The sequence below is a fragment of the Oncorhynchus clarkii genome, unplaced genomic scaffold (genome assembly GCF_045791955.1).
Source record: "Oncorhynchus clarkii lewisi isolate Uvic-CL-2024 unplaced genomic scaffold, UVic_Ocla_1.0 unplaced_contig_11503_pilon_pilon, whole genome shotgun sequence".
NCBI lineage: Eukaryota > Metazoa > Chordata > Actinopteri > Salmoniformes > Salmonidae > Oncorhynchus > Oncorhynchus clarkii.
In genome coordinates, this window is record NW_027260923.1 from 33878 (window position 1) to 105415 (window position 71538).

Below are 71538 nucleotides of genomic sequence, written 5' to 3' on the forward strand. Positions count from 1 at the left end.
GGAAACTGGTCAGAATTGAAGGAATGATGGACGGAGCTAAATACAGGGAAATTCTTGAGGGAAACCTGTTTCAGTCTTAGATTTGAGACTGGGACGGAGGTTCACCTTCCAGCAGGACAGTGGGGCGGCAGGGGTGGCAGGGTAGCCTAGTGGTTAGAGTGTTGGACTAGTAACCGGAAGGTTGCAAGTTCAAACCCACGAGCTGACAAGGTACAAATCTGCCGTTCTGCTCATGAACAGGCAGTTAACACACTATTCCTAGGCCGTCATTGTAAATAAGAATTTGTTCTTAACTGACTTGCCTAGTTAAATAAAGGTTCAATAAAATGATAATAAAATAAAAAAATGACCCTAAGCATAAGCAACGCTGGAGTGGTTTAAGGGGAAACATTTAACTGTCTTGGAATGGCCTAGTCAATGCCCAGACCTCAATCCCATTGAGAATCTGTGGTGTGACTTAGAGATTGCTGTACACCAGTAGAACCCATCCAACTTAAAGGAGCTGGAGCAGTTTTGCCTTGAAGAATGGGCAAAAATCCCAGTGGCTAGATGTGCCAAGTTTATAGAGACTTACAGCTGTAATTGCTGCAAATGGTGGCTCTACAAAGTTTGACTTTGTGAAAACTGGTGAAAACTTAGGTATGTTGTGTAAATCAAATGATACAAGAACACAGGGTCCTATGTTAATTTACAGACATACAGAACACAGGGTTTTATGTTAAATTCAACATTACAACTATTTTCGGGGACAGTAGAGTCTTTTTATCAACCCTATTTTTAAATGTTGCCAGCAATGAGAAATAGTCAATCAGATGTGCTTTCAAACTAACACCCATACTCTCTTCCTTCCTCGTCCGCTGCAACCACAGACAATCCCCAGGGACGCCAACCACCTGTCTCTCCCAATCCCAGGCACAGAGAATGGCAACATGAACAGGGTAGGTCCACCTACAGCCCCCCCCCCAGGACTTAATGAAGAGTTGTAATGTGATTGTGTCGCTAATGTTGTCAACCTCGTGACCATAAACTAATAAAACAGGTGAGATGTAGTTTACACACAAAATAATCTATTCAGGTATTTGCTTCCTTACTTCGTGAATAGTCTGTGGACTCTTAATCTCTCCTGTTCCTCCTCTTAATCTCTCCTGTTCCTCCTCTTAATCTCTCCTCTTCCTCCTCTTAATCTCTCCTGTTCCTCCTCTTAATCTCTCCTGTTCCTCCTCTTAATCTCTCCTGTTCCTCCTCTTAATCTCTCCTCTTCCTCCTCTTAATCTCTCCTGTTCCTCCTCTTAATCTCTCCTGTTCCTCCTCTTAATCTCTCCTCTTCCTCCTCTTAATCTCTCCTGTTCCTCCTCTTAATCTCTCCTGTTCCTCCTCTTAATCTCTCCTGTTTCTAGGCCGTCATTGAAAATAAGATTTTGTTCTTAACTGACTTGTCTAGTAAAAACGTTTTTAATTTTTTTTAAAGAAGATAATAATAATAAAAAGTTGGTGTGTTTATTTAACGTAGACAGGAACAGTTACCCAAACACTGAACCAGAGCTTTACGGACACCAAGACTTCACAAGTTGGCACGGTAACACTTTGGCACGGCCCAGAAACGAGCCCTGACACGCTCGGGCTTGTGGAGATCTGATAGTGTTGGATAGTTCAAATTCTACCTACTTTATCAGAGGGCAAGCTGGAGCTAAATTCATACCCCGTAACGCCTGTCCATTCTACATTGTGCCAGGCGAATAGGAACTGTGGGTCGTACAGTGTAACAACGAGCAATTACAACACTTACAGGAATAACCACACAGTGTTGTAAAAGTAGAGATTGTGTCTGGGCTTCATGCAACTTCCACCCCGACTGACCTATAGTGCTAGTGTCACCATCGTAACTACGAAAATAAGATGATAAGAGTCTGTAGATAATGATTACTGTTGTCCTTGTTGTTACTGTTAGTGCTGTTATATTGTTGATATGATAATATCTCTGGGTACGTCCCAAACAGCTCCCCGTTCCCTATATAGTGCACTACTTTAGACCCTATTCCCTACATAGTGCACTACTTTAGACCCTATTCCCTACATAGTGCACTACTTTAGACCCTATTCCCTACATAGTGCACTACTTTAGACCATATTCCCTATATAGTGCACTACTTTAGACCAGAGCCCTATGCCCCCCTATTCCCTATATAGTGCTCTAACATTGCTTCCTTCACATGGCTTCCTTCAAATGACTTCCTTCACATGGCTTCCTTCACATGGCTTCCTTCACAGGGCTTCCTTCACATGCCTTCCTTCACATGGCTTCCTTCACAGGGCTTCCTTCACATGCCTTCCTTCACAGGGCTTCCTTCACATGGCTTCCTGTTTGTGCCAAGTGAGAGTGATGGTACATGCTGATAGTGTTAGCGTAAGGTTGCATATAGAAAGAGGAAGTTTATGCTGCGAGAGAGAAGGAGAGACACAAGTGGATTTGGGGTTGTGGTTCCTCAGATGAAAAGGTGTGTGTGTGTGTCAGGAAGGTGCACTACAGCGGACAGTGGCGTGGACTGACTCTCCTATCGACTACCAAGGAAACATCCGTTTTAATAGTTTAGCTTTGTTTTGATCTGGACTCTGATACGGGTGATATAAAGGCTACTGATGAACAGAGTGGCTGTAAGTTCAGTTTTTCTTCTTGTGTGGGTGTGTGAGAGAGGGAGTGTAAGACAGATCTAGCTACTGTATATTTCTCAGTTAGCTTAAACACTCTTGTAGAAAAAGGTCCTATCTAGAACCTAAAATGTTTGTTTTTTGGGCTGTTCCCAAAGGGTAACCCTGTGAGAATATGTAGCAGATAAAAACACAACGCAGAGACAGAGGACGAGAGGTTAAAAGGACGAGAAGTCAATAGAGTAACGATTAAGGGTAATAGTGTTTTTTTCTGTAAAAGGGAATGATTGATTAATGGTTCAGACATTCTGAAATAGGATACTTGGTATTTGTCCATTGGCTAGTTTTATTGCAAGGAATTCTAATTGGTCAACCACAGGCTAGGGCTGGGTTATAAAACGACACGCTGTCCCTTTGTACTGTGGAGAGAATGACTGGAGAGAACCACAGGAGTGAATCACTGAGAGAGCATCACTGAGAGAGCATCACTGAGAGAGCATCACTGAGAGAGCATCACTGAGAGAGCATCGCTGAAGGGAAGAATGACCATCTAACTCCCTGCATGATTTGTCCTCTTCAAAGAAACCTATTTTCCTCCCCCTGATTTGCTTTGGGGTCTGTTATTAGAGAATAACATAAATCTCGAACAACCCTTTGAAGAAAACTTTTTTGGTTCCAGGTAGAACCCTTTTTGGTTCCAGGTAGAACCCTTTTTGGTTCCGTGTAGAACCCTTTTTGGTTCCAGGTAGAACCCTTTTTGGTTCCAGGTAGAACCCTTTTTGGTTCCAGGTAGAACCCTTTTTGGTTCCGTGTAGAACCCTTTTTGGTTCCAGGTAGAACCCTTTTTGGTTCCAGGTAGAACCCTTTTTGGTTCCGTGTAGAACCCTTTTTGGTTCCAGGTAGAACCCTTTTTGGTTCCAGGTAGAACCCTTTTTGGTTCCAGGTAGAACCCTTTTTGGTTCCGTGTAGAACCCTTTTTGGTTCCAGGTAGAACCCTTTTTGGTTCCAGGTAGAACCCTTTTTGGTTCCGTGTAGAACCCTTTTTGGTTCCAGGTAGAACCCTTTTTGGTTCCAGGTAGAACCCTTTTTGGTTCCGTGTAGAACCCTTTTTGGTTCCGTGTAGAACCCTTTCCACAGAGGATTCAACATGGAACTCAAAGGGGTTCTAGCTGGAACCAAAAAAAGGGTTCTATGGTGACAACCGAAGAACCCTTTTGGAACCCTTTTTTCCCTCTGAGTGTAGTCTCACGTTGGAGCTTGCATCTTCACAGTTTATAGATAACAGACTAGTATGACTGACTGTACGGTACGTCTATGTGTACCAGTTTGTTACAACAATATACACTTCAACAAGTTATAGACTTCAGCTGTGATAAAGCTATCTGTGCTTTTCACTAGGGGGGGGGGGGGGGGATCAGCTAATGTGGATCCTAATAAATACTAATATTAGCTGACATGTTTGTGAAGAAAATCTATGAATGCCTCGTAGTGTTACGTAATGTGTTGGTTCATTCTAGGCCAGTGTTTGCTGTAATTAGCCTTTGTAGTGAAGCAAAAGACAAAATGGACTGTAAGGAAATAAAGAATTCTTCCTCCTCTTTTTATCTCTGTTCCAGCTCTCTTCAGACTTCCTGTACGGTGGGCAGATTGCTGACAGTGGCCGGGAGTTGGGTCAGGTGACATTAGAATGGAATGTAGAGATGAATGGGAACGTGTACAGGGGAAATAACTTCCTTGTGACAAAACAAGGAACTAAAAGTTTTTAACAATGCAACAACAGAACAATAATATCTACGTAAACACATTTCTCCAATGGTGCTATCAGAATCAATCCTTTAATAACGGCTGAAATGGAGCTAATGGAATGTATATATATTTTTAAAATGGTTTTCATGTGTTTGATACCATTTCATCCACTTCATTCCACCCATTATTATGAGCCGTCCTCCCCTCAGAAGCCTCCATTGACACACACATAGTAGCTGACTTGCCCCCCCCCCCTCCCCTCCCCCCCGCCCCTCTCTGTGCTTCCTGCCTTGTAGAGCATGCAGAGAGCAGTTTCCTCCAACACCATCAGCACCACAGCTTTCAGAACAGGAGAGTCTCAGGGTGTTGTCCAGCGACGTCACTCTGCCCTACTGCATCATGGGACGGAGCAGCTCAGCCACTCACGAACCATAATACTGCCCAAGAACGGCAAGGTACACACACACACACACGCACACACACACGCACACACGCACGCACACACACGCACGCACGCACGCACACACACACACACACACACACACACGCACACACGCACTACACCACACCGCATGCACGCACGCACGCACACACACACACACCACGCACCACGCACCACGCACACACCACACACCACACACACACACACACACACACACACGCACACACACACACACACACACACACCACACACGCACACACGCACTACACCACACCGCACGCACGCACGCACGCACACACACACACACCACACACCACGCACCACGCACACACCACACACGCGCACACACCACACCACACCACACCACACACGCACACACACACTCACACACACACACACACACACACACACACACACACACACACACACACACACACACACACCACACGCACAGTTGATGAAACTGTTGAAACCTGCAGATTTGGTTGCAGCCTTAAACCGGCCTCTCTCAAAGAGGGACCTTGGTTTACAACATGGTCAATAATTGTGGCCCTCATCTCATCAGAGACCACCGCTCTTGTTCTTCCTCTCCTTTGTCCTCCACGCATTCTCCCTCTCCCTGCCACTCTTCTCTCCCCACCAACCTGTCTCCCTCTCCCTGCCACTCTTCTCTCCCCACCAACCTGTCTCCCTCTCCCTGCCACTCTTCTTTCCCCACCAACCTGTCTCCCTCTCCGTGACACTCTTCTCTCCCCACCAACCTGTCTCCCTCTCCCTGCCACTCTTCTCTCCCCACCAACCTGTCTCCCTCTCCCTGACACTCTTCTCTCCCCACCAACCTGTCTCCCTCTCCCTCTCCCTGCCACTCTTCTCTCCCCACCAACCTGTCTCCCTCTCCGTGACACTCTTCTCTCCCCACCAACCTGTCTCCCTCTCCCTGCCACTCTTCTCTCCCCACCAACCTGTCTCCCTCTCCGTGACACTCTTCTCTCCCCACCAACCTGTCTCCCTCTCCCTGCCACTCTTCTCTCCCCACCAACCTGTCTCCCTCTCCCTGACACTCTTCTCTCCCCACCAACCTGTCTCCCTCTCCCTGCCACTCTTCTCTCCCCACCAACCTGTCTCCCTGACACTCTTCTCTCCCCACCAACCTGTCTCCCTCTCCGTGCCACTCTTCTCTCCCCACCAACCTGTCTCCCTCTCCCTGACACTCTTCTCTCCCCACCAACCTGTCTCCCTCTCCGTGACACTCTTCTCTCCCCACCAACCTGTCTCCCTCTCCCTCTCCCTGACACTCTTCTCTCCCCACCAACCTGGCTCCCTCTCCCTGCCACTCTTCTCTCCCCACCAACCTGTCTCCCTCTCCCTGACACTCTTCTCTCCCCACCAACCTGTCTCCCTCTCCGTGACACTCTTCTCTCCCCACCAACCTGTCTCCCTCTCCCTCTCCCTGCCACTCTTCTCTCCCCACCAACCTGTCTCCCTCTCCGTGCCACTCTTCTCTCCCCACCAACCTGTCTCCCTCTCCGTGACACTCTTCTCTCCCCACCAACCTGTCTTCTCTCCGTGACACTCTTCTCTCCCCACCAACCTGTCTCCCTCTCCGTGACACTCTTCTCTCCCCACCAACCTGTCTCCCTCTCCCTCTCCCTGCCACTCTTCTCTCCCCACCAACCTGTCTCCCTCTCCGTGACACTCTTCTCTCCCCACCAACCTGTCTCCCTCTCCCTCTCCCTGCCACTCTTCTCTCCCCACCAACCTGTCTCCCTCTCCGTGACACTCTTCTCTCCCCACCAACCTGTCTCCCTCTCCGTGACACTCTTCTCTCCCCACCAACCTGTCTCCCTCTCCCTCTCCCTGCCACTCTTCTCTCCCCACCAACCTGTCTCCCTGACACTCTTCTCTCCCCACCAACCTGTCTCCCTCTCCCTGCCACTCTTCTCTCCCCACCAACCTGTCTCCCTCTCCGTGACACTCTTCTCTCCCCACCAACCTGTCTCCCTCTCCCTCTCCCTGCCACTCTTCTCTCCCCACCAACCTGTCTCCCTCTCCGTGACACTCTTCTCTCCCCACCAACCTGTCTCCCTCTCCCTCTCCCTGCCACTCTTCTCTCCCCACCAACCTGTCTCCCTCTCCGTGACACTCTTCTCTCCCCACCAACCTGTCTCCCTCTCCGTGACACTCTTCTCTCCCCACCAACCTGTCTCCCTCTCCCTCTCCCTGCCACTCTTCTCTCCCCACCAACCTGTCTCCCTCTCTGTGACACTCTTCTCTCCCCACCAACCTGTCTCCCTCTCCGTGACACTCTTCTCTCCCCACCAACCTGTCTCCCTCTCCCTCTCCCTGCCACTCTTCTCTCCCCACCAACCTGTCTCCCTCTCTGTGACACTCTTCTCTCCCCACCAACCTGTCTCCCTCTCCCTCTCCCTGACACTCTTCTCTCCCCACCAACCTGTCTCCCTTGGTCCATGTTTCCAGTGTTTCAGTCTGGTAACCGCAGAAAGGTACGACATTGGCCATCATTCTGTTTTGAATGTGTTTTCAACAGTTTTGGAAACAGTGCTGCAAATATATAGTTTTACAGGTGATGGAGTATGAATGACAAACTAGTTCATGGATTTTGGAGAATGTGGTCATTGAATGCATTTTGTGTGAAAACAATGAAAAATGATTCACAGTTTGGTCCACATACACTTCTGGCAGATTCTCACCGTGTCATCTGTTCACGAGAATCTGTCCACGGGAATCTGTCCATGAGAATCTATCCTCGAGAATCTATCCACAAGAATCTGTCCATGAGAATATATCCTCGAGAATCTATCCACAAGAATCTGTCCATGAGAATCTATCCTCGAGAATCTATCCACAAGAAACTGTCCATGAGAATCTGTCCATGAGAATCTGTCCAGGAGAATCTGTCCAGGAGAATCTGTCCATGAGAATCTGTCCATGAGAATCTGTCCATGAGAATCTATCCAGGAGAATCTATCCAGGAGAATCTATCCTCGAGAATCTATCCAGGAGAATCTATCCAGGAGAATCTATCCAGGAGAATCTATCCAGGAGAATGTATCCAGGAGAATCTATCCATGAGAATCTATCCATGAGAATCTATCCATGAGAATCTATCCATGAGAATCTATCCATGAGAATCTATCCATGAGAGTCTATCATCGAGAATCTATCCTCGAGAATCTGTCCATGAGAATCTGTCCACGAGATATTTGTCCAGACCTAACATACATGTGTTGTTCGTAGCTGGGCCAGCAGGGCAGAGACTGTTCCTACCCTGGGACCAGTGTTGTGGTGGTGGAGCCTCCTTCTCCAGCCACCTCTCCTGACAGCAATGACAGCTCCACACCCGTGAGTCTCACATCTCAAATGTCCCCATCTGTCCCTCTGTCTCCGCTGTCTCCCATCTGTCCCTCTGTCTCCGCTGTCTCCCATCTGTCACTCTGTCTCCGCTGTCTCCCATCTGTCCCTCTGTCTCCCATCTGTCCCTCTGTCTCCCATCTGTCCCTCTGTCTCCCATCTGTCCCTCTGTCTCCCATCTCTCCCTCTGTCTCCCATCTGTCCCTCTGTCTCCCATCTGTCACTCTGTCTCCCATCTCTCCCTCTGTCTCCCATCTGTCCCTCTGTCTCCCATCTGTCACTCTGTCTCCGCTGTCTCCCATCTGTCCCTCTGTCTCCGCTGTCTCCCATCTGTCCCTCTGTCTCCGCTGTCTCCCATCTGTCCCTCTGTCTCCGCTGTCTCCCATCTGTCCCTCTGTCTCTGCTGTTTCTCCATCTGTCCCGCTGTTTCCCATCTGTCCCTCTGTCTCCGCTGTCTCCCATGTGTCTCCACTGTCTCCTATCTGTCCCTCTGTCTCCTATCTGTCCCACTGTCTCCCATCTGTCCCTCTGTCTCCCATCTGTCCCATCTGTCCCTCTGTCTCCCATCTGTCCCTCTGTCTCCCATCTGTGTCTCTGTCTCCCATCTGACCCATCTGTCCATCTGTCTCCGCTGTCTCCCATCTGTCCCTCTGTCTCCCATCTGTCTCCGCTGTCTCCCATCTGTCTCCGCTGTCTCCCATCTGTCTCCGCTGTCTCCCATCTGTCCCTCTGTCTCCCATCTGTCCCTCTGTCTCCCATCTGTCCCTCTGTCTCCCATCTGTCTCCCATCTGTCCCTCTGTCTCCCATCTGTCTCCCATCTGTCCCTCTGTCTCCCATCTGTCCCTCTGTCCCCCATCTGTCCCCCATCTGTCTCCCATCTGTCTCCCATCTGTCCCTCTGTCTCCCATCTGTCCCTCTGTCTCCTATCTGTCTCCGCTGTCTCCCATCTGTCTCCGCTGTCTCCCATCTGTCTCCGCTGTCTCCCATCTGTCTCCGCTGTCTCCGCTGTCTCCCATCTGTCCCTCTGTCTCCGCTGTCTCCTGTCTGTATACACCTGTCCCACTGTCCATCCATGGTTCTAGTGACATTTGCAACTCATTCCCTAGGTTGTTGCTGTAAATGTTTAACTTCCTGTGTGGCACCAACGTGGGTCATCAGAGCAGCCAGTGAATTAGCCCTCTGTACCAACAGTTCATCTCCCCTGCTTCCTTCCTCAGGAGCTGGAAAAGGCAGGTCTGCTGAACAAGACTAAGATAGCAGAGGGAGGCCGGAAACTGAGGTAGACTGTCCGCGATATGAAGAAGATATCTCATCTTCTACACCCTGTATCTACTGTAAAGGTGTGGTGGGAACCGTGAACGTCACCCTGTTTGTGTTTGTGTGTGTGTGTGTGTGTGTGTGTGTGTGTGTGTGTGTGTGTGTGTGTGTGTGTGTGTGTGTGTGTGTGTGTGTGTGTGTGTGTGTGTGTGTGTGTGTGTTTAGGAAGAACTGGAATCCGTCGTGGGTGGTTCTGGTCGGGAACAGTCTGGTGTTCTTCAAGGATCCCAAATCCCAGACCCCCTCCAGCTGGGTAAGATAGTCATTGAGTTGAACTATCATAGATGGAGTTTAAATACATTTTTTTTTTAAACGTCTCAAAGACTGCTTTCTTATTGGTCTCCAGAAACCAGGCAACAGTCGTCCGGAGAGCAGTGTAGACCTGAGAGGAGCTGTGGTGCAGTGGACCAATGACCTGTCCAGTAAGAAGAACGTCTTCAAGGTCAGACACACACCAGGAGGGAGGGAGGGACCTCAAACCACCGTTGTCTTGTTTCTATATTATTTCATAGACATTTTAAGATACTTTATTTCACCCTGTATTTTGGGGAAGTCAAATGTGTCTATTTTAGTCTCACTGAGAGAGAGAGAGAGCTGCTCTAGTGGTTTTTCTGTGAAAAAAAACATTCTCACGTCCTCTTGAGAGGAAGTTCAGTATCTGACTGTAGGCTATGTGTTGTAACAGGACTCTATGAGCACCGGGGTTCCAGACAATTCAATGTCAACTCAGTCAATTCAATACATGCCTTAAAATTCAATGCATATTTTATATTTCCAGAATTGTTATTTGAATTAATTTCCCGAATTGTATTGTTATTTATCCTTTATTTAACTAGACAAGTCAGTTAATTAAGAACAAATACTTATTTTCTATGACGGCCTACCCCGGCCAAACGCTGGTCCAATTGTACGCCGCCCTATGGGATTCCCAATCACGGCCAGATGTGATACAGCCTGGATTTGAACCAGAGAATGTAGTGATGCCTCTAGCACTGAGATGCAGTGCCTTAGACCGCTGTGCCACTCGGGAGCCTGAATTGACTGAAGAATTAGTAGTAAGAAGTAGTACAGTACCTGGTGAAGTAGTCTGTGATTTGGGACTAACTACTTTGTCTGTTTGTGTGGTAGCTGAGGACGGTGACAGGGAATGAGTTCCTACTGCAGTCAGAGACAGACTCACTGATCAGAGAGTGGTTCAATACCATCCACAGTGTCATCGATAGACTGGTGAGTTTCACACACTGTGTGTGCGTTCGCGTGTGTGCGTTCGTGTGTGTGTGTTCGTGCGTGTGTGTGTGTGTGCGTGTGTGTGCGTGTGCGTGTGTGTGTGTGTGTGTATGTGTTTGTGTGCGTGTGTTTGTGTGCGTGTGTATGTATGTGTGTGTGTTTGTGCGTGTGTGTGTGTATGTGTGTGTATGTGTGTGTATGTTTGTGTGTGTATGTGTTTGTGTGCGTGTGTGTGTGTATGTGTGTGTTTGTGTGTGTATGTGCGTGTGTATGTGTGTGTATGTGTGTGTATGTGTGCGTGCGTGTTTGTGTGCGTGTGTGTGAGCTCTTAGAACCGTTTGCAAGAGATATGCAGCCACAGGAGGCTGGTGGCACCTTAAAGGGGAGGACGGGCTTGTGGTAATGACTGGAGAGGAATCAGTGGAATGGTTTCCGTTGGTGATGCCATGTCATTCGCTCCGTTCCAGCCATTATTATGGCCCATCCTCCTCTCAGCAGCCCCCACTGTACTCAGCTACTCTAGGAGGACAATGGAAGGGAATTAAAAGCCTTTCTTTATGATCAAACACCAACTTATTTTAGCATCTAGCTCTCATCAGGGCGCTAACAAATGGTTAACAAAGTTGTCTGGTACAAGTTGAAATGGTCTTCTCTTCTATAGGATCGGGAGAATCCCCTGGACAATGTTCTGCTGTACTCTCTGAGGAGGGCGGGCAGTGTGGAGATGTTGGACCACAGTGGAGACGAGGAGGACAGTCGAGGAGGATATAAGGCATCACGTGAGTCTCTCCTTCCATCCATTGCTCCAAGGATGCTGTTGCTGTTGCTGTGGCTGCCCATGTGCTTCCTCCCAGTGGTCTATTTATCTTCACATTTCTCTAAAATTGACAATAAAGTTGGTCTATCTTTTTTTCTTCTTGTACTTCTTGTTTCTGGTGCCTTCCCTCCTTCGCTCCCTCCTTCGCTCCCTCCTTCGCTCCCTCCTTCGCTCCCTCTCTCCTTCCCTCCCTCCTTTATATCTCTCCCTCTTTGCCTCCCGGTGCAGTCCCTCGTTCTGCTTCCAACGTGGAGAACTCGGAGAGGAAGCGTGTTCGGAGCAGACTGAAGAAGTTCATCCTCAAGAGACCTCCACTACAGATCCTACAGGAGAAAGGACTCATCAAGGGTGAGATCACTGACTGTCTCTGTCTCTCTGTCTCTCTCCCCCCCCTCTCTCTCTCTCTCTCATGAGAAACATATGTTTACATTGACAAAACAATTGAAATAGATAATAAACAAAAGTGAAAGAACAGTAAAAATTACACTAACACTAGTTCAAAATGAATAAAGACATTTCAAATGTCATATGTCTATATGCAGTGTTGTAACGATGTGCAAATAGTTAAAGTACAAAAGGGAAAATAAATCAACATAAATATGGGTTGTATTTAGAATGGTGTTAGTTCTTCACTGGTTGACATTTTCTTGTGGCAACAGGTCACACATTTGTTTTCAGTGCATCTCAGTTTCCACCTCATTTTGTGGGCAGTGAGCACATAGCCTGTCTTCTCTTGAGAGCCATGTCTGCCTACGGCGGCCTTTCTCAATAGCAAGGCTATGCTCACTGAGTCTGTACATAGTCAACGCTTTCCTTAAGTTTGGGTCAGTCACAGTGGTCAGGTATTCTGCCGCTGTGTACTCTCTGTTTAGGACCAAAGAGCATTCTAGTTTGCTCTGTTTTATTGTAAATTCTCTCCAATGTGTCAAGTAATTATCTTTTTGTTTTGTCTAATTGTGCTGCTGTCCTGGGGCTCTGTGGGGTCTTTTTGTGTTTGTGAACAGAGCCCCAGGACCAGCTTGCTTAGGGGACTCTTCTCCAGGTTCATCTCTCTGTAGGTGATGGCTTTGTTAAGGAATGTTTGGGATTTGGATAATTAGCAGGTATCGGCCTAATTCTGCTCTGCATGTATTATTTGGTGTTTTACGTTGTACAGTGAGGATAGTTTTGAAGAATTCTGGATGCAGTCTCTCAATTTGGTGTTTGTCCCATTTTGTGAATTCTTGGTTGATGAGCGAACCCCAGACCTCACAATCATTAAGGGCAATGGGTTCTATAACTGATTCAAGTATTTTTAGCCAGATCCTAATTGATATGACGAATTTTATGTGATTTTTGATGCCATAGAAGGCCCTTCTTGCCTTGTCTCTCAGATCGTTCACAGCTTTGTGGAAGTTACCTGTGGCACTGATGTTTAGGCTGAGGTATGTATGTATCGTGTGGTCCTGGCAACTGGACCTTTTTTGGAAGACAATTTTTTTTTGTCTTACGGAGATTTACTGTCCGGGCCCAAGTCTGACATAATCGTTGCAGAAGATCTAGGTGCTGCTGTAGGCCCTCCTTGGTTGGTGACAGAAGCACCAGATCATCAACAAACAGTAGACATTAGACTTCAGATTCTAGTAGGGTGAGGCCGGGTGCTGCAGACTGTTCTAGTGCCCTCGCCAGTTTGTTGAAATATATTTTGAAGAGGGTGGGGCTTAAGCTGCATCCCTGTCTCATCCCACGGCCTTGTGGAAAGACGTGTGTGTTTTATGCCAGTTTTAACCCCACGCTTGTTGTTTGTGTACATGGATTTTATCATGTCTTATGCTTTTCCCTCAACACCACTTTCCATCAGTTGAGCTGCCACAACCCTCTGAGAGTAGCGGCAGCTCAACTCCATGGAACTGGGCATCAATTCAGTTCATTGACATTCCTCTGGTGTTTGTTTTCATCGAATAATAAGGAAGTCGTGTGGTATCTATGAATGTGTCCGTGTCTCTCATGACCTCAGATCACAGTTCTGTGAGTGTTGACTGTAAATCTCTTTAGACCAAATCATATTTAGTCTTCTAAAACATGCTGCTGTTGTTGTCATTTACAGACCAGGTGTTTGGCTGTCATCTAGAGATGCTGTGTGAGAGAGAGAAGAACAACGTGCCTCGTTTCGTCAGGCTCTGCACTGAGGCTGTGGAGAGGAGAGGTACTGCCATAAACACAAAACAATGGGTACAGTACAGCCTCTGGCACTACTCCCCTGTGCGTACAGTACAGCCTCTGGCACTACTCCCCTGTGGGTACAGTACAGCCTCTGGTACTACTCCCCTGTGGGTAGAGTTTGGCTGTAGGTAAACAAATATTTTGTGGAAGAGAGGATCATCTTTACTGCACATTTATAACACATTGAACTGGTTTATAATTGGTATGGATTCTATGGATTTTAAGACAGTGTTTTAAATATCTGTGGTTGTTGCCAGGGTTACATGGAGTTCCGGTGTGTTATTGCCAGGGTTACATGTAGTACCGGTGTGTTGTTGCCGGGGTTACATGTCCTACCTGTGTGTTGTTATTCAGGTCTGGAGACAGACGGTATCTACAGAGTGAGTGGGAACCTGGCGGTCATCCAGAAACTACGCTTCCTAGTCAACCATGGTGAGGGAGGGAGTACGGGAGGAAGAGAGGGAGGAGGGAGGGAGGAATGAAGAGAGTGAGGGAGTACGGGAGAAAGAGAAGGGGGAGGGAGTGAGGTATGAAGAGAGGGAGGAGGGAGGGAGGAATGAAGAGAGGGAGGAGGGTGGGAGGTATGAAGAGAGTGAGGGAGTACGGGAGAAAGAGAAGGGGGAGGGAGTGAGGTATGAAGAGAGGGAGGAGGGAGGGAGGAATGAAGAGAGGGAGGAGGGAGGGAGGAATGAAGAGAGTGAGGGAGTACGGGAGAAAGAGAAGGGGGAGGGAGGGAGTGAGGTATGAAGAGAGGGAGGAGGGAGGGAGGAATGAAGAGAGGGAGGAGGGTGGGAGGTATGAAGAGAGGGAGGTGGGAGGAAGAGAGGGAGGGAGGGAGGTATAAAGAGAGGGAGGAGGGATGAAGAGAGGGAGGAGGGCTGAATGGATAAAGAGAGAGAGGGAGAAGGGAGGTAGGAAGTTATGAAGAGAGGGAGGAGGACGGAAGGGATGAAGAGAGGGAGGAGGGAAGGAGGTATAAAGAGAGGGAGGAGGGAGGGAGGTATGAAGAGAGGGAGGAGGGAGGGAGGGTGGGAGGAGGGAGGAAGGTATAAAGAGAGGAAGGAGGGAGGTATGAAGAGAGGGAGGAGGGAGGGAGGTATAAAGAGAGGGAGGAGGGAGGGAGGTATAAAGAGAGGAAGGAGGGAGGTATAAAGAGAGGGAGGTATGAAGAGAGGGGGGAGGGAGGTATAAAGAGGGGAGGAAGGGAGGGAGGTATAAAGAGAGGGAGGAGGGAGGGAGGTATGAAGAGAGGGAGGAAGGGATGAAGAGAGGGAGGAGAGAGGTGTGACGAGAGGGAGGAGGGAGAGAGGTATGAAGAGGGGGAGGAAGGGAGGGAGGTATAAAGAGAGGGAGGAAGGGAGGGAGGTATAAAGAGAGGGAGGAGGGAGGGAGGTATGAAGAGAGGGAGGAAGGGATGAAGAGAGGGAGGAGAGAGGTGTGACGAGAGGGAGGAGGGAGAGAGGTATTAAAGAGAGGGAGGAGGGAGGGAGGTATAAAGAGAGGGAGGGGGGAGGGAGGTATGAAGAGAGGGAGGAAGGAGGGAGATATAAAGAGAGGGAGGAGGGAGGGAGGCATAGGGAGGGAGGGTGGTATAAAGAGAGGGAGGCGGGAGGGAGGGAGGGAGGAGGGAGGGAGGTATAAAGAGAGGGCGAAGGGAGGGAGGTATGAAGAGAGGGAGGAGGGAGATAGGTATTAAAGAGAGGGAGGAGGAAGGGAGGTATGAAGAGAGGGAGGAGGGTAGGAGGGATGAAGAGAGGGAGGAAGGGATGAAGAGAGGGATGGAGAGAGGTATGAAGAGAGGGAGGAGGGAGAGAGGGAGGAGGGAGGGAGGTATAAAGAGAGGGAGGAGGGAGGGAGGTATGAAAAGATGGAGGAAGGTATGAAGAGAGGGAGGAGGAAGGAGGGAGGGGGGAGGAGTGAGGGAGGTATGAAGAGAGGGAGGAGGGAAGAGGGAGGGAGGTATGAAGAGAGGGGGGAAGGAGGAGGGCAGGAGGTGTGAAGAGATGGAGGAAGGGATGAAGAGATGGAGGACGGAGGAAGGTATAAAGAGAGGGAGGAGGGAGGGAAGTATGAAAAGAGGGAGGAGGGAGGAAGGGATGAAGAGAGGGAGGAGGGAGTGAGGTATGAAGAGAGGGAGGAGGGAGGAAGGGATGAAGTGGGATGCTGGAGGAAGGGATGAAGAGAGGGAGGGGGGGCTATGTTCTGAAAAGCATCCTACACTACACATTTAATTTTTTTTAATCCCAGAGTGCTTTATAATGGACATAATTTAGGATTCCACTCTGAAGGAGAGTAAACCTGATTCCGACCTGCTTGACCTGGTAGGCTAAATGTCTGTTGGTTGTTTTTTTTGCAGAGCGAGCGGTGACCACAGACGGACGTTATATGTTCCCTGCGGAGTTGGTACAAGGTAGACAGACAGATGGAGACTGTCGAGCCAAAATGGCTCCCAGTTTTCATCCAAATGCCTATCTGCATACCTGTGTGCACTGTACTCACTCCATACATGCAAAAGCACACGTGTGTTTGTCTCGATACTTTCCATGTGTCTATTGTGTTGTCTATGCATCCAATATTTCTGTTTGAGAAAACTATATGTTCAAGTCCTACGTGTCCTTTTACACGGTCCATTGGTGTCACCCAGTGGTTTAAACAGAGTACTGTAGCTTGTGTTTTGTGGAACACCTTAGCCCAGCTCACCTGACCAATGTTTTGTGATACTAATTTGGACAGTAGATAGAATCTTAAATCAAGCTCTCGAAGAACCACCGTTATTGAGTGTACAGATGTAACTGTGACACTTTGACAAACATTGTTCAGGAGGGTCGTAATTGTGTTTGCCTTTCTCTCTGCCCTCTGACTATCGCTTCACTTTCACAGACACTTTCTTTCTGCTACAGCTACCAGCCTGCCAGCCTGCCGGCCGACCTGTCAATCAAAGTATTGAGGGAGTTTTAACAGTAAAATTCACACATGTCCCTCCCTCCTTCCCTTCTTTCCTTCCTTACTTCCTTCCTTCCTTCCTTCCTCCCTCCCTTCCTCCCTCCACCCCTCTCTCCCTCCACCAATAGAGAAGTTGAACCTGGAACAGAGTGAGTGGGAGGACATCCATGTCATCACAGGAGCCCTAAAGCTGTTCTTCAGAGAGCTTCCTGAACCACTGGTTCCTTACGGCTTCTTCACAGACATCTTAGAGACCGTCAGTGAGTATAGACCCTTTCTATTACCTGCCTACCTACCTAACAAACTAACAAGTTAACTACCGAACTAGCTAACTAACTAACTGCCTACCTACCTACCTACCTACCTACCTACCTACCTACCTACCTACCTACCAAACAAACTAACAAGTTAACTACCAAACTAGCTAACTGCCTGCCTACCTACCTACCTACCTACCTACCAAACAAACTAACAAATTAACTACCAAACTAGCTAACTAACTGCATACCTACCTACCTACCTACCGACCAAACAAACTAACAAGTTAACTACCGAACTAGCTAACTAACTGCCTATCTACCTACCTACCTACCGACCAAACAAACTAACAAGTTAACTACTGAACTAACTAACTAACTGCCTATCTACCAAACAAACTAACAAATGAACTACCGAACTAGCTAACTAACTGCCTACCTACCTACCTACCTACCTACCTACCTACCTACCAAACAAACTAACAAATTAACTACCAAATTAGCTAACTAACTGCCTACCTACCTACCTACCTACCTACCTACCTACCTACCTACCTAACAAACTAACAAATTAACTACCGAACTAGCTGCCTACCTACCTACCTACCTACCAAACAAACTAACAAATTAACTACCAAACTAGCTAACTAACTACCTACCTAACAAACTAACAAATTAACTACCAAACTACCTACCTACCTACCTACCTACCTACCTACCTACCTACCTACCTACCTACCTACCTACCTAACAAACTAACAAATTAACTACCGAACTAGCTGCCTATCTACCTACCTACCTACCTACCAAACAAACTAACAAATTAACTACCAAACTAGCTAACTAACTACCTACCTAACAAACTAACAAATTAACTACCGAACTAGCTAACTAACTGCCTACCTACCTACCTAACAAACTAACAAATTAACTACTGAACTAGCTAACTAACTGCCCACCCTACCTACCTACCTACCTACCAAACAAACAATCTACCTGTCTAGAGATTCTGATCTGGAGTGTAACGAGAGTATCCTACTGTGTGTGTGTGTGTGTGTGTGTGTGTGTGTTCCAGAGATGTCAGACTACCTGGATAAAGTGGACCGTCTAAAGTCTCTGGTACTGAGCATGCCTCCTCCCAACCAAGACACCATGAGGTTCATGTTCAGCCATCTCAAACGGTACGAGACACCACACCTCCAAGGGTTAAACCCTCTGTCTCAATACCCAGTGTACCCTCAAAAACCCTCTGTCTCAATACCCAGTGTACCCTCAAAAACCCTCTGTCTCAATACCCAGTGTACCCTCAAAAACCCTCTGTCTCAATACCCAGTGTACCCTCAAAAACCTGACCCATCTAACCCCAATCTAATTCCATTTCACCATCTTTCAATTGTTCTGAATGTCCTTCAGTTGTACATCAGTTGTTTAAGAATCAGCTTTTACTGTCTGAGAAAAATAATATGCAGTATGTAATTCGAATGACCACTAGAGGGAGGAGTACCCTCATTCCAAGCAGTTGTCATCCAGCATGTGAACGAAAATTGTGAAGAAGTTTTGGTGAGCGAGTGCTGTGGGTACCTGGGGGTTAAATTTGAGAGAGGACAATGAGGTTGAAAGAGTGAATGATTTAGGATTTTGAAGAAGTTAACGAAAATAATATCACTTTTCATGTACTGCTCTGCTACTTAAATGTTGCTGTCCCCAGGTCTAAAATAATATACTGTGTTGTGTTCGTGAGTCTGATGTTTGTGCCAGTGTGTGTTTCCTATGAGTCTGGTCTGTCTGTCACTGTGTCTCTATCTCCCTCTCTCTCTGCTTCTCATTTTCTCATCTCCCGCCTTAAATCAATCCATCTACTTCTCTCCTCTATAAATCTACCCATCTCCCTCCTCTTCTCTTCCTTACCTCCTCTCCCCTTCCCTCCTCCCTCCTCCTCCCCCTCATTACCATTCTGCCCATCTCCTTTCTCTCTCATCTGTCCCCTTTCCTCCTCCTCCTCTCCTCCTCCCCTGTGATCTCTGTGGGAATGGCATTTTTAAAAGAATGCCTCATGCTGTGGCTTTAACCCATTTCTGTGTATGAGTCCACACACACACACACACACACACGGTCCACGCACACACCAATGTCCCGTAAATAAGCACCAGTGTAGCCACTGTCCTGCTGCTCTGTGAATCAACAAGAATAATTAAAATGACAAGCAGATTCTCAACAGTGACCACTGAGATGAAGCTGTGTGTCATTGGTGGTCACTGGAATGACACAGAACGAGTCAGGCTAATTCGCTTTAGAAAGACCCTGTAGCCATATTGTATAAGCAGTAATATATCTCTCTCTCTCTCTCTCTCTCTCCCTCCCTCCCCCAGGGTGATGGAACATTCTGACTCTAACCGGATGTCGACCCAGAACATCGGCATAGTGTTCGGTCCCACCCTGATGCGCCCGGAGAGGGACAATGTTAACATGGCCATCAACATGGTCTACCAGAACCAGGCCGTGGAGCTCATTCTCAATGAGTTTGACCGTATCTTCAGACCCAGCAACTTTACATCCCTCTGACATCCAGTCAGCCCAGGAAACCGAACCTACAACCCACCCAGCCCCAAGGACCCAGTCAGCCCAGAACACCGAACCTAGAACCCACCCAGCCCCAAGGACCCAGTCAGCACAGAACACCGAACCTAGAACACACCCAGCCCCAAGGACCCAGTCAGCACAGAACACCGAACCTAGAACACACCCAGCCCCAAGGACCCAGTCAGCACAGAACACCAAACCTAGAACACACCCAGCCCCAAGGACCCAGTCAGCACAGAACACCAAACCTAGAACACACCCAGCCCCAAGGACCCAGTCAGCACAGAACACCAAACCTAGAACACACCCAGCCCCAAGGACCCAGTCAGCACAGAACACCGAACCTAGAACACACCCAGCCCCAAGGACCCAGTCAGCACAGAACACCGAACCTAGAACCCACCCAGCCCCAAGGACCCAGTCAGCACAGAACACCGAACCTAGAACCCACCCAGCCCCAAGGACCCAGTCTAGAGCCCATCCAGCCCCATCCCAACCAGCCTGAACCCAACTCAGTGACCTGAACCATCTTTGGACCCAACCCCTCTGGTACTGTATCCTCCAACACCCAAACCCAGCCTGAGCCAAACACAGAGACCAGAACCGGCAGAACCAGACATGCTGTGAAAGGGACACCAGCTTCACCTCGCGTTCTTCTTACTTACTCCCTGTAGTATCAACTAGTGGTAAAAACATAGGTGGGTAAACTGCATTACACCCCCTGGTATCAACACCAGCTTAACTCACCTCATCCCACGGCACGGAGAAAGACCCGGGAACGGGAGGAAAAGCCCATATGGATAATGTACAGTATGTTTCCTTATCTCCTGTTGTAGTGTAGTAGCAACTACAGCCCAACTCGCCTCCGCCAAACACAACGGCAACTACAAGCTGTTTTATCATTGTGCCACTGTCTATTTGCTGTCTATAATAAAGTTATTGCGAAGTTTTCAAACGTGATCCTTGTCAGACTTTGTGTCGTGACTGGAGAATGAATCCAGACTTTTAAACGACCTTAGTTTGGTTATTTTGACAGAGCAATGGAATGCCTATATTATGTACCTCAAGTCTAATTGTATTGGTTTCGTACACATATTATGCAGATGTTATCTCAGATGTAGCGAAATGCTTCTGTTTCTAGCTCCAACCGTGCAGTATACCTAACAATACACACAAATCCCCCCAAAAATGAATATAAATATACTGTACATTGAGTGTACAAAACATTAAGAACACCTTCCTAATATTGAGTTGCAAAAAAAAAGGTGTTAGGTGAACAATAGGAAGGTAAAGAAATAAACAGTAAAAAGACAAGCTATATACAGTAGAGAGGCTATATACAGTAGAGAGGCTATATACAGTAGAGAGGCTATATACAGTAGAGAGGCTATATACAGTAGCGAGGCTATATACAGTAGCGAGGCTATATACAGTAGCGAGGCTATATACAGTAGCGAGGCTATATACAGTAGCGAGGCTATATACAGTAGAGGCTATATACAGTAGTGAGGCTGTATACAGTAGAGAGGTTATATACAGTAGAGAGGCTATATACAGTAGTGAGGCTATATACAGTAGTGAGGCTATATACAGTAGAGAGGCTATATACAGTAGTGAGGCTATATACAGTAGTGAGGCTATATACAGTAGAGAGGCTATATACAGTAGAGGGGCTATATACAGTAGAGAGGCTATATACAGTAGAGAGGCTATATACAGTAGAGGGGCTATATACAGTAGTGAGGCTATATACAGTAGAGAGGCTATATACAGTAGAGAGGCTATATACAGTAGTGAGGCTATATACAGTAGTGAGGCTATATACAGTAGTGAGGCTATATACAGTAGAGAGGCTATATACAGTAGCTAGGCTACATACAGACACCGGTTAGTCGGGCTGATTGAGGTAGTATGTACATGTAGATATGGTTCAAGTGACTATGCATATATGATGAACAGAGAGAGTTTAGCAGATGTTAATGCGAGTGTAGCGAAATGCTTGTGCTTCTAGTTCCGACAGTGCAGTAATATCTAACATGTAATATCTAACAATTTCACAACAAATACCTAATACACACACATCTAAGTAAAGGAATGTAATTAAGAATATATAAATATATGGAGGAGTAATGTCTTAGTGGCATAGACTAAGATACAGTAGATAGTATAGAAAAAATGTATAGTATATACATTTGAGATGAGTAATGTAAGATATGTAAACATTATTAAAGGGGCATTATTTAAAGTGTCTAGTGATCCATTTATTAAAGTGGCCAATGATTTCAAGTCTGTATGTAGGCAGCAGCCTCTCTGTGTTAGTGTTTAACAGTCTGATGGCCTTGAGATAGAAGCTGTTTTTAAGTCTCTCGGTCTCTGCTTTGATGCACCTGTACTGACCTCTCCATCTGGATGATAGCGGGGTGAACAGGCAGTGGCTCGGGTGGTTGTTATCCTTGATTATCTTTTTGGCCTTCCTGTGACATCGGGTGGTGTAGGTGTCCTGGAGGGCAGGTAGTTTGCCCCCGGTGATGCGTTGTGCAGACCTCACTACCCTTTATTTTTTTATTTTTTTTATTTTACCTTTATTTAACCAGGCAAGTCAGTTAAGAACAAATTCTTATTTTCAATGACGGCCTGGGAACAGTGGGTTAACTGCCTGTTCAGGGGCAGAACGACAGATTTGTACCTTGCCAGCTCGGGGGTTTGAACTCGCAACCTTCCGGTTACTAGTCCAACGCTCTAACCACTAGGCTACCCTGCCGCCCCACTAGGCTACCCTACCCTCTAGAGAGTCCTGCGGTTGAGTGCGGTGCAGTTGCCGTACCAGGCGGTGATACAGCCCAACAGGATGAATCTGTAAAAGTTTGTGAGGATTTTAGGTGACAAGCCAAATTTCTTCAGCCTCCTGAGGTTGAAGAGAGCCTGTTGCACCTTCTTCACCACACTGTCTGTGTGGGTGGACCAATTCAGTTTGTCAGTGATGTGTACGCCGATGAACTTAAAACTTTCCACCCTCTCCACTACTGTCCCGTTGATGTGGATAGGGGGATGTTCCCGCTACTGTTTCCTGAAGTCCACGATCATCTCCTTTGTTTATTGACGTTGAGTGAGAGGTTATTTTCCTGACACCTCACTCCCAGAACCCTCACCTCCTCCATGTAGGCTGTCTCATCGTTATTGGAAATCAAGCCTACCATTGTTGTTTCAAAATATCAATAGAAAAGGTGTGTACAGCAGTAGTTATATAGGAAGAGTCTTGACTAGAATACAGCATACACATATAAAGTGGGTAAAACAGTATGTAAACAGTGACCAGTGTTCCATGTCTATGTATATAGGGCAGCAGCCTCTAAGGTGCAGGGTTGAGTAACCGGGTGGTAGCTGGCTAGTAACATTGACTAAGGTTCAGGGTAGAGTACCCGGTGGTAGCCGGCTAGTGACAGTGACTAAGGTTCAGGGTAGAGTACACGGTGGTAGTCGACTAGTGACTGACTAAGGTTCAGGGTAGAGTACCCGGTGGTAGTCGACTAGTGACTGACTAAGGTTCAGGGTAGAGTACCCGGTGGTAGTCGACTAGTGACAGTGACTAAGGTTCAGGGTAGAGTACCCGGTGGTAGCCGGCTAGTGACAGTGACTAAGGTTCAGGGTAGAGTACACGGTGGTAGTCGACTAGTGACTGACTAAGGTTCAGGGTAGAGTACCCGGTGGTAGTCGACTAGTGATAGTGACTAAGGTTCAGGGTAGAGTACCCGGTGGTAGTCGACTAGTGACAGTGACTAAGGTTCAGGGTAGAGTACCCGGTGGTAGTCGACTAGTGATAGTGACTAAGGTTCAGGGTAGAGTACCCGGCGGTAGTCGACTAGTGACAGTGACTAAGGTTCAGGGTAGAGTACCCGGCGGTAGTCGACTAGTGACAGTGACTAAGGTGCAGGGTTGAGTAACCGGGTGGTAGTCGACTAGTGACATAACAACTTGATTGTGAAACGTCCTATCATGAGGAAATGACTTTAGAGTGCTAGGTGATACTTGTTCTGCGGTGCTGGGGAATAGTAAACTATAGTTCAACTAGTAAATACACTGTAGCTTGGTGGCAGTTGAACTAAATTCAAATCTTGGTAGTGTCTTCCGTAGCTAAGTACTTTTTTTGCCATGTAGTACTTATTTTGTAGTGTAGCAGTACTTATTTTGCCATGTAGTGGTGTAGCTTACTACTGGAACTAAGCAGTACTTTTTTTGCCATGTAGTGGTGTAGCTTACTACTGGAACTAAGCAGTACTTATTTTTGCAAGAAGAGAATAATATAGCATCAGACCTGCCTAATTCTCACTTGAAATAGTTGTTGTTTATTAATAGGCTACATTCTACATCCTGTTAACACCTGACCCCAGGGTTATTGGGGTGGCAGATGGCCTAGTGGTTAGAGTGTTGGACTAGTAACCGGAAGGTTCTGAGCTGACAAGGTAAAAAATCTGTCGTTCTGCCCCATAACAAGGCATTTAACCCACTGTTCCTAGGCTGTCGTTCTGCCCCTGAACAAGGCATTTAACCCACTGTTCCTAGGCTGTCGTTCTGCCCCACTGAACAAGGCATTTAACCCACTGTTCCTAGGCTGTCGTTCTGCCCCTGAACAAGGCATTTAACCCACTGTTCCTAGGCTGTCGTTCTGCCCCTGAACAAGGCATTTAACCCACTGTTCCTAGGCTGTCGTTCTGCCCCTGAACAAGGCATTTAACCCACTGTTCCTAGGCTGTCGTTCTGCCCCTGAACAAGGCATTTAACCCACTGTTCCTAGGCTGTCGTTCTGCCCCCCTGAACAAGGCAGTTAACCCACTGTTCCTAGGCTGTCGTTCTGCCCCTGAACAAGGCAGTTAACCCACTGTTCCTAGGCTGTCGTTCTGCCCCTGAACAAGGCATTTAACCCACTGTTCCTAGGCTGTCGTTCTGCCCCCCTGAACAAGGCAGTTAACCCACTGTACCTAGGCTGTCGTTCTGCCCCTGAACAAGGCAGTTAACCCACTGTTCTTACACCGTCATTGAAAATAAGAATTTGTTCTTAACTGACTTGCCAAGTTAAATAAAATATATTCCTGCAATTTGCAGTCTATGACATTTCAGATTTAAATATGATAATCTATCACAAAGTAGTTTGGATTTAGTGAATTACTTTTTCAAAGTAGCTTTAGTTAAGTAACCTATATTTTTAGTGTAGCTTAACTTTTTGTAGTGTGATGTAATTGGTAGTTTGGTAAACTATGATTTCAGAGTAGCTCCCCCAACACCGTTCTTTTGCGTATTAATTTCAGGCTTTGGGTTAGAGTGTTGGCCGTTGTCTAACAGCAGACTTGGGTTCAAATACTATTGGAAATCATCAAATGCTTTAAGCGCTTGCTCTAGCCTGCCTGGAGTGCCAGCCTGCCAGGTGGGTAGGGTTTACGGTATTGGGACTTGTCTATTGGTCCATTTAAACCAGGCGTGATCAATCAAGCACAGATAAAGTATTTGAAAGATTTGAAATAGTATGTGAACCCAGGTCTGTTAATAGTGGATTGAGTTAAGCGTGAGAAATTCTAGAAGTGTGGAGGTATGTATGTACGCCTCTTCAGAGACAGCTAGGGCAGACAGCTACCCTGTGATTGGTGGAAACCAAAAACAAAAGAGGAACTAGAAATGCAGATATTTAAAGGGATACTTCGGGATTTTGGCAACGACGCCCTTTATCTACTTCCTCAGAGTCAGTTGAACTTGTGGATACCATTTTTATGTCTCTGCGTGTCGTTTCGACATCCTTCATACTGGATGCAGAGACATAAAAATGGGTCCATAAGTTCTTCTGACTCTGGGGAAGTAGATGAAGGCCCCCAAAAATCCTGAAGTATCCTATTAAAATGTGGATTTCCCCAAAATGAACTCCCTCTGAAGGTTGTTAATACTGTGGGTTTGGTAATACAGAAGGTTTGGTAATACTGTGGGTTTGGTAATACTGCGGGTTTGGTAATACTGTGGGTTTGGTAATACTGCGGGTTTGGTAATACTGTGGGTTTGGTAATACTGCGGGTTTGGTAATACTGAAGGTTTGGTAATACTGTGGGTTTGGTAATACTGTGGGTTTGGTAATACTGTGGGTTTGGTAATACTGCGGGTTTGGTAATACTGAAGGTTTGGTAATACTGTGGGTTTGGTAATACTGTGGGTTTGGTAATACTGTGGGTTTGGTAATACTGTGGGTTTGGTAATACTGTGGGATTGGTAATACTGTGGGTTTGGTAATACTGTGGGATTGGTAATACCGTGGGATTGGTAATACTGTGTGTTTGGTAATACTGTGGGATTGGTAATACTGTGGGTTTGGTAATACTGTGGGTTTGGTAATACTGTGGGTTTGGTAATACTGTGGGATTGGTAATACTGAGGGTTTGGTAATACTGTGGGTTTGGTAATACTGTGGGTTTGGTAATACTGTGGGTTTGGTAATACTGTGGGTTTGGTAATACTGTGGGTTTGGTAATACTGTGGGTTTGGTAATACTGTGGGTTTGGTAATACTGTGGGTTTGGTAATTCTGTGGGTTTGGTAATACTGTGGGTTTGGTAATACTGTGGGTTTGGCAAGAGAAGAGAAGACAAAACAAAGCAAGAAAGAAAAGAGAAGAAGAAGAGAAGTAAAGAGTGTGTGTTGGATTTGGATGTTTTATTTGCTATATTTATTGATTTTCTTGCATGTCTCATGGATGGGAGGAAGGGAAAGAGGGAAAAGTGTTTCTGTCACCAGCAGAGTTGAGTGAAGTAGAGTCATTATATATATTTTTTTATAATGGGAACAAAACATTGTGTGTATTCCAATCCTTGTTAGTGCGTTGCCAGAGTTGCCCCATTCCATTTGAGTGCTGGCTCTAATTCTGGTTATTGGATTGAGGACCACACAGCCGTTTTGAAATAGGATAACAGGTTATGTATATATAACCTGAAATGACTGCAGATACCTAGCTGACTCCCAAAAACAGCCCAAAGTTAGTTACAATTATGCGTATTGTTTTAAAACCTTGAATTCCTATTTTATTTACTCCTACAATGCTCCTATAACTAGAGTTTATATTCACTGTTCACGTGTAGAGACAAAACTATTTGGGATAAAACTGATGACATGTTATATCTCATAAAACACTCTGGCAGACACTTAAAAAATAAATAATTTTAAATATGCAGAAAGCGTTTATATTTTGTATATCACTGTAATTATCAACCGTTTGTGTTTTTTCCTCACTCCAAATCGTGCAATTTACTGAGATTTATGTGTTAATAAAAACCAATGCAATAAAACTATTGGCAACATTATTTCCTGTGATGTTTTTTCTTTTTTTCTCAGGCTTGTGGTGATGATCAGTAATATTAAAACCAGCTATGAGAGAGGGGGTTACACAGTTAGACCCAACAAAATCATGAGAAAACCAAAAGATAATTACTTGACAGATTGGATAGAATTTACAAAAAAACAGAGCAAACTAGAATGTTATTTGGCCCTAAACAGAGAGTGACAGAATACCTGACCACTGTGACTGACCCAAACTTAAGGAAAGCTTTGACTATGTACAGACTCAGTGAGCACAGCCTTGCTATTGAGAAAGGCCGCCGTAGGCAGACATGGCTCTCAAGAGAAGACAGGCTATGTGCTCACTGCCCACAAAATGAGGTGGAAACTGAGATGCACTTCCTAACCTCCTGCCCAACGTATGACCATATTAGAGACACATATTTCCCTCAGATTACACAGACCCACAAAGAATTCGAAAACAAATCACATTTTGATAAACTCCCATATCTATTTGGTGAAATACCAGTGTGCCATCACAGCAGGGCAACCAGTAAACCATTGTAAATACAACCTATGTTTATGTTTATTTATTTTCCCTTTTGTACTTTAACTATTTGAACATCAGTACAACACATAATATGACATTTGAAATGTTTCTCTTTTTTTGGAACTTTTGGGAGTATACTGTTTACTATTCATTTTTTATTGTTATTCCACTTTTGTTTATCATCTATTTCACTTGCTTTGGCAATGTAAACATATGTTTCCCATGCCAATAAAGCCACTTAAATTGAAATTTAATTGAGAGAGACACAGTAAGAGAGAGAGACACACAGAGAGAGAGAGAGACACAGAGAGAGAGAAAGAGAGACAGAGACAGAGAGACACAGTAAAAGAGAGACAGAGAGAGAGAGAGAAAGAGAGAGAGAGAGAAAGAGAGAGAGAGAAAGAGACAAAGAGAGAGAGACAAAGAGAGATAAAGAGAGACAGAGACAGAGAGACACAGTAAGAGAGAGAGACACAGAGAGAGAGAGAGAGACACCGAGAGAGAGAAAGAGAGACAGAGACAGAGACAGAGAGACACAGTAAAAGAGAGACAGAGAGAGAGACAGACACAGAGAGAGAGAGAGAAAGAGAGAGAGAGAAAGAGAAAGAGAGAGAGACAAAGAGAGAGAGACAAAGAGAGATAAAGAGAGACAGAGACAGAGAGACACAGTAAGAGAGAGAGAGAGAGAGAGAGAGAGAGAGAGAGAAATAGAGAGAGACAGAGAGAGAGAAAGAGAGACAGAGACAGAGAGACACAGTAAGAGAGAGAGACACACACAGAGAGAGAGAGAGAGAGAGAGAGAAATAGAGAGAGAGAGAGAGAGAGAGAGAGAGAGAGAGAGAGAGAGAGAGAGAGAGAGAGAGAGAGAGAGAGAGAGAGAGAGAGAGAGAGAGAGAGAGAGAGAGAGAGAGAGAGAGAGAGAGAGAGAGAGAGAAATAGAGAGAGAGAGAGAGACAGAAAGAGAGAGAGACAGAAAGAGAGAGAGAGAAATAGAGAGAGACACACAGAGAGAGAGAGAGAGAGAGAGAGAGAGAGAGAGATAGAGAGAGAGAGAGAGAGAGAGAGAGAAATAGAGAGAGACACACACAGAGAGAGAGAGAGAGAGAGAGAGAGAGAGAGAGAGAGAAATAGAGAGAGACAGAGAGAAGCTCAAACACTCACTATTCTAATCAAAAGTCTGTCATGAAATATTGATAGATTTTAAGACATTGTGTCCCAACTCTTCCAGATACTTTGGAATGTTGAACTTTCATGTATTTTACATTACATTTCATTATATAAAATGATGGTATTTAAAAACATCTATTTACTGTTTAGTGTTTTAACTGTTAAATGAAGAAGCTCCCAACTGTTGTCTGTGATATTCCAGACAGTGGAGTGACTAGTTGTGACTCGGCTATATAAGCTGATAGGTTTTGCATGGCACAGCCACATGTTTCAGGGTAGAAACTAGCTATCTCTGAATCATTATGCAAATGATCTACAAGAAGTCACCCTACAGCAGAGAATTGAGGAGCCTGGCAGTGGTGAGGAGAGCTATTTACAGTAAGAGGAAACTGGTGACCCTGACCAGAACACAGGAGACCTGTCATTAACATAGAACAGTGTGATTGGTGTCTCTGAAGCTGATCATGCGCATGGTCCCATGTCGTGGACAGTAAACTCACATAAACTTAAGTTTTAATTTTTGTGAATAGGTGTCAGGGACATATGTAATTGTTATATACGTGTTTGAAAGAATGCATGAAAAGGACAAAGCAATACGCACATTTTTATTACAAATATATCCACAGGTTAAAAAAAAATGTAAAAAACGAAATGTAATTCAATACAAAACGCATAACTGAGTTGCTAAACAATATACAGCTTGATACAAGTTGTGCCGATATCAACTCAAGAGTTCAAAAATAATATTTGCTTACTTTGTCCAAGAAAATACAATGTCTTTGTCCCCCTAAAACGTATTAAAAGCTGGTGACATCAGGTAGCGGTGGGCTTTGTTAAAGTCTACAGAATCAGATAATAATTCTGACCTTGGTTGAGTTGTGCATGATTACCTACACATGCTGTTACTAAATATTGACACGATGAGTTTTCAGTTCATAGTGATAGAGGAAGGCCAAGGACTCGATGCATTCCGTATCGCTATAGCGCGCCTGAATTGTAAAGGCAATTTCCGATTGAACCGACATATGCAGCGTCAACCGTGAATGTATAGTCTAGTACGGCTCCAGACACTGAGGATTTTGGTTTGGTCACACCTCAGCTCTCTGTAACGGTGTCGCGTACAGCACCAGAGCTGTGGCAGATTCACAGATGACTCACGGTGGATGAACATATCGGAGGTAGTTTTCACATTGACAGATATAGGAGGTATTGAAGATGATACATGTTCTAGAATCGGTCCTGCGTCTTGCTTGACCCCCGTCGCCATGGATACACCCATATAAATAGAGTTACTGATAGTTACTGTGGAGAAACGTCAACGTGAACGGGAACGTCCCGTTTCAGTTATTCTAATACTATTGGCTACAACGGCATTGAAATGTGTGACACATTGCTTTAATTCGCGTGTCATATACAGTACCTTCAGAAAGCATTCATACCCCTTGATTTATTCCACATTTTGTTGTTTTACAGCCTTGTTTCAAAATCGATGATGTTTTGTCTCATCCCTCGACACACAATACCCCATAATGACAAAGTGAAAACATGTTTTTAGACATTTTTTTGCAAATCTATTGAAAATGGAACACAGAAATATCACATTTATATAAGTATTCAGACCCTTGGGTCAATACTAATACTTAGTACAAGCACCTTTGGCAGAGATTACAGATGAAGTCTCTAAGAGCTTTCCACACATTATTTCCACACAGTATTTAAACTCTGTCAAATTGGTTGTTGATCATTGCTAGACAACCATTTTTAGGTCTTGCCTTAGCAGATTTAAGTCGAAACTGTATCTCGACCACTCAGGAACATTCACTGTCTTATTGATAAGCAAATCCAGTGTATTTATTTCGCAGTATTACTTTAGTGCCTCACACAGAGTGAGTCCATGAAACGTATCATGTGACTTGTTAAGCACATACTTTATTCCTGAACTGGGGTTTGCCATAGCAAAGGGGTTAAATACTTATGGATTCAACACATTTCAACTTTTCATTTTTTATTCATTTGTATAAATTTTGAAAAACATATTTCCACTTTGACATTATGGGATATTGTGTGTAAGCCAGTTACCCCCCCCCCCCCACAAAAAAAAATCTAAATTGTATACATTTTTAATTCAGGTTGTAAAAAGTGTGAATGCTTTCTGAAGACAGTTTACTGCCGTACAAGCACAGTACTCACAGTATATTCCATGGAGACAATGTCTGTGCGTTTTCTAATAGAGACAAACCAACTCCACATGTCTGGTATATGAAATATGTAAAACCTCGTGAGGCAGGGTAAGTTTCATGTTGTCCTCCCCCCCAATTTTTTTGTTTTGTTTTAAATCTTTGTTAACTCTTCATTCTCTCGTTTTCCCCTTGTGTGTAGAAATACTGTAAGGTTTAGGATGGCTAGTGGCTAGTGGCTAGTGGCTAGTGACTAGTGGCTAGTGACTAGTGGCTAGTGACTAGTGGCTAGTGGCTAGTGGCTAGTGACTAGTGGCTAGTGGCTAGTGGCTAGAGGCTAGTGGCTAGTGGCTAGTGACTAGTGGCTAGAGGCTAGTGGCTAGTGGCTAGTGGCTAGTGACTAGTGGCTAGTGGCTAGTGGCTAGTGACTAGTGGCTAGTGACTAGTGGCTAGTGGCTAGTGGCTAGTGACTAGTGGCTAGTGGCTAGAGGCTAGTGACTAGTGACTAGTGGCTAGTGGCACAGACCACTTCTTGATGTCTTGCTGATCTTTTAGATCAGGGATAACAAACTCAATTTTTAGAGGACCGTTTGTTTACAATTATTATTATTATTATTATTACTATTATTTTCAGACCTAAACAACCAGGTGAGGCTTCTTAACTAATCAATCACCTAACCGTAATATATCAATCAAGTACAAAGGTGAAAAGTGAAAATTCACACACACTCGGCCTTCCACGAATTACATACTGTATTTGACATTCGTTAGTCACCATGGAAACCCCAAGGTAAATCTGTATTTGTACGGCTATGTATTGCCGTTCATTTTGGTCATTGTATCATTTTTTGGCACTAATCTATCTCCATACTAATGTCCATAATTAATGCACAGCTTGACCACAGTCAATATATCAGATATACACAGATATATCCTGAAACAAATGTGTGGCTTTGGCACAAAATAATGTATCTTTAATCCTTTATTATAATTTGAATAATAGTTATTATTTATTGCTTATACATTTGTTTTAACAAACAACAGAGACCTGTTGTTCTTTGGAGAATATGATGTAAACAAATATAAAACCTTTAAAAAAATGAATACTTATACTGGCAAATAAAGAATTATTATTTATACTGATAAGGCAACTGGAAACAAATTGAACAACACTGCTTGCTACAGAACCACACAAACTCCTTCACCCTTACCCAGTCACAAGCAGGAAGCAGTCAACTGATAGCTGTTGTGACAGATGTGTAGGGGTCAATACTGTGGCTTCTCACATACTGATCAGAGTGGACATCATACCATTCCTCGTACTGTCTACTGTATTGATTATATCTGTTCAAGTGGTCCTTAGTTTGGCTGTGTTCATATGGCTTTGTACAGTGTAGGTTTTGCTTCATTTTGAACAGCGCATGTTTAAAAAAATGTCTTTTCACAAGGCTCTCAATCTGCCTCTGAACCCCCCCCCCCCCCTCCAACACCACCACCAAAAAAAGGCACTTCTCTTTTCCCCATTAGCAGTGACTTTGCCGATAGCTACTTTATTGAGGAGAAAATGTACTCGATATGATCTGAAGATTAATACACTAACTGTAAGTTGCTCTGGATAAGAGCGTCTAGTAAATGACTAAAATGTTAAATGTTTGTAGCTAGATGCATTGGTTTTGGCATACTTGTCCGCTGGGCTTCTGGGCTCAACTCGTATGTGTCTGTGTTCTGGTCTCCATTTTGTTCCAACGCATCTCTGTCCCAGTGATTGTTGTTTTCAAGTCTGTAAGTCTGTAGACCAGAATTCTCTCCTTCTCCATTGTCTCTGTCAACATGCTGTCTGTCTCTCTCATTCCCCACAGGGCTAGAGCACAGCTCCAACCCTAACCCTTCACCAGACCCTGACCCTGATAAAGTACAAGCCTCCTTCATATGGCCACCTTTAGTTTTGTCTGTCTCGTCCTCCTCTTCCTCCTCCTCTTCATGTGCTCTCCCTCCTATCCCCCCGTCCAGACTGGCATCACTGAGAAACATAGGGGTGTACTCCATGGAGAAGGGGGTGCCCCCGGAAACATGGCCCAGATCGGTGGACCCTCCTGGGGTAAGAGGAGGCTCCTCGACCCCTTCCTGTTCCTGGTCCCTGCTACAGTAGGTGTATCGATGGTTCATGTGTTGGGAGTATGAGCCAGAGTGGGAGAACCTCTTGCCACACTTATCACACTCATAGGGCTTCTCTCCAGAGTGCAGGCGACTGTGCTCCATCAGATGGTGCTTATGCTTGAAGGCCTTCCTGCAGATCTGACACTCGTGGGGACGTTTACCTGTGTGGGGGGAATATGTCAGAACAGAAACATGCTCAATCCATCGTACTGTAGCTTTCAAAAGACAGAGATTATCCCTAAAAACCATGGTCATACTATCTGGTTGTCTCCCCATAAACTTACTAAAAAGGGCTCTATTCAAGCCACATCGCAGAGGTTTAGCCTTACAGTGTGAGGCAATGTTCCCGTGGTTTTGCGGAGAACTGCATTCACGGTAAACGTCGGCCCGTTTAATTACCGTTACATTTCTATCGTGGAATGTGTAAATAGAGCTCTTAGTATAATTTATGCTTCATCATTTCTATAAATGTCACTGCGTCAATTGGCCTAGCGTCGTCCGGGTTAGGGAGGGTTTGGCCGGTAGGGATATCCTTGTCTCATCGCGCACCAGCGACTACTGTGGCGGGCCGGGTGCATTGCACGCTAACCAAGGTTGCCAGGTGCACGGTGTTTCCCCCAACACATTGGTGCGGCTGGCTTCCGGGTTGGATGCGCGCTGTGTTTCGGAGGCTTTCGACCTACGTCTCTCCCGAGCCCGTATGGGAGTTGTAGCGATGAGACAAGATAGTAACGACTAACAATTGGACACCACGTAAAATAAAAAAAAAAAAAAAAAAAAATTGGGGGGAAAAAAAAAATATATAATAAAAATAAATACATTTAAAATGTCACTGCGTATACCTGTGTGCTCATACTTGTGTCGGAGCAGAGAGCTGCTTTTCTGGAAGGTCTTGTCACAGATGTCGCAGGCGTACAGGCCGTCGTCTGTCTTCTTCAGTCTCTTCCTCCCTGGTCCCCCTTCTCCCTCTCCTCCCTCCTCCATCAGCGAGGGGTAGTCCAGACCCCCGCAATCCATCACCTCACCCTGGTGACATTCACAATACTAATGGTTAGGGGGTTCTGATCTGGGTCTGTTCAGGGGATGTCAGCGTTGGTTTCTCTTTAGTACCAGTTCATTCCTGTCAAATACATTTGAAATGTCTTTCTCTGTGATCGAATTGAAATAAACAGGGTAGCCTAGTGGTTAGAGTGTTGGACTAGTAACCGGAAGGTTGCAAGTTCAAACCCCTGAGCTGACAATCTGTCGTTCTGCCCCTGAACAGGCAGTTAACCCACTGTTCCTAGGCCGTCATTGCAAATAAGAATTTGTTCTTAACTGACTTGCCTAGTTAAATAAAGGAAAAATAAAAATAGGGGAAATGTTGTTCTTACCATGATGGCTTGTCTCTCTTGACGGATCCTCTTCAGCACGGCATCTGTGTCCGACTCCATCATGTAGACCATAGGGGAGAGAAATCGCTGGCTGCTGGCTGGGTGACTGAGGGGCAGGGAGGGGACCACATCATGTCCTGAGCCAGCTAGCCCAGCAGGCATCATGGGGTTAAACAGAGGGTATGCACTGTAGACGGAGCCCTCAAACATCGGAACGCCACTGTAGACGCCTTGATGCTGATGAGATTTAGATTCATTTAGATTAGATTAATGTTTATTGTCTTAAAAGAGTCAAATATTACCACAGATCACACATTGCACATACATTCACTGTGTAGAAACACAGTAGAAAACAAACAGCACACAGCCAGACATAAATAATACCCCTCCTGTCCCACACCTGTTGCCAAGGTGGACTGAGACTCAGCCTCCGGTGGAGCTGCTGGTTCTCTGCTGGCTCTCTGTAGGTCTTCTCTCTCTTTTCTCCCAGACGGGGGTGTCCATTACTGGGCATGCTGTCCTCCAGGACTTCCCCCTCCTGGGGCTTGGGGAGGGAGAGATCCAGGGGTTGGTCATTCTGGGAGCTACCGGACCCGTTGGTCCTTCCTTGGGGGATGGTTCGACTCCAATGAGGGGTGAGAGTGGTGGAGGAAAGGTCCGGGCAGAGGGGCGAGTCGATCTCTGAAGAGGGTAATGGTCCTATTGGTAGCAGTGAGGACATGTCTGTAGCAGGGCTAGTTGGTGCTGGTTGGCCGGGGCTGCCGCCACTCCTGCCACTCTCCTGGCTAGACCAATAGGATCTCATGGATAGTGTGCCTGGGCGGGGCTGTAGGGGGGAGTGCATGGCGACCAGCAGCTCCTGAGGGACAGAGTGCCAGCAGGGTCTCTGGAGAGGAGACTTATCTTTGGAGAAACCGTTAGCCATCGCTGTGGTTTTATTGTTGTTGTCTGGTGGGGGTGGCTGGAGAGGGGTTCTGGAGGAGAAGTAGAGGGGAGAGAGGTGGTCTTTGCTGCGAGGACCTTCAGGCACCTCCATGGCCTGCCGGTTAATCTTACAGAGGTAGCGCTCATGCTGCAGTAACACGGCAGGGCTGGGGAAGAGCTGGGAGCACCAGTGGCATGTCACCCCACCTCCACCCCTGTACCCTTCACCCGAGCCGGTTCGGTTGCGTTTCAGCGGCTTTGGATCATCTGCCTTCCTGTCTCGCCCTCCGTTGTGAATCCCCAGTCTCCCCTCCTCCCTGGGTGAGCCTACATCTCCCTCCTCCCTGTCAAACATCTCCTGCAGCATCTGCTCAAACTTGCCCCCGGCGCCGGTATGGAGGTACGGCAGCAGGTTGGTGCCCTTGAACACGTTGTCCCGGAGGGAGAACTCCGCTCGGGGGTCCCACAGCCTGCCTAGCTCCCGGCCCTGGAGGACCCCCCTGCTCTGGTCCCCAGGGGGGTACAGCTCCCTCTCTAAGCCCATTGGTGACTGACGCTTCTGGGTGTGAGGAAGGTAGGGAGAGCCCTTTCCACTGCTGTTCCTACTGCTTCCTGCTGAGGGTGATGCAGGAGAGGACTGGCAGGTCCCCTGGCTATGTCTGTTGTTATAGCTCTCCCCTCCACCTCTACGTCCCCCTCCTCCTCCTCCTCCTCCTCCTCCTCCTCCTCCCCCTGTCAAGCACTTCTTACTGCTGAGGTGTGAGCTATAGGAGCCAGAGTGAGAGAAGCGCTTCTTGCAGTTGGAACATTCATATGGTTTCTCACCTAAAGAAGGAAGCACAGACACGGAACCTCAGTTGAAGATGCTTCGCGCCTAAGAACAACCCTTAGTCGTGTATTAATTACCATGGGTTCTCATATCTTATTGCTTTAGCATAAAACCAATCAAATTGATTTGGAATATTTCATGTAAGAAAAGGTGAAATTACCACTGTGGATGCGGAGGTGCTCTTTGAGGTGGTGTTTGTACTTGAAGGATTTCCCGCACTGAAAACACTTGAACTTCCTGCTCTCCGCACCATGGTCAATGTGCTGCACCAATCACAAACACGCATTCAGTCAAATCAGTTCTGGTCAACAGGAGATTGAGAGTCAACTCTGAGATTGCATATCATGCCTTTTCTACAGTCAAACTACAGTGCATTTGGAAAGTATTCAGACCCCTTGACTTTTTCCACATTTTGTTACGTTACAGCCTGATTCTAAAATGTATTAAATAAAACATGTTCCTCATCAATCTACACACAATACCCCATAATGACACCACAATACCCCATAATGACACAACAATACCCCATAATGACATCACAATACCCCATAATGACACCACAATACCCCATAATGACACCACAATACCCCATAATGACACCACAATACCCCATAATGACATCACAATACCCCATAATGACACCACAATACCCCATAATGACATCACAATACCCCATAACGACATCACAATACCCCATAATGACATCACAATACCCCACAATGACACCACAATACCCCATAATGACACCACAATACCCCATAATGACATCACAATACCCCATAATGACATCACAATACCCCATAATGACATCACAATAACCCATAATGACACCACAATACCCCATAACGACATCACAATACCCCATAATGACACCACAATACCCCATAATGACATCACAATACCCCATAATGACACCACAATACCCCATAACGACATCACAATACCCCATAATGACACCACAATACCCCATAATGACATCACAATACCCCATAACGACAAACAAAAACAGATTTTTTTTGTGTGCAAATTTATAAAGAAAAAAACAATACAGAAATACCTTGATTACATAAGTATTCAGACCCGTTGCTATGAGACGCAAAATGAAGCTCCAGTGCATCCTGTTTTCATTGATCATCCTTGAGATGTTTCTACAACTTGATTGGAGTCCACCTGTGGTAAATTCAATTGCTTGGACATGATTTGGAAAGGCACAAACCTGTCTATATAATGTCCCAGAATTGACAGTGCATGTCAGAGCAAAAACCAAGCCCTGAGGTCAAAGGAATTGTCCGTAGAGCTCCAAGACAGGATTGTGTCGATGCACAGATATGGGGAAGGGTACCAAAACATTTCTGCAGTATTGAAGGCCCCCAAGAACACAGTGGCCTCCATCATTCTTAAATGTTTGGAACCACCAAGACTCATCCTAGAGTCTGGAGGCAGGCCCCCTGGCCTCCCGGCCAAACTGAGCAATCGGGGGAAAGGGGCCTTGGTCAGGGAGGTGACCAAGAACCTGATGGTCACTCTGACAGAGCTCCAGGGTTCCTCTATGGAGATGGGAGAATCTTCCAGAAGGACAACCATCTCTGCAGCACTCCACCAATTAGGCCTTTATGGTAGAGTGGCCAGACGGAAACCACTCCTCAGTAAAAGGCACATGACAGCCTGCTTGGAGTTTGCCAAAATGCACCTAAAAGACTCAGACCATGAGAAACAAGATTCTCTGGTCTGATGAAACCAAGATTGAACACTTTGGCCTGAATGCCAAGCATCACGTCTGGAGGAAACCTGGCACCATCCCTACAGTGAAGCATGGTGGTGGCAGCATCATGCTGTGGAGATGTTTTTTCAGCGTCAGGGACTGGGAGACTAGTCAGGATCGAGAGCGTTAAGGACCTCAGACTGAATGTCTTTGAGTAGCCCAGTCAGAGCCCGGACTTGAACCTGATCGAGCATCTCTGTAGAGACCTGAAAATAGCTGTGCAGTGACGCTCCTCATCCAACCTGACAGAGCTTGAGAGGATCTGCAGAGAAGAATGGGAGAAACTCCCCAAGTACAGGTATGCCAAGCTTGTAGCGTCACACCCAAGAAGACTTGAAACTGTAATCACTGCCAAAGGTGCTTCAACAAAGTACTGAGTAAAGGGTCTGAATACTTATGTAAATGTGATATCCAATTTTTTTTTTTTTGCAAAGATTTTTTAAAAACATGTTTTTGCTTTGTCATTATGGGGTATTGTGATGTCATTATGGGGTATTGTGTGTAGATTGACGAGGGGAAATAACAATTAATCCATTTTAGAATAAGGCTGTAACGTAACAAAATGTGGAAAAAGGGAAGGGGGGTCTGAATACTTTCCGAATGCTCTGACATAACACCCTTTTGGAGTCATTAGATGGTCATATCCGTCTTGAAAAACCTTCAGAAAGAGTAGCACTTTGTAGTAGGTGGACTCCAAAGGATTTTATATTTCTTCCAGTGTGTCCCCTTGCCATGTACCTGACTGTGCAGTCCCATGTGTCGTTCCATCTGAGCTCTATAGTGTCCCCCGTCCCGCTCGTGGCAAAACCTGATGTGCTCGCGTAGGGACCCTCCGCGGTGGAAGGTATGCTGGCAGAACGGGCAAGCCTGTAGATTTAAAAGGACGCCGTCTAGGACACACATAGCCAGATAGAGGACAATAGAATTCAATAAAATCATTCAGAAACAAAAAAGTTTAAGAAACACAATGTCAAGGATTCAAACTGTAGTCAACAGCCATCGAGGAGTCCATCTATCAGGCCGTTAATGACATAAGGATGTATTTCCTGCAATTCTGACAGTAGCTCCACGGATGTTGTAAATGTAACTACAAATATTCTACTCAAATTAGCCTTGTGGGCTATATCAACAGAGATATACACAAGGTGTGTTTATAAGGATGCAATATCCATAACCTACCTGGTCTCTCAGGTGAGCTCCGAGCCCCAACAGACCAGACGGGAGGGAGGTCATCACGGAGGCGCAGACTGCCAGTGTGGTACATGGCTGGGGCAGGGCTTCTGCCGTCGGGGGGCAGGTGGTTGTGGTGCTGGTAGTGGTGTGAGGCAGGTTGGTGGGAGGATGCCTTTCTCAACTGAACCAGGAAGTCATAGTGGTCCTCCAAGGCCCTGCTGTCTGACCTCTGACCTGCTGGGGAACAGAGACAGAGTGAGAGGGTAAAGAGGTGTAACGGTGATGAACAGAAACAAAGAGACAAAATTACCTTACCTACTTCATTAATAGTCCCTAATTCCGTATATATAATTTTACATTATCTAGAGAATAGGCTGTCTGATGTCTGATCTGGGGACAGGGACAGTTGGCATATCCCACATGACGTGTCTATTTTAAATTATCTTGTCATACTGCTATAGTCATTGTTTAACACTTTAAAATACAGAGTTAAACTGTGTTTAAAAAATGAAATGAAGAACTGTGAAAGAGAGAACTTGATGTCTGCTGTGGACATGGGCAGGAATATCCTAGAAGGTTTTCCCCGTTGAGTTCAATCACAGGCAGATGTAATGTAAAGTAAAGAGAAGACGAGACAGGACAGTCAGAGGGATGTAAAGTAAAGAGAAGAATAGACAGGACAGTCAGAGTGATGTAAAGTAAAGAGAAGATGAGACATGAGAGTCAGAGTGATGTAATGTAAAGAGAAGACAAGACAGGACAGTCAGAGTGATGTAATGTAAAGTAAAGAGAACACGAGACAGGACAGTCATAGTGATGTAATGTAAAGTAAAGAGAACACGAGACAGGACAGTCATAGTGATGTAATGTAAAGAGAAGACAAGACAGGACAGTCAGAGTGATGTAATGTAAAGTAAAGAGAACACGAGACAGGACAGTCATAGTGATGTAATGTAAAGTAAAGAGAACACGAGACAGGACAGTCAGAGTGATGTAATGTAAAGAGAAGACAAGACAGGACAGTCAGAGTGATGTAATGTAAAGTAAAGAGAACACGAGACAGGACAGTCATAGTGATGTAATGTAAAGAGAACACGAGACAGGACAGTCAGAGTGATGTAAAGTACAGAGAAGACGAGACAGGACAGTCAGAGTGATGTAATGTAAAGTACAGAGAAGATGAGACAGGACAGTCAGAGTGATGTAATGTAAAGAGAACACGAGACAGGACAGTCAGAGTGATGTAATGTAAAGTAAAGAGAACACGAGACAGGACAGTCATAGCGATGTAATGTAAAGAGAAGACAAGACAGGACAGTCAGAGTGATGTAATGTAAAGTAAAGTGAAGGAGAGTCAGAGTGATGTAATGTAAAGTAAAGACAAGATGAGACAGGACAGTCAGAGGGATGTAATGTAAAGAGAACACGAGACAGGACAGTCAGAGTGATGTAAAGTACAGAGAAGACGAGACAGGACAGTCAGAGTGATGTAATGTAAAGTACAGAGAAGACGAGACAGGACAGTCAGAGTGATGTAATGTAAAGTACAGAGAAGATGAGACAGGACAGTCAGAGGGATGTAAAGTAAAGAGAACACGAGACAGGACAGTCAGAGTGATGTAAAGTAAAGAGAAGACGAGACAGGACAGTCAGAGGGATGTAAAGTAAAGAGAAGATGAGACAGGACAGTCAGAGGGATGTAAAGTAAAGAGAAGACGAGACAGGACAGTCAGAGTGATGTAATGTAAAGAGAAGACAAGACAGGACAGTCAGAGTGATGTAAAGTACAGAGAAGACGAGACAGGACAGTCAGAGTGATGTAATGTAAAGTAAAGACAAGATGAGACAGGACAGTCAGAGGGATGTAATGAAAAGAGAAGACAAGACAGGACAGTCAGAGTGATGTAAAGTAAAGAGAAGACGAGACAGGACAGTCAGAGTGATGTAAAGTAAAGAGAAGACTAGACATGACAGTCAGAGTGATGTAAAGTAAAGAGAAGACGGGACAGGACAGTCATAGTGATGTAATGTAAAGTACAGAGAAGACGAGACAGGACAGTCAGAGTGATGTAATGTAAAGTACAGAGAAGATGAGACAGGACAGTCAGAGGGATGTAATGTAAAGTAAAGAGAAGATGAGACAGGACAGTCAGAGTGATGTAATGTAAAGTAAAGAGAAGACGAGACAGGACAGTCAGAGGGATGTAATGTAAAGTAAAGAGAAGATGAGACAGGACAGTCAGAGTGATGTAATGTAAAGTAAAGAGAAGATGAGACAGGACAGTCAGAGTGATGTAATGTAAAGTAAAGAGAAGACTAGACATGACAGTCAGAGTGATGTAAAGTAAAGACAAGACGAGACATGACAGTCAGAGGGATGTAATGTAAAGAGAAGACCAGACAGGACAGTCAGAGTGATGTAAAGTAAAGAGAAGACTAGACAGGACAGTCAGAGGGATGTAAAGTAAAGAGAAGACGAGACATGACAGTCAGAGTGATGTAATGTAAAGAGAAGACAAGACAGGACAGTCAGAGTGATGTAATGTAAAGAGAAGACGAGACAGGACAGTCAGAGTGATGTAATGTAAAGTAAAGACGAGACAGGACAGTCAGAGGGATGTAATGAAAAGAGAAGACAAGACAGGACAGTCAGAGTGATGTAAAGTAAAGTAAAGAGAAGACGAGACAGGACAGTCAGAGTGATGTAATGTAAAGAGAAGATGAGACAGGACAGTCAGAGTGATGTAATGTAAAGAGAAGATGAGACAGGACAGTCAGAGTGATGTAATGTAAAGAGAAGACGAGACAGGACAGTCAGAGTGATGTAATGTAAAGAGAAGATGAGACAGGACAGTCAGAGTGATGTAATGAAAAGAGAAGACAAGACAGGACAGTCAGAGTGATGTAAAGTAAAGTAAAGAGAAGACGAGACAGGACAGTCAGAGTGATGTAATGTAAAGAGAAGATGAGACAGGACAGTCAGAGTGATGTAATGTAAAGAGAAGATGAGACAGGACAGTCAGAGGGATGTAATGAAAAGAGAAGACAAGACAGGACAGTCAGAGTGATGTAAAGTAAAGTAAAGAGAAGACGAGACAGGACAGTCAGAGTGATGTAATGTAAAGAGAAGACGAGACAGGACAGTCAGAGTGATGTAATGTAAAGAGAAGACAAGACAGGACAGTCAGAGTGATGTAATGTAAAGTACAGAGAAGATGAGACAGGACAGTCAGAGTGATGTAATGTAAAGTAAAGAGAAGATGAGACAGGACAGTCAGAGGGATGTAATGAAAAGAGAAGACAAGACAGGACAGTCAGAGTGATGTAAAGTAAAGAGAAGACGAGACAGGACAGTCAGAGTGATGTAATGTAAAGTAAAGAGAACACGAGACAGGACAGTCAGAGTGATGTAAAGTAAAGAGAAGACGGGACAGGACAGTCAGAGTGATGTAATGTAAAGTACAGAGAAGATGAGACAGGACAGTCATAGTGATGTAATGTAAAGTACAGAGAAGATGAGACAGGACAGTCATAGTGATGTAATGTAAAGTAAAGAGAAGATGAGACAGGACAGTCAGAGGGATGTAATGAAAAGAGAAGACAAGACAGGACAGTCAGAGTGATGTAAAGTAAAGAGAAGACGAGACAGGACAGTCAGAGTGCTGTAATGTAAAGAGAAGACGAGACAGGACAGTCAGAGTGCTGTAATGTAAAGAGAAGACGAGACAGGACAGTCAGAGTGCTGTAATGTAAAGAGAAGACGAGACAGGACAGTCAGAGTGCTGTAATGTAAAGAGAAGACGAGACAGGACAGTCAGAGTGCTGTAATGTAAAGAGAAGACGAGACAGGATAGTCAGAGTGCTGTAATGTAAAGAGAAGACAAGACAGGACAGTCAGAGTGCTGTAATGTAAAGAGAAGACGAGACAGGACAGTCAGAGTGCTGTAATGTAAAGAGAAGACGAGACAGGACAGTCAGAGTGCTGTAATGTAAAGAGAAGACGAGACAGGATAGTCAGAGTGCTGTAATGTAAAGAGAAGACGAGACAGGACAGTCAGAGTGCTGTAATGTAAAGAGAAGACGAGACAGGATAGTCAGAGTGCTGTAATGTAAAGAGAAGACGAGACAGGACAGTCAGAGTGCTGTAATGTAAAGAGAAGACGAGACAGGACAGTCAGAGTGATGTAATGTAAAGAGAAGACGAGACAGGACAGTCAGAGTGCTGTAATGTAAAGAGAAGACGAGACAGGACAGTCAGAGTGCTGTAATGTAAAGAGAAGACGAGACAGGATAGTCAGAGTGCTGTAATGTAAAGAGAAGACAAGACAGGACAGTCAGAGTGCTGTAATGTAAAGAGAAGACGAGACAGGACAGTCAGAGTGCTGTAATGTAAAGAGAAGACGAGACAGGACAGTCAGAGTGCTGTAATGTAAAGAGAAGACGAGACAGGATAGTCAGAGTGCTGTAATGTAAAGAGAAGACGAGACAGGACAGTCAGAGTGCTGTAATGTAAAGAGAAGACGAGACAGGACAGTCAGAGTGATGTAAAGTAAAGAGAAGACGAGACAGGACAGTCAGAGTGCTGTAATGTAAAGAGAAGACGAGACAGGACAGTCAGAGTGATGTAATGTAAAGTAAAGACGAGACAGGACAGTCAGAGTGATGTAATGTAAAGAGAAGACAAGACAGGACAGTCAGAGTGCTGTAATGTACAGAGAAGACGAGACAGGACAGTCAGAGTGATGTAATGTAAAGAGAAGACAAGACAGGATAGTCAGAGTGCTGTAATGTAAAGAGAAGACAAGACAGGACAGTCAGAGTGCTGTAATGTAAAGAGAAGACGAGACAGGACAGTCAGAGTGCTGTAATGTAAAGAGAAGACGAGACAGGACAGTCAGAGTGCTGTAATGTAAAGAGAAGACGAGACAGGATAGTCAGAGTGCTGTAATGTAAAGAGAAGACGAGACAGGACAGTCAGAGTGCTGTAATGTAAAGAGAAGACGAGACAGGACAGTCAGAGTGATGTAAAGTAAAGAGAAGACGAGACAGGACAGTCAGAGTGCTGTAATGTAAAGAGAAGACGAGACAGGACAGTCAGAGTGATGTAATGTAAAGTAAAGACGAGACAGGACAGTCAGAGTGATGTAATGTAAAGAGAAGACAAGACAGGACAGTCAGAGTGCTGTAATGTACAGAGAAGACGAGACAGGACAGTCAGAGTGATGTAATGTAAAGAGAAGACAAGACAGGACAGTCAGAGTGATGTAATGTAAAGAGAAGATGAGACAGGACAGTCAGAGTGATGTAATGTAAAGAGAAGATGAGACAGGACAGTCAGAGTGATGTAATGTAAAGAGAAGACGAGACAGGACAGTCAGAGTGATGTAATGTAAAGAGAAGATGAGACAGGACAGTCAGAGTGATGTAATGAAAAGAGAAGACAAGACAGGACAGTCAGAGTGATGTAAAGTAAAGTAAAGAGAAGACGAGACAGGACAGTCAGAGTGATGTAATGTAAAGAGAAGATGAGACAGGACAGTCAGAGTGATGTAATGTAAAGAGAAGATGAGACAGGACAGTCAGAGGGATGTAATGAAAAGAGAAGACAAGACAGGACAGTCAGAGTGATGTAAAGTAAAGTAAAGAGAAGACGAGACAGGACAGTCAGAGTGATGTAATGTAAAGAGAAGACGAGACAGGACAGTCAGAGTGATGTAATGTAAAGAGAAGACAAGACAGGACAGTCAGAGTGATGTAATGTAAAGTACAGAGAAGATGAGACAGGACAGTCAGAGTGATGTAATGTAAAGTAAAGAGAAGATGAGACAGGACAGTCAGAGGGATGTAATGAAAAGAGAAGACAAGACAGGACAGTCAGAGTGATGTAAAGTAAAGAGAAGACGAGACAGGACAGTCAGAGTGATGTAATGTAAAGTAAAGAGAACACGAGACAGGACAGTCAGAGTGATGTAAAGTAAAGAGAAGACGGGACAGGACAGTCAGAGTGATGTAATGTAAAGTACAGAGAAGATGAGACAGGACAGTCATAGTGATGTAATGTAAAGTACAGAGAAGATGAGACAGGACAGTCATAGTGATGTAATGTAAAGTAAAGAGAAGATGAGACAGGACAGTCAGAGGGATGTAATGAAAAGAGAAGACAAGACAGGACAGTCAGAGTGATGTAAAGTAAAGAGAAGACGAGACAGGACAGTCAGAGTGCTGTAATGTAAAGAGAAGACGAGACAGGACAGTCAGAGTGCTGTAATGTAAAGAGAAGACGAGACAGGACAGTCAGAGTGCTGTAATGTAAAGAGAAGACGAGACAGGACAGTCAGAGTGCTGTAATGTAAAGAGAAGACGAGACAGGACAGTCAGAGTGCTGTAATGTAAAGAGAAGACGAGACAGGACAGTCAGAGTGCTGTAATGTAAAGAGAAGACGAGACAGGACAGTCAGAGTGCTGTAATGTAAAGAGAAGACGAGACAGGATAGTCAGAGTGCTGTAATGTAAAGAGAAGACGAGACAGGACAGTCAGAGTGCTGTAATGTAAAGAGAAGACGAGACAGGATAGTCAGAGTGCTGTAATGTAAAGAGAAGACGAGACAGGACAGTCAGAGTGCTGTAATGTAAAGAGAAGACGAGACAGGACAGTCAGAGTGATGTAATGTAAAGAGAAGACGAGACAGGACAGTCAGAGTGCTGTAATGTAAAGAGAAGACGAGACAGGACAGTCAGAGTGCTGTAATGTAAAGAGAAGACGAGACAGGATAGTCAGAGTGCTGTAATGTAAAGAGAAGACAAGACAGGACAGTCAGAGTGCTGTAATGTAAAGAGAAGACGAGACAGGACAGTCAGAGTGCTGTAATGTAAAGAGAAGACGAGACAGGACAGTCAGAGTGCTGTAATGTAAAGAGAAGACGAGACAGGATAGTCAGAGTGCTGTAATGTAAAGAGAAGACGAGACAGGACAGTCAGAGTGCTGTAATGTAAAGAGAAGACGAGACAGGATAGTCAGAGTGATGTAAAGTAAAGAGAAGACGAGACAGGACAGTCAGAGTGCTGTAATGTAAAGAGAAGACGAGACAGGACAGTCAGAGTGATGTAATGTAAAGTAAAGACGAGACAGGACAGTCAGAGTGCTGTAATGTAAAGAGAAGACGAGACAGGACAGTCAGAGTGATGTAATGTAAAGAGAAGACGAGACAGGACAGTCAGAGTGCTGTAATGTAAAGAGAAGACGAGACAGGACAGTCAGAGTGATGTAATGTAAAGAGAAGACGAGACAGGACAGTCAGAGTGCTGTAATGTAAAGAGAAGACGAGACAGGACAGTCAGAGTGATGTAAAGTAAAGAGAAGACGAGACAGGATAGTCAGAGTGCTGTAATGTAAAGAGAAGACGAGACAGGACAGTCAGAGTGATGTAAAGTACAGAGAAGACGAGACAGGACAGTCAGAGTGATGTAAAGTAAAGAGAAGACGAGACAGGACAGTCAGAGTGCTGTAATGTAAAGAGAAGACGAGACAGGACAGTCAGAGTGATGTAATGTAAAGAGAAGACGAGACAGGACAGTCAGAGTGATGTAAAGTACAGAGAAGACGAGACAGGACAGTCAGAGTGATGTAATGTAAAGTACAGAGAAGACGAGACAGGACAGTCAGAGTGATGTAATGTAAAGTACAGAGAAGACGAGACAGGACAGTCAGAGTGCTGTAATGTAAAGAGAAGACGAGACAGGACAGTCAGAGTGCTGTAATGTAAAGAGAAGACGAGACAGGACAGTCAGAGTGCTGTAATGTAAAGAGAAGACGAGACAGGACAGTCAGAGTGCTGTAATGTAAAGAGAAGACGAGACAGGACAGTCAGAGTGCTGTAATGTAAAGAGAAGACGAGACAGGACAGTCAGAGTGATGTAATGTAAAGAGAAGACGAGACAGGACAGTCAGAGTGCTGTAATGTAAAGAGAAGACGAGACAGGACAGTCAGAGTGCTGTAATGTAAAGAGAAGACGAGACAGGACAGTCAGAGTGCTGTAATGTAAAGAGAAGACGAGACAGGACAGTCAGAGTGATGTAATGTAAAGAGAAGACGAGACAGGACAGTCAGAGTGCTGTAATGTAAAGAGAAGACGAGACAGGACAGTCAGAGTGCTGTAAAGTAAAGAGAAGACGAGACAGGACAGTCAGAGTGCTGTAATGTAAAGAGAAGACGAGACAGGACAGTCAGAGTGCTGTAATGTAAAGAGAAGACGAGACAGGACAGTCAGAGTGCTGTAAAGTAAAGAGAAGACGAGACAGGACAGTCAGAGTGATGTAAAGTAAAGAGAAGACGAGACAGGACAGTCAGAGTGCTGTAATGTAAAGAGAAGACGAGACAGGACAGTCAGAGTGCTGTAAAGTAAAGAGAAGACGAGACAGGACAGTCAGAGTGCTGTAATGTAAAGAGAAGACGAGACAGGACAGTCAGAGTGCTGTAATGTAAAGAGAAGACGAGACAGGACAGTCAGAGTGCTGTAATGTAAAGAGAAGACGAGACAGGATAGTCAGAGTGCTGTAATGTAAAGAGAAGACGAGACAGGACAGTCAGAGTGCTGTAATGTAAAGAGAAGACGAGACAGGATAGTCAGAGTGATGTAAAGTAAAGAGAAGACGAGACAGGACAGTCAGAGTGCTGTAATGTAAAGAGAAGACGAGACAGGACAGTCAGAGTGATGTAATGTAAAGTAAAGACGAGACAGGACAGTCAGAGTGCTGTAATGTAAAGAGAAGACGAGACAGGACAGTCAGAGTGATGTAATGTAAAGAGAAGACGAGACAGGACAGTCAGAGTGCTGTAATGTAAAGAGAAGACGAGACAGGACAGTCAGAGTGATGTAATGTAAAGAGAAGACGAGACAGGACAGTCAGAGTGCTGTAATGTAAAGAGAAGACGAGACAGGACAGTCAGAGTGATGTAAAGTAAAGAGAAGACGAGACAGGATAGTCAGAGTGCTGTAATGTAAAGAGAAGACGAGACAGGACAGTCAGAGTGATGTAAAGTACAGAGAAGACGAGACAGGACAGTCAGAGTGATGTAAAGTAAAGAGAAGACGAGACAGGACAGTCAGAGTGCTGTAATGTAAAGAGAAGACGAGACAGGACAGTCAGAGTGATGTAATGTAAAGAGAAGACGAGACAGGACAGTCAGAGTGATGTAAAGTACAGAGAAGACGAGACAGGACAGTCAGAGTGATGTAATGTAAAGTACAGAGAAGACGAGACAGGACAGTCAGAGTGATGTAATGTAAAGTACAGAGAAGACGAGACAGGACAGTCAGAGTGCTGTAATGTAAAGAGAAGACGAGACAGGACAGTCAGAGTGCTGTAATGTAAAGAGAAGACGAGACAGGACAGTCAGAGTGCTGTAATGTAAAGAGAAGACGAGACAGGACAGTCAGAGTGCTGTAATGTAAAGAGAAGACGAGACAGGACAGTCAGAGTGCTGTAATGTAAAGAGAAGACGAGACAGGACAGTCAGAGTGATGTAATGTAAAGAGAAGACGAGACAGGACAGTCAGAGTGCTGTAATGTAAAGAGAAGACGAGACAGGACAGTCAGAGTGCTGTAATGTAAAGAGAAGACGAGACAGGACAGTCAGAGTGCTGTAATGTAAAGAGAAGACGAGACAGGACAGTCAGAGTGATGTAATGTAAAGAGAAGACGAGACAGGACAGTCAGAGTGCTGTAATGTAAAGAGAAGACGAGACAGGACAGTCAGAGTGCTGTAAAGTAAAGAGAAGACGAGACAGGACAGTCAGAGTGCTGTAATGTAAAGAGAAGACGAGACAGGACAGTCAGAGTGCTGTAATGTAAAGAGAAGACGAGACAGGACAGTCAGAGTGCTGTAAAGTAAAGAGAAGACGAGACAGGACAGTCAGAGTGATGTAAAGTAAAGAGAAGACGAGACAGGACAGTCAGAGTGCTGTAATGTAAAGAGAAGACGAGACAGGACAGTCAGAGTGCTGTAAAGTAAAGAGAAGACGAGACAGGACAGTCAGAGTGCTGTAATGTAAAGAGAAGACGAGACAGGACAGTCAGAGTGCTGTAATGTAAAGAGAAGACGAGACAGGACAGTCAGAGTGCTGTAATGTAAAGAGAAGACGAGACAGGACAGTCAGAGTGCTGTAATGTAAAGAGAAGACGAGACAGGACAGTCAGAGTGCTGTAAAGTAAAGAGAAGACGAGACAGGACAGTCAGAGTGATGTAATGTAAAGAGAAGACGAGACAGGACAGTCAGAGTGCTGTAAAGTAAAGAGAAGATGAGACAGGACAGTCAGAGTGCTGTAATGTAAAGAGAAGACGAGACAGGACAGTCAGAGTGCTGTAAAGTAAAGAGAAGACGAGACAGGACAGTCAGAGTGCTGTAATGTAAAGAGAAGACGAGACAGGACAGTCAGAGTGCTGTAATGTAAAGAGAAGACGAGACAGGACAGTCAGAGTGATGTAATGTAAAGAGAAGACGAGACAGGACAGTCAGAGTGCTGTAATGTAAAGAGAAGACGAGACAGGACAGTCAGAGTGCTGTAATGTAAAGAGAAGACGAGACAGGACAGTCAGAGTGCTGTAATGTAAAGAGAAGACGAGACAGGACAGTCAGAGTGATGTAATGTAAAGAGAAGACGAGACAGGACAGTCAGAGTGCTGTAATGTAAAGAGAAGACGAGACAGGACAGTCAGAGTGCTGTAAAGTAAAGAGAAGACGAGACAGGACAGTCAGAGTGCTGTAATGTAAAGAGAAGACGAGACAGGACAGTCAGAGTGCTGTAATGTAAAGAGAAGACGAGACAGGACAGTCAGAGTGCTGTAAAGTAAAGAGAAGACGAGACAGGACAGTCAGAGTGATGTAAAGTAAAGAGAAGACGAGACAGGACAGTCAGAGTGCTGTAATGTAAAGAGAAGACGAGACAGGACAGTCAGAGTGCTGTAAAGTAAAGAGAAGACGAGACAGGACAGTCAGAGTGCTGTAATGTAAAGAGAAGACGAGACAGGACAGTCAGAGTGCTGTAATGTAAAGAGAAGACGAGACAGGATAGTCAGAGTGCTGTAATGTAAAGAGAAGACGAGACAGGACAGTCAGAGTGCTGTAATGTAAAGAGAAGACGAGACAGGATAGTCAGAGTGATGTAAAGTAAAGAGAAGACGAGACAGGACAGTCAGAGTGCTGTAATGTAAAGAGAAGACGAGACAGGACAGTCAGAGTGCTGTAATGTAAAGAGAAGACGAGACAGGACAGTCAGAGTGCTGTAATGTAAAGAGAAGACGAGACAGGACAGTCAGAGTGCTGTAATGTAAAGAGAAGACGAGACAGGACAGTCAGAGTGCTGTAAAGTAAAGAGAAGACGAGACAGGACAGTCAGAGTGATGTAATGTAAAGAGAAGACGAGACAGGACAGTCAGAGTGCTGTAAAGTAAAGAGAAGATGAGACAGGACAGTCAGAGTGCTGTAATGTAAAGAGAAGACGAGACAGGACAGTCAGAGTGCTGTAAAGTAAAGAGAAGACGAGACAGGACAGTCAGAGTGCTGTAATGTAAAGAGAAGACGAGACAGGACAGTCAGAGTGCTGTAATGTAAAGAGAAGACGAGACAGGACAGTCAGAGTGATGTAATGTAAAGAGAAGACGAGACAGGACAGTCAGAGTGCTGTAATGTAAAGAGAAGACGAGACAGGACAGTCAGAGTGCTGTAATGTAAAGAGAAGACGAGACAGGACAGTCAGAGTGCTGTAATGTAAAGAGAAGACGAGACAGGACAGTCAGAGTGATGTAATGTAAAGAGAAGACGAGACAGGACAGTCAGAGTGCTGTAATGTAAAGAGAAGACGAGACAGGACAGTCAGAGTGCTGTAAAGTAAAGAGAAGACGAGACAGGACAGTCAGAGTGCTGTAATGTAAAGAGAAGACGAGACAGGACAGTCAGAGTGCTGTAATGTAAAGAGAAGACGAGACAGGACAGTCAGAGTGCTGTAAAGTAAAGAGAAGACGAGACAGGACAGTCAGAGTGATGTAAAGGAAAGAGAAGACGAGACAGGACAGTCAGAGTGCTGTAATGTAAAGAGAAGACGAGACAGGACAGTCAGAGTGCTGTAAAGTAAAGAGAAGACGAGACAGGACAGTCAGAGTGCTGTAATGTAAAGAGAAGACGAGACAGGACAGTCAGAGTGCTGTAATGTAAAGAGAAGACGAGACAGGACAGTCAGAGTGCTGTAATGTAAAGAGAAGACGAGACAGGACAGTCAGAGTGCTGTAATGTAAAGAGAAGACGAGACAGGACAGTCAGAGTGCTGTAAAGTAAAGAGAAGACGAGACAGGACAGTCAGAGTGATGTAATGTAAAGAGAAGACGAGACAGGACAGTCAGAGTGCTGTAAAGTAAAGAGAAGATGAGACAGGACAGTCAGAGTGCTGTAATGTAAAGAGAAGACGAGACAGGACAGTCAGAGTGCTGTAAAGTAAAGAGAAGACGAGACAGGACAGTCAGAGTGCTGTAATGTAAAGAGAAGACGAGACAGGACAGTCAGAGTGCTGTAATGTAAAGAGAAGACGAGACAGGACAGTCAGAGTGCTGTAAGTAAAGAGAAGACGAGACAGGACAGTCAGAGTGCTGTAATGTAAAGAGAAGACGAGACAGGACAGTCAGAGTGCTGTAATGTAAAGAGAAGACGAGACAGGACAGTCAGAGTGCTGTAATGTAAAGAGAAGATGAGACAGGACAGTCAGAGTGCTGTAATGTAAAGAGAAGACGAGACAGGACAGTCAGAGTGCTGTAATGTAAAGAGAAGACGAGACAGGACAGTCAGAGTGCTGTAATGTAAAGAGAAGACGAGACAGGACAGTCAGAGTGCTGTAATGTAAAGTAAAGACGAGACAGGACAGTCAGAGTGCTGTAATGTAAAGAGAAGACGAGACAGGACAGTCAGAGTGATGTAATGTAAAGAGAAGACAAGACAGGACAGTCAGAGTGCTGTAATGTAAAGAGAAGACGAGACAGGACAGTCAGAGTGATGTAATGTAAAGAGAAGACGAGACAGGACAGTCAGAGTGATGTAATGTAAAGAGAAGACAAGACAGGACAGTCAGAGTGCTGTAATGTAAAGAGAAGACGAGACAGGACAGTCAGAGTGCTGTAATGTAAAGAGAAGACGAGACAGGACAGTCAGAGTGCTGTAAAGTAAAGAGAAGACGAGACAGGACAGTCAGAGTGATGTAATGTAAAGAGAAGACGAGACAGGACAGTCAGAGTGCTGTAAAGTAAAGAGAAGATGAGACAGGACAGTCAGAGTGCTGTAATGTAAAGAGAAGACGAGACAGGACAGTCAGAGTGCTGTAAAGTAAAGAGAAGACGAGACAGGACAGTCAGAGTGCTGTAATGTAAAGAGAAGACGAGACAGGACAGTCAGAGTGCTAAAGAGAAGACGAGACAGGACAGTCAGAGTGCTGTGTAAAGAGAAGACGAGACAGGACAGTCAGAGTGATGTAATGTAAAGAGAAGACGAGACAGGACAGTCAGAGTGCTGTAATGTAAAGAGAAGACGAGACAGGACAGTCAGAGTGCTGTAATGTAAAGAGAAGATGAGACAGGACAGTCAGAGTGCTGTAATGTAAAGAGAAGACGAGACAGGACAGTCAGAGTGCTGTAATGTAAAGAGAAGACGAGACAGGACAGTCAGAGTGCTGTAATGTAAAGAGAAGACGAGACAGGACAGTCAGAGTGCTGTAAAGTAAAGAGAAGACGAGACAGGACAGTCAGAGTGCTGTAATGTAAAGAGAAGACGAGACAGGACAGTCAGAGTGCTGTAATGTAAAGAGAAGACGAGACAGGATAGTCAGAGTGCTGTAATGTAAAGAGAAGAAGAGACAGGAAAGTCAGAGTGCTGTAATGTAAAGAGAAGACGAGACATGATAGTCAGAGTGATGTAAAGTAAAGAGAAGACGAGACAGGACAGTCAGAGTGCTGTAATGTAAAGAGAAGACGAGACAGGACAGTCAGAGTGCTGTAATGTAAAGAGAAGACGAGACAGGACAGTCAGAGTGCTGTAATGTAAAGAGAAGACGAGACAGGACAGTCAGAGTGCTGTAATGTAAAGAGAAGACGAGACAGGACAGTCAGAGTGCTGTAAAGTAAAGAGAAGACGAGACAGGACAGTCAGAGTGATGTAATGTAAAGAGAAGACGAGACAGGACAGTCAGAGTGCTGTAAAGTAAAGAGAAGATGAGACAGGACAGTCAGAGTGCTGTAATGTAAAGAGAAGACGAGACAGGACAGTCAGAGTGCTGTAAAGTAAAGAGAAGACGAGACAGGACAGTCAGAGTGCTGTAATGTAAAGAGAAGACGAGACAGGACAGTCAGAGTGCTGTAATGTAAAGAGAAGACGAGACAGGACAGTCAGAGTGATGTAATGTAAAGAGAAGACGAGACAGGACAGTCAGAGTGCTGTAATGTAAAGAGAAGACGAGACAGGACAGTCAGAGTGCTGTAATGTAAAGAGAAGACGAGACAGGACAGTCAGAGTGCTGTAATGTAAAGAGAAGACGAGACAGGACAGTCAGAGTGATGTAATGTAAAGAGAAGACGAGACAGGACAGTCAGAGTGCTGTAATGTAAAGAGAAGACGAGACAGGACAGTCAGAGTGCAGTCAGAGTGTAGTCAGAGTAGTAAAGAGAAGACGAGACAGGACAGTCAGAGTGCTGTAATGTAAAGAGAAGACGAGACAGGACAGTCAGAGTGCTGTAATGTAAAGAGAAGACGAGACAGGACAGTCAGAGTGCTGTAAAGTAAAGAGAAGACGAGACAGGACAGTCAGAGTGATGTAAAGGAAAGAGAAGACGAGACAGGACAGTCAGAGTGCTGTAATGTAAAGAGAAGACGAGACAGGACAGTCAGAGTGCTGTAAAGTAAAGAGAAGACGAGACAGGACAGTCAGAGTGCTGTAATGTAAAGAGAAGACGAGACAGGACAGTCAGAGTGCTGTAATGTAAAGAGAAGACGAGACAGGACAGTCAGAGTGCTGTAATGTAAAGAGAAGACGAGACAGGACAGTCAGAGTGCTGTAATGTAAAGAGAAGACGAGACAGGACAGTCAGAGTGCTGTAAAGTAAAGAGAAGACGAGACAGGACAGTCAGAGTGATGTAATGTAAAGAGAAGACGAGACAGGACAGTCAGAGTGCTGTAAAGTAAAGAGAAGATGAGACAGGACAGTCAGAGTGCTGTAATGTAAAGAGAAGACGAGACAGGACAGTCAGAGTGCTGTAAAGTAAAGAGAAGACGAGACAGGACAGTCAGAGTGCTGTAATGTAAAGAGAAGACGAGACAGGACAGTCAGAGTGCTGTAATGTAAAGAGAAGACGAGACAGGACAGTCAGAGTGCTGTAAAGTAAAGAGAAGACGAGACAGGACAGTCAGAGTGATGTAATGTAAAGAGAAGACGAGACAGGACAGTCAGAGTGCTGTAATGTAAAGAGAAGACGAGACAGGACAGTCAGAGTGCTGTAATGTAAAGAGAAGATGAGACAGGACAGTCAGAGTGCTGTAATGTAAAGAGAAGACGAGACAGGACAGTCAGAGTGCTGTAATGTAAAGAGAAGACGAGACAGGACAGTCAGAGTGCTGTAATGTAAAGAGAAGACGAGACAGGACAGTCAGAGTGCTGTAATGTAAAGTAAAGACGAGACAGGACAGTCAGAGTGCTGTAATGTAAAGAGAAGACGAGACAGGACAGTCAGAGTGATGTAATGTAAAGAGAAGACAAGACAGGACAGTCAGAGTGCTGTAATGTAAAGAGAAGACGAGACAGGACAGTCAGAGTGATGTAATGTAAAGAGAAGACGAGACAGGACAGTCAGAGTGATGTAATGTAAAGAGAAGACAAGACAGGACAGTCAGAGTGCTGTAATGTAAAGAGAAGACGAGACAGGACAGTCAGAGTGCTGTAATGTAAAGAGAAGACGAGACAGGACAGTCAGAGTGCTGTAAAGTAAAGAGAAGACGAGACAGGACAGTCAGAGTGATGTAATGTAAAGAGAAGACGAGACAGGACAGTCAGAGTGCTGTAAAGTAAAGAGAAGATGAGACAGGACAGTCAGAGTGCTGTAATGTAAAGAGAAGACGAGACAGGACAGTCAGAGTGCTGTAAAGTAAAGAGAAGACGAGACAGGACAGTCAGAGTGCTGTAATGTAAAGAGAAGACGAGACAGGACAGTCAGAGTGCTGTAATGTAAAGAGAAGACGAGACAGGACAGTCAGAGTGCTGTAAAGTAAAGAGAAGACGAGACAGGACAGTCAGAGTGATGTAATGTAAAGAGAAGACGAGACAGGACAGTCAGAGTGCTGTAATGTAAAGAGAAGACGAGACAGGACAGTCAGAGTGCTGTAATGTAAAGAGAAGATGAGACAGGACAGTCAGAGTGCTGTAATGTAAAGAGAAGACGAGACAGGACAGTCAGAGTGCTGTAATGTAAAGAGAAGACGAGACAGGACAGTCAGAGTGCTGTAATGTAAAGAGAAGACGAGACAGGACAGTCAGAGTGCTGTAATGTAAAGAGAAGATGAGACAGGACAGTCAGAGTGCTGTAATGTAAAGAGAAGACGAGACAGGACAGTCAGAGTGCTGTAATGTAAAGAGAAGACGAGACAGGACAGTCAGAGTGCTGTAATGTAAAGAGAAGACGAGACAGGACAGTCAGAGTGCTGTAATGTAAAGTAAAGACGAGAAAGGACAGTCAGAGTGCTGTAATGTAAAGAGAAGACGAGACAGGACAGTCAGAGTGATGTAATGTAAAGAGAAGACAAGACAGGACAGTCAGAGTGCTGTAATGTAAAGAGAAGACGAGACAGGACAGTCAGAGTGATGTAATGTAAAGAGAAGACGAGACAGGACAGTCAGAGTGATGTAATGTAAAGAGAAGACAAGACAGGACAGTCAGAGTGCTGTAATGTAAAGAGAAGACGAGACAGGACAGTCAGAGTGCTGTAATGTAAAGAGAAGACGAGACAGGACAGTCAGAGTGATGTAATGTAAAGAGAAGACGAGACAGGACAGTCAGAGTGATGTAATGTAAAGAGAAGACGAGACAGGACAGTCAGAGTGATGTAATGTAAAGAGAAGACGAGACAGGACAGTCAGAGTGATGTAATGTAAAGAGAAGACAAGACAGGACAGTCAGAGTGCTGTAATGTAAAGAGAAGACGAGACAGGACAGTCAGAGTGCTGTAATGTAAAGAGAAGACGAGACAGGACAGTCAGAGTGCTGTAATGTAAAGAGAAGACGAGACAGGACAGTCAGAGTGCTGTAATGTAAAGAGAAGACGAGACAGGACAGTCAGAGTGCTGTAATGTAAAGAGAAGACGAGACAGGACAGTCAGAGTGCTGTAATGTAAAGAGAAGACGAGACAGGACAGTCAGAGTGCTGTAATGTAAAGAGAAGACGAGACAGGACAGTCAGAGTGCTGTAATGTAAAGTAAAGACGAGACAGGACAGTCAGAGTGCTGTAATGTAAAGAGAAGACGAGACAGGACAGTCAGAGTGATGTAATGTAAAGAGAAGACAAGACAGGACAGTCAGAGTGCTGTAATGTAAAGAGAAGACGAGACAGGACAGTCAGAGTGATGTAATGTAAAGAGAAGACGAGACAGGACAGTCAGAGTGATGTAATGTAAAGAGAAGACAAGACAGGACAGTCAGAGTGCTGTAATGTAAAGAGAAGACGAGACAGGACAGTCAGAGTGCTGTAATGTAAAGAGAAGACGAGACAGGACAGTCAGAGTGATGTAATGTAAAGAGAAGACGAGACAGGACAGTCAGAGTGATGTAATGTAAAGAGAAGACGAGACAGGACAGTCAGAGTGATGTAATGTAAAGAGAAGACGAGACAGGACAGTCAGAGTGATGTAATGTAAAGAGAAGACAAGACAGGACAGTCAGAGTGCTGTAATGTAAAGAGAAGACGAGACAGGACAGTCAGAGTGCTGTAATGTAAAGAGAAGACGAGACAGGACAGTCAGAGTGCTGTAATGTAAAGAGAAGACGAGACAGGACAGTCAGAGTGCTGTAATGTAAAGAGAAGACGAGACAGGACAGTCAGAGTGCTGTAATGTAAAGAGAAGACGAGACAGGACAGTCAGTGTGCTGTAATGTAAAGAGAAGACGAGACAGGACAGTCAGAGTGCTGTAATGTAAAGAGAAGACGAGACAGGACAGTCAGAGTGCTCTAAAGTAAAGAGAAGACGAGACAGGACAGTCAGAGTGCTGTAAAGTAAAGAGAAGACGAGACAGGACAGTCAGAGTGCTGTAATGTAAAGAGAAGATGAGACAGGACAGTCAGAGTGATGTAATGTAAAGAGAAGACGAGACAGGACAGTCAGAGTGCTGTAATGTAAAGAGAAGACGAGACAGGACAGTCAGAGTGCTGTAAAGTAAAGAGAAGACGAGACAGGACAGTCAGAGTGCTGTAATGTAAAGAGAAGATGAGACAGGACAGTCAGAGTGATGTAATGTAAAGAGAAGACGAGACAGGACAGTCAGAGTGCTGTAATGTAAAGAGAAGACGAGACAGGACAGTCAGAGTGCTGTAAAGTAAAGAGAAGACGAGACAGGACAGTCAGAGTGCTGTAATGTAAAGAGAAGATGAGACAGGACAGTCAGAGTGCTGTAATGTAAAGAGAAGACGAGACAGGACAGTCAGAGTGCTGTAATGTAAAGAGAAGACGAGACAGGACAGTCAGAGTGCTGTAATGTAAAGAGAAGACGAGACAGGACAGTCAGAGTGATGTAATGTAAAGAGAAGACGAGACAGGACAGTCAGAGTGATGTAATGTAAAGAGAAGACGAGACAGGACAGTCAGAGTGATGTAATGTAAAGAGAAGACGAGACAGGACAGTCAGAGTGATGTAATGTAAAGAGAAGACAAGACAGGACAGTCAGAGTGCTGTAATGTAAAGAGAAGACGAGACAGGACAGTCAGAGTGCTGTAATGTAAAGAGAAGACGAGACAGGACAGTCAGAGTGCTGTAATGTAAAGAGAAGACGAGACAGGACAGTCAGAGTGCTGTAATGTAAAGAGAAGACGAGACAGGACAGTCAGAGTGCTGTAATGTAAAGAGAAGACGAGACAGGACAGTCAGAGTGCTGTAATGTAAAGAGAAGACGAGACAGGACAGTCAGAGTGCTGTAATGTAAAGAGAAGACGAGACAGGACAGTCAGAGTGCTCTAAAGTAAAGAGAAGACGAGACAGGACAGTCAGAGTGCTGTAAAGTAAAGAGAAGACGAGACAGGACAGTCAGAGTGCTGTAATGTAAAGAGAAGATGAGACAGGACAGTCAGAGTGATGTAATGTAAAGAGAAGACGAGACAGGACAGTCAGAGTGCTGTAATGTAAAGAGAAGACGAGACAGGACAGTCAGAGTGCTGTAATGTAAAGAGAAGACGAGACAGGACAGTCAGAGTGCTGTAAAGTAAAGAGAAGACGAGACAGGACAGTCAGAGTGCTGTAATGTAAAGAGAAGATGAGACAGGACAGTCAGAGTGATGTAATGTAAAGAGAAGACGAGACAGGACAGTCAGAGTGCTGTAATGTAAAGAGAAGACGAGACAGGACAGTCAGAGTGCTGTAATGTAAAGAGAAGACGAGACAGGACAGTCAGAGTGCTGTAATGTAAAGAGAAGACGAGACAGGACAGTCAGAGTGCTGTAATGTAAAGAGAAGACGAGACAGGACAGTCAGAGTGCTGTAATGTAAAGAGAAGACGAGACAGGACAGTCAGAGTGCTGTAATGTAAAGAGAAGACGAGACAGGACAGTCAGAGTGCTCTAAAGTAAAGAGAAGACGAGACAGGACAGTCAGAGTGCTGTAAAGTAAAGAGAAGACGAGACAGGACAGTCAGAGTGCTGTAATGTAAAGAGAAGATGAGACAGGACAGTCAGAGTGATGTAATGTAAAGAGAAGACGAGACAGGACAGTCAGAGTGCTGTAATGTAAAGAGAAGACGAGACAGGACAGTCAGAGTGCTGTAAAGTAAAGAGAAGACGAGACAGGACAGTCAGAGTGCTGTAATGTAAAGAGAAGATGAGACAGGACAGTCAGAGTGATGTAATGTAAAGAGAAGACGAGACAGGACAGTCAGAGTGCTGTAATGTAAAGAGAAGACGAGACAGGACAGTCAGAGTGCTGTAAAGTAAAGAGAAGACGAGACAGGACAGTCAGAGTGCTGTAATGTAAAGAGAAGATGAGACAGGACAGTCAGAGTGCTGTAATGTAAAGAGAAGACGAGACAGGACAGTCAGAGTGCTGTAATGTAAAGAGAAGACGAGACAGGACAGTCAGAGTGCTGTAATGTAAAGAGAAGACGAGACAGGACAGTCAGAGTGATGTAATGTAAAGAGAAGACGAGACAGGACAGTCAGAGTGATGTAATGTAAAGAGAAGACGAGACAGGACAGTCAGAGTGATGTAATGTAAAGAGAAGACGAGACAGGACAGTCAGAGTGATGTAATGTAAAGAGAAGACAAGACAGGACAGTCAGAGTGCTGTAATGTAAAGAGAAGACGAGACAGGACAGTCAGAGTGCTGTAATGTAAAGAGAAGACGAGACAGGACAGTCAGAGTGCTGTAATGTAAAGAGAAGACGAGACAGGACAGTCAGAGTGCTGTAATGTAAAGAGAAGACGAGACAGGACAGTCAGAGTGCTGTAATGTAAAGAGAAGACGAGACAGGACAGTCAGAGTGCTGTAATGTAAAGAGAAGACGAGACAGGACAGTCAGAGTGCTGTAATGTAAAGAGAAGACGAGACAGGACAGTCAGAGTGCTCTAAAGTAAAGAGAAGACGAGACAGGACAGTCAGAGTGCTGTAAAGTAAAGAGAAGACGAGACAGGACAGTCAGAGTGCTGTAATGTAAAGAGAAGATGAGACAGGACAGTCAGAGTGATGTAATGTAAAGAGAAGACGAGACAGGACAGTCAGAGTGCTGTAATGTAAAGAGAAGACGAGACAGGACAGTCAGAGTGCTGTAATGTAAAGAGAAGACGAGACAGGACAGTCAGAGTGCTGTAAAGTAAAGAGAAGACGAGACAGGACAGTCAGAGTGCTGTAATGTAAAGAGAAGATGAGACAGGACAGTCAGAGTGATGTAATGTAAAGAGAAGACGAGACAGGACAGTCAGAGTGCTGTAATGTAAAGAGAAGACGAGACAGGACAGTCAAAATGATGTAATGTAAAGAGAAGACAAGACAGGACAGTCAGAGTGCTGTAATGTAAAGAGAAGACGAGACAGGACAGTCAGAGTGCTGTAATGTAAAGAGAAGACGAGACAGGACAGTCAGAGTGCTGTAATGTAAAGAGAAGACGAGACAGGACAGTCAGAGTGCTGTAATGTAAAGAGAAGACGAGACAGGACAGTCAGAGTGCTCTAAAGTAAAGAGAAGACGAGACAGGACAGTCAGAGTGCTGTAAAGTAAAGAGAAGACGAGACAGGACAGTCAGAGTGCTGTAATGTAAAGAGAAGATGAGACAGGACAGTCAGAGTGATGTAATGTAAAGAGAAGACGAGACAGGACAGTCAGAGTGCTGTAATGTAAAGAGAAGACGAGACAGGACAGTCAGAGTGCTGTAATGTAAAGAGAAGACGAGACAGGACAGTCAGAGTGCTGTAAAGTAAAGAGAAGACGAGACAGGACAGTCAGAGTGCTGTAATGTAAAGAGAAGATGAGACAGGACAGTCAGAGTGATGTAATGTAAAGAGAAGACGAGACAGGACAGTCAGAGTGCTGTAATGTAAAGAGAAGACGAGACAGGACAGTCAGAGTGATGTAATGTAAAGAGAAGACAAGACAGGACAGTCAGAGTGCTGTAATGTAAAGAGAAGACGAGACAGGACAGTCAGAGTGCTGTAAAGTAAAGAGAAGACGAGACAGGACAGTCAGAGTGCTGTAATGTAAAGAGAAGACGAGACAGGACAGTCAGAGTGATGTAATGTAAAGAGAAGATGAGACAGGACAGTCAGAGTGATGTAATGTAAAGAGAAAGAGAAGACGAGACAGGACAGTCAGAGTGCTGTAATGTAAAGAGAAGACGAGACAGGACAGTCAGAGTGCTGTAAAGTAAAGAGAAGACGAGACAGGACAGTCAGAGTGCTGTAATGTAAAGAGAAGACGAGACAGGACAGTCAGAGTGCTGTAAAGTAAAGAGAAGATGAGACAGGACAGTCAGAGTGCTGTAATGTAAAGAGAAGACGAGACAGGACAGTCAGAGTGCTGTAAAGTAGACAGGAAAGAGAAGACGAGACAGGACAGTCAGAGTGCTGTAATGTAAAGAGAAGATGAGACAGGACAGTCAGAGTGCTGTAATGTAAAGAGAAGACGAGACAGGACAGTCAGAGTGCTGTAATGTAAAGAGAAGACGAGACAGGACAGTCAGAGTGCTGTAAAGTAAAGAGAAGACGAGACAGGACAGTCAGAGTGCTGTAATGTAAAGAGAAGACGAGACAGGACAGTCAGAGTGCTGTAATGTAAAGAGAAGACGAGACAGGACAGTCAGAGTGCTGTAATGTAAAGAGAAGACGAGACAGGACAGTCAGAGTGCTGTAATGTAAAGAGAAGACGAGACAGGACAGTCAGAGTGCTGTAATGTAAAGAGAAGACGAGACAGGACAGTCAGAGTGCTGTAATGTAAAGAGAAGACGAGACAGGACAGTCAGAGTGCTCTAAAGTAAAGAGAAGACGAGACAGGACAGTCAGAGTGCTGTAAAGTAAAGAGAAGACGAGACAGGACAGTCAGAGTGCTGTAATGTAAAGAGAAGATGAGACAGGACAGTCAGAGTGATGTAATGTAAAGAGAAGACGAGACAGGACAGTCAGAGTGCTGTAATGTAAAGAGAAGACGAGACAGGACAGTCAGAGTGCTGTAATGTAAAGAGAAGACGAGACAGGACAGTCAGAGTGCTGTAAAGTAAAGAGAAGACGAGACAGGACAGTCAGAGTGCTGTAATGTAAAGAGAAGATGAGACAGGACAGTCAGAGTGCTGTAATGTAAAGAGAAGACGAGACAGGACAGTCAGAGTGCTGTAAAGTAAAGAGAAGACGAGACAGGACAGTCAGAGTGCTGTAATGTAAAGAGAAGACGAGACAGGACAGTCAGAGTGATGTAATGTAAAGAGAAGATGAGACAGGACAGTCAGAGTGATGTAATGTAAAGAGAAGACGAGACAGGACAGTCAGAGTGCTGTAATGTAAAGAGAAGACGAGACAGGACAGTCAGAGTGCTGTAATGTAAAGAGAAGACGAGACAGGACAGTCAGAGTGCTGTAATGTAAAGAGAAGACTAGACAGGACAGTCAGAGTGCTGTAAAGTAAAGAGAAGATGAGACAGGACAGTCAGAGTGCTGTAATGTAAAGAGAAGACGAGACAGGACAGTCAGAGTGCTGTAAAGTAAAGAGAAGACGAGACAGGACAGTCAGAGTGCTGTAATGTAAAGAGAAGATGAGACAGGACAGTCAGAGTGCTGTAATGTAAAGAGAAGACGAGACAGGACAGTCAGAGTGCTGTAATGTAAAGAGAAGACGAGACAGGACAGTCAGAGTGCTGTAAAGTAAAGAGAAGACGAGACAGGACAGTCAGAGTGCTGTAATGTAAAGAGAAGACGAGACAGGACAGTCAGAGTGCTGTAATGTAAAGAGAAGACGAGACAGGACAGTCAGAGTGCTGTAATGTAAAGAGAAGACGAGACAGGACAGTCAGAGTGCTGTAATGTAAAGAGAAGACGAGACAGGACAGTCAGAGTGCTGTAATGTAAAGAGAAGACGAGACAGGACAGTCAGAGTGCTGTAATGTAAAGAGAAGACGAGACAGGACAGTCAGAGTGCTCTAAAGTAAAGAGAAGACGAGACAGGACAGTCAGAGTGCTGTAAAGTAAAGAGAAGACGAGACAGGACAGTCAGAGTGCTGTAATGTAAAGAGAAGATGAGACAGGACAGTCAGAGTGATGTAATGTAAAGAGAAGACGAGACAGGACAGTCAGAGTGCTGTAATGTAAAGAGAAGACGAGACAGGACAGTCAGAGTGCTGTAATGTAAAGAGAAGACGAGACAGGACAGTCAGAGTGCTGTAAAGTAAAGAGAAGACGAGACAGGACAGTCAGAGTGCTGTAATGTAAAGAGAAGATGAGACAGGACAGTCAGAGTGATGTAATGTAAAGAGAAGACGAGACAGGACAGTCAGAGTGCTGTAATGTAAAGAGAAGACGAGACAGGACAGTCAGAGTGATGTAATGTAAAGAGAAGACAAGACAGGACAGTCAGAGTGCTGTAATGTAAAGAGAAGACGAGACAGGACAGTCAGAGTGCTGTAATGTAAAGAGAAGACGAGACAGGACAGTCAGAGTGCTGTAATGTAAAGAGAAGACGAGACAGGACAGTCAGAGTGCTGTAATGTAAAGAGAAGACGAGACAGGACAGTCAGAGTGCTCTAAAGTAAAGAGAAGACGAGACAGGACAGTCAGAGTGCTGTAAAGTAAAGAGAAGACGAGACAGGACAGTCAGAGTGATGTAATGTAAAGAGAAGACGAGACAGGACAGTCAGAGTGCTGTAATGTAAAGAGAAGACGAGACAGGACAGTCAGAGTGCTGTAATGTAAAGAGAAGACGAGACAGGACAGTCAGAGTGCTGTAAAGTAAAGAGAAGACGAGACAGGACAGTCAGAGTGCTGTAATGTAAAGAGAAGATGAGACAGGACAGTCAGAGTGATGTAATGTAAAGAGAAGACGAGACAGGACAGTCAGAGTGCTGTAATGTAAAGAGAAGACGAGACAGGACAGTCAGAGTGATGTAATGTAAAGAGAAGACAAGACAGGACAGTCAGAGTGCTGTAATGTAAAGAGAAGACGAGACAGGACAGTCAGAGTGCTGTAATGTAAAGAGAAGACGAGACAGGACAGTCAGAGTGCTGTAATGTAAAGAGAAGACGAGACAGGACAGTCAGAGTGCTGTAATGTAAAGAGAAGACGAGACAGGACAGTCAGAGTGCTCTAAAGTAAAGAGAAGACGAGACAGGACAGTCAGAGTGCTGTAAAGTAAAGAGAAGACGAGACAGGACAGTCAGAGTGCTGTAATGTAAAGAGAAGATGAGACAGGACAGTCAGAGTGATGTAATGTAAAGAGAAGACGAGACAGGACAGTCAGAGTGCTGTAATGTAAAGAGAAGACGAGACAGGACAGTCAGAGTGCTGTAATGTAAAGAGAAGACGAGACAGGACAGTCAGAGTGCTGTAAAGTAAAGAGAAGACGAGACAGGACAGTCAGAGTGCTGTAATGTAAAGAGAAGATGAGACAGGACAGTCAGAGTGATGTAATGTAAAGAGAAGACGAGACAGGACAGTCAGAGTGCTGTAATGTAAAGAGAAGACGAGACAGGACAGTCAGAGTGATGTAATGTAAAGAGAAGACAAGACAGGACAGTCAGAGTGCTGTAATGTAAAGAGAAGACGAGACAGGACAGTCAGAGTGCTGTAAAGTAAAGAGAAGACGAGACAGGACAGTCAGAGTGCTGTAATGTAAAGAGAAGACGAGACAGGACAGTCAGAGTGATGTAATGTAAAGAGAAGATGAGACAGGACAGTCAGAGTGATGTAATGTAAAGAGAAGACGAGACAGGACAGTCAGAGTGCTGTAATGTAAAGAGAAGACGAGACAGGACAGTCAGAGTGCTGTAATGTAAAGAGAAGACGAGACAGGACAGTCAGAGTGCTGTAATGTAAAGAGAAGACTAGACAGGACAGTCAGAGTGCTGTAAAGTAAAGAGAAGATGAGACAGGACAGTCAGAGTGCTGTAATGTAAAGAGAAGACGAGACAGGACAGTCAGAGTGCTGTAAAGTAAAGAGAAGACGAGACAGGACAGTCAGAGTGCTGTAATGTAAAGAGAAGATGAGACAGGACAGTCAGAGTGCTGTAATGTAAAGAGAAGACGAGACAGGACAGTCAGAGTGCTGTAATGTAAAGAGAAGACGAGACAGGACAGTCAGAGTGCTGTAAAGTAAAGAGAAGACGAGACAGGACAGTCAGAGTGCTGTAATGTAAAGAGAAGACGAGACAGGACAGTCAGAGTGATGTAATGTAAAGAGAAGACGAGACAGGACAGTCAGAGTGCTGTAATGTAAAGAGAAGACGAGACAGGACAGTCAGAGTGCTGTAATGTAAAGAGAAGACGAGACAGGACAGTCAGAGTGCTGTAAAGTAAAGAGAAGACGAGACAGGACAGTCAGAGTGCTGTAATGTAAAGAGAAGACGAGACAGGACAGTCAGAGTGCTGTAATGTAAAGAGAAGACGAGACAGGACAGTCAGAGTGATGTAATGTAAAGAGAAGACGAGACAGGACAGTCAGAGTGCTGTAATGTAAAGAGAAGACGAGACAGGACAGTCAGAGTGCTGTAATGTAAAGAGAAGACGAGACAGGACAGTCAGAGTGCTGTAATGTAAAGAGAAGACGAGACAGGACAGTCAGAGTGATGTAATGTAAAGAGAAGACGAGACAGGACAGTCAGAGTGCTGTAATGTAAAGAGAAGACGAGACAGGACAGTCAGAGTGATGTAATGTAAAGAGAAGACGAGACAGGACAGTCAGAGTGCTGTAATGTAAAGAGAAGACGAGACAGGACAGTCAGAGTGCTGTAATGTAAAGAGAAGACGAGACAGGACAGTCAGAGTGCTGTAATGTAAAGAGAAGACGAGACAGGACAGTCAGAGTGATGTAATGTAAAGAGAAGACGAGACAGGACAGTCAGAGTGCTGTAATGTAAAGAGAAGACGAGACAGGACAGTCAGAGTGATGTAATGTAAAGAGAAGACGAGACAGGACAGTCAGAGTGCTGTAATGTAAAGAGAAGACGAGACAGGACAGTCAGAGTGATGTAATGTAAAGAGAAGACGAGACAGGACAGTCAGAGTGCTCTAAAGTAAAGAGAAGACGAGACAGGACAGTCAGAGTGCTGTAAAGTAAAGAGAAGACGAGACAGGACAGTCAGAGTGATGTAATGTAAAGAGAAGACGAGACAGGACAGTCAGAGTGCTGTAATGTAAAGAGAAGACGAGACAGGACAGTCAGAGTGCTGTAATGTAAAGAGAAGACGAGACAGGACAGTCAGAGTGCTGTAAAGTAAAGAGAAGACGAGACAGGACAGTCAGAGTGCTGTAATGTAAAGAGAAGATGAGACAGGACAGTCAGAGTGATGTAATGTAAAGAGAAGACGAGACAGGACAGTCAGAGTGCTGTAATGTAAAGAGAAGACGAGACAGGACAGTCAGAGTGATGTAATGTAAAGAGAAGACAAGACAGGACAGTCAGAGTGCTGTAATGTAAAGAGAAGACGAGACAGGACAGTCAGAGTGCTGTAATGTAAAGAGAAGACGAGACAGGACAGTCAGAGTGCTGTAATGTAAAGAGAAGACGAGACAGGACAGTCAGAGTGCTGTAATGTAAAGAGAAGACGAGACAGGACAGTCAGAGTGCTCTAAAGTAAAGAGAAGACGAGACAGGACAGTCAGAGTGCTGTAAAGTAAAGAGAAGACGAGACAGGACAGTCAGAGTGCTGTAATGTAAAGAGAAGATGAGACAGGACAGTCAGAGTGATGTAATGTAAAGAGAAGACGAGACAGGACAGTCAGAGTGCTGTAATGTAAAGAGAAGACGAGACAGGACAGTCAGAGTGCTGTAATGTAAAGAGAAGACGAGACAGGACAGTCAGAGTGCTGTAAAGTAAAGAGAAGACGAGACAGGACAGTCAGAGTGCTGTAATGTAAAGAGAAGATGAGACAGGACAGTCAGAGTGATGTAATGTAAAGAGAAGACGAGACAGGACAGTCAGAGTGCTGTAATGTAAAGAGAAGACGAGACAGGACAGTCAGAGTGATGTAATGTAAAGAGAAGACAAGACAGGACAGTCAGAGTGCTGTAATGTAAAGAGAAGACGAGACAGGACAGTCAGAGTGCTGTAAAGTAAAGAGAAGACGAGACAGGACAGTCAGAGTGCTGTAATGTAAAGAGAAGACGAGACAGGACAGTCAGAGTGATGTAATGTAAAGAGAAGATGAGACAGGACAGTCAGAGTGATGTAATGTAAAGAGAAGACGAGACAGGACAGTCAGAGTGCTGTAATGTAAAGAGAAGACGAGACAGGACAGTCAGAGTGCTGTAATGTAAAGAGAAGACGAGACAGGACAGTCAGAGTGCTGTAATGTAAAGAGAAGACTAGACAGGACAGTCAGAGTGCTGTAAAGTAAAGAGAAGATGAGACAGGACAGTCAGAGTGCTGTAATGTAAAGAGAAGACGAGACAGGACAGTCAGAGTGCTGTAAAGTAAAGAGAAGACGAGACAGGACAGTCAGAGTGCTGTAATGTAAAGAGAAGATGAGACAGGACAGTCAGAGTGCTGTAATGTAAAGAGAAGACGAGACAGGACAGTCAGAGTGCTGTAATGTAAAGAGAAGACGAGACAGGACAGTCAGAGTGCTGTAAAGTAAAGAGAAGACGAGACAGGACAGTCAGAGTGCTGTAATGTAAAGAGAAGACGAGACAGGACAGTCAGAGTGATGTAATGTAAAGAGAAGACGAGACAGGACAGTCAGAGTGCTGTAATGTAAAGAGAAGACGAGACAGGACAGTCAGAGTGCTGTAATGTAAAGAGAAGACGAGACAGGACAGTCAGAGTGCTGTAAAGTAAAGAGAAGACGAGACAGGACAGTCAGAGTGCTGTAATGTAAAGAGAAGACGAGACAGGACAGTCAGAGTGCTGTAATGTAAAGAGAAGACGAGACAGGACAGTCAGAGTGATGTAATGTAAAGAGAAGACGAGACAGGACAGTCAGAGTGCTGTAATGTAAAGAGAAGACGAGACAGGACAGTCAGAGTGCTGTAATGTAAAGAGAAGACGAGACAGGACAGTCAGAGTGCTGTAATGTAAAGAGAAGACGAGACAGGACAGTCAGAGTGATGTAATGTAAAGAGAAGACGAGACAGGACAGTCAGAGTGCTGTAATGTAAAGAGAAGACGAGACAGGACAGTCAGAGTGATGTAATGTAAAGAGAAGACGAGACAGGACAGTCAGAGTGCTGTAATGTAAAGAGAAGACGAGACAGGACAGTCAGAGTGCTGTAATGTAAAGAGAAGACGAGACAGGACAGTCAGAGTGCTGTAATGTAAAGAGAAGACGAGACAGGACAGTCAGAGTGATGTAATGTAAAGAGAAGACGAGACAGGACAGTCAGAGTGCTGTAATGTAAAGAGAAGACGAGACAGGACAGTCAGAGTGATGTAATGTAAAGAGAAGACGAGACAGGACAGTCAGAGTGCTGTAATGTAAAGAGAAGACGAGACAGGACAGTCAGAGTGCTGTAATGTAAAGAGAAGACGAGACAGGACAGTCAGAGTGCTGTAATGTAAAGAGAAGACGAGACAGGACAGTCAGAGTGCTGTAATGTAAAGAGAAGACGAGACAGGACAGTCAGAGTGCTCTAAAGTAAAGAGAAGACGAGACAGGACAGTCAGAGTGCTGTAAAGTAAAGAGAAGACGAGACAGGACAGTCAGAGTGCTGTAATGTAAAGAGAAGATGAGACAGGACAGTCAGAGTGATGTAATGTAAAGAGAAGACGAGACAGGACAGTCAGAGTGCTGTAATGTAAAGAGAAGACGAGACAGGACAGTCAGAGTGCTGTAATGTAAAGAGAAGACGAGACAGGACAGTCAGAGTGCTGTAAAGTAAAGAGAAGACGAGACAGGACAGTCAGAGTGCTGTAATGTAAAGAGAAGATGAGACAGGACAGTCAGAGTGATGTAATGTAAAGAGAAGACGAGACAGGACAGTCAGAGTGCTGTAATGTAAAGAGAAGACGAGACAGGACAGTCAGAGTGATGTAATGTAAAGAGAAGACAAGACAGGACAGTCAGAGTGCTGTAATGTAAAGAGAAGACGAGACAGGACAGTCAGAGTGCTGTAAAGTAAAGAGAAGACGAGACAGGACAGTCAGAGTGCTGTAATGTAAAGAGAAGACGAGACAGGACAGTCAGAGTGATGTAATGTAAAGAGAAGATGAGACAGGACAGTCAGAGTGATGTAATGTAAAGAGAAGACGAGACAGGACAGTCAGAGTGCTGTAATGTAAAGAGAAGACGAGACAGGACAGTCAGAGTGCTGTAATGTAAAGAGAAGACGAGACAGGACAGTCAGAGTGCTGTAATGTAAAGAGAAGACTAGACAGGACAGTCAGAGTGCTGTAAAGTAAAGAGAAGATGAGACAGGACAGTCAGAGTGCTGTAATGTAAAGAGAAGACGAGACAGGACAGTCAGAGTGCTGTAAAGTAAAGAGAAGACGAGACAGGACAGTCAGAGTGCTGTAATGTAAAGAGAAGATGAGACAGGACAGTCAGAGTGCTGTAATGTAAAGAGAAGACGAGACAGGACAGTCAGAGTGCTGTAATGTAAAGAGAAGACGAGACAGGACAGTCAGAGTGCTGTAAAGTAAAGAGAAGACGAGACAGGACAGTCAGAGTGCTGTAATGTAAAGAGAAGACAAGACAGGACAGTCAGAGTGCTGTAATGTAAAGAGAAGACGAGACAGGACAGTCAGAGTGCTGTAAAGTAAAGAGAAGACGAGACAGGACAGTCAGAGTGCTGTAATGTAAAGAGAAGACGAGACAGGACAGTCAGAGTGATGTAATGTAAAGAGAAGATGAGACAGGACAGTCAGAGTGATGTAATGTAAAGAGAAGACGAGACAGGACAGTCAGAGTGCTGTAATGTAAAGAGAAGACGAGACAGGACAGTCAGAGTGCTGTAATGTAAAGAGAAGACGAGACAGGACAGTCAGAGTGCTGTAATGTAAAGAGAAGACTAGACAGGACAGTCAGAGTGCTGTAAAGTAAAGAGAAGATGAGACAGGACAGTCAGAGTGCTGTAATGTAAAGAGAAGACGAGACAGGACAGTCAGAGTGCTGTAAAGTAAAGAGAAGACGAGACAGGACAGTCAGAGTGCTGTAATGTAAAGAGAAGATGAGACAGGACAGTCAGAGTGCTGTAATGTAAAGAGAAGACGAGACAGGACAGTCAGAGTGCTGTAATGTAAAGAGAAGACGAGACAGGACAGTCAGAGTGCTGTAAAGTAAAGAGAAGACGAGACAGGACAGTCAGAGTGCTGTAATGTAAAGAGAAGACGAGACAGGACAGTCAGAGTGATGTAATGTAAAGAGAAGACGAGACAGGACAGTCAGAGTGCTGTAATGTAAAGAGAAGACGAGACAGGACAGTCAGAGTGCTGTAATGTAAAGAGAAGACGAGACAGGACAGTCAGAGTGCTGTAAAGTAAAGAGAAGACGAGACAGGACAGTCAGAGTGCTGTAATGTAAAGAGAAGACGAGACAGGACAGTCAGAGTGCTGTAATGTAAAGAGAAGACGAGACAGGACAGTCAGAGTGATGTAATGTAAAGAGAAGACGAGACAGGACAGTCAGAGTGCTGTAATGTAAAGAGAAGACGAGACAGGACAGTCAGAGTGCTGTAATGTAAAGAGAAGACGAGACAGGACAGTCAGAGTGCTGTAATGTAAAGAGAAGACGAGACAGGACAGTCAGAGTGATGTAATGTAAAGAGAAGACGAGACAGGACAGTCAGAGTGCTGTAATGTAAAGAGAAGACGAGACAGGACAGTCAGAGTGATGTAATGTAAAGAGAAGACGAGACAGGACAGTCAGAGTGCTGTAATGTAAAGAGAAGACGAGACAGGACAGTCAGAGTGCTGTAATGTAAAGAGAAGACGAGACAGGACAGTCAGAGTGCTGTAATGTAAAGAGAAGACGAGACAGGACAGTCAGAGTGATGTAATGTAAAGAGAAGACGAGACAGGACAGTCAGAGTGCTGTAATGTAAAGAGAAGACGAGACAGGACAGTCAGAGTGATGTAATGTAAAGAGAAGACGAGACAGGACAGTCAGAGTGCTGTAATGTAAAGAGAAGACGAGACAGGACAGTCAGAGTGCTGTAATGTAAAGAGAAGACGAGACAGGACAGTCAGAGTGCTGTAATGTAAAGAGAAGACGAGACAGGACAGTCAGAGTGCTGTAATGTAAAGAGAAGACGAGACAGGACAGTCAGAGTGCTCTAAAGTAAAGAGAAGACGAGACAGGACAGTCAGAGTGCTGTAAAGTAAAGAGAAGACGAGACAGGACAGTCAGAGTGCTGTAATGTAAAGAGAAGACGAGACAGGACAGTCAGAGTGCTGTAATGTAAAGAGAAGACGAGACAGGACAGTCAGAGTGCTGTAATGTAAAGAGAAGACCAGACAGGACAGTCAGAGTGCTGTAAAGTAAAGAGAAGACGAGACAGGACAGTCAGAGTGCTGTAATGTAAAGAGAAGACGAGACAGGACAGTCAGAGTGCTGTAATGTAAAGAGAAGACGAGACAGGACAGTCAGAGTGCTGTAATGTAAAGAGAAGACGAGACAGGACAGTCAGAGTGCTGTAATGTAAAGAGAAGACGAGACAGGACAGT

General features: G+C 44.9%; 2 protein-coding genes across 2 annotated transcripts in view; one reads left to right on the forward strand and one right to left on the reverse strand.

Annotated features, from left to right (window-relative positions):
* Positions 1 to 20505, forward strand: part of LOC139402249 (rho GTPase-activating protein 15-like) — a 51156-nt gene extending 30651 nt beyond the window's left edge. The window contains exons 8-23 of the mRNA XM_071146347.1: positions 870 to 938; positions 4263 to 4322; positions 4689 to 4847; positions 8093 to 8197; positions 9425 to 9486; positions 9690 to 9777; positions 9871 to 9966; positions 10653 to 10751; positions 11413 to 11530; positions 11797 to 11916; positions 13655 to 13753; positions 14125 to 14202; positions 16127 to 16180; positions 16842 to 16973; positions 18046 to 18151; positions 19340 to 20505. Coding sequence (XP_071002448.1) covers positions 870 to 938; positions 4263 to 4322; positions 4689 to 4847; positions 8093 to 8197; positions 9425 to 9486; positions 9690 to 9777; positions 9871 to 9966; positions 10653 to 10751; positions 11413 to 11530; positions 11797 to 11916; positions 13655 to 13753; positions 14125 to 14202; positions 16127 to 16180; positions 16842 to 16973; positions 18046 to 18151; positions 19340 to 19532 — 1638 coding nt within the window. The 3' untranslated portion in view covers positions 19533 to 20505. The remainder of the gene's footprint in view (positions 1 to 869; positions 939 to 4262; positions 4323 to 4688; positions 4848 to 8092; positions 8198 to 9424; positions 9487 to 9689; positions 9778 to 9870; positions 9967 to 10652; positions 10752 to 11412; positions 11531 to 11796; positions 11917 to 13654; positions 13754 to 14124; positions 14203 to 16126; positions 16181 to 16841; positions 16974 to 18045; positions 18152 to 19339) is intronic.
* A 9154-nt stretch (positions 20506 to 29659) lies between these two features.
* On the reverse strand, positions 29660 to 39200 carry LOC139402248 (zinc finger E-box-binding homeobox 2-like; the record flags this gene model as incomplete). The annotated part of the gene is made up of 8 exons (XM_071146346.1): positions 29660 to 29703; positions 32431 to 33066; positions 33748 to 33931; positions 34279 to 34515; positions 34679 to 36027; positions 36192 to 36294; positions 38532 to 38683; positions 38973 to 39200. Coding segments are annotated over 8 exons (2933 nt in total), but the record flags the coding sequence as incomplete, so codon positions are not given.
* Between the last annotated feature and the right edge of the window lie 32338 nt (positions 39201 to 71538).